This window comes from Ambystoma mexicanum, chromosome 1p (assembly GCF_040938575.1).
Source record: "Ambystoma mexicanum isolate Mex_15411 chromosome 1p, UKY_AmexF1_1, whole genome shotgun sequence".
Lineage (NCBI taxonomy): Eukaryota > Metazoa > Chordata > Amphibia > Caudata > Ambystomatidae > Ambystoma > Ambystoma mexicanum.
The window spans coordinates 41,914,208-41,986,296 of record NC_090921.1 but is presented as its reverse complement, the minus strand read 5'-3'; positions in this window follow the sequence as shown (position 1 = coordinate 41,986,296).

The window sequence follows — 72,089 nt, the reverse complement described above, 5'->3', positions numbered from 1 at the left end:
TATTATACATGCTAAAGTACTGCCTTGCCTAAACTTGTTCACAAACTTATTGGGAAGTATTGCTACGGAGCCTAAGAGTATATTCCTATATAACTTGTTCTTTCCCTCCCTTGTGAGAAATTGCTAGAGTGCCATTTGTGTTTGATTTTCACTGTGCCGATTTGCTCAGTTTTCACTCTTGCTCAACCTTGTCTACAATTTAACCATGGTGTATACTTTTCTTGACTGATTTTAACTTGCTTTAATAACTGTGATTTATGTGTTGAACTAGAAGTGTGTCAAATAAATATATATATTCTTTTTAATACAAAGCTTTGGTCAGTGTTTCCTTGTGCCATAGTACTGTAGTCCTATTGTGTAAACCCTGAATACTGCTCATCTCCCTCTTGAGATAAGCCTGACTGCTCAGCCACAGCTACCAACTAAATCTTTGTGGTACAGACTGATACCAAAGGGAATTTATTGCTCATACCTGTAGTCTTTATCTTCTGTAGTGCTCCCTAACGGAACTGCACAGGATTCTGCCTAACAATCTATACCCATAGGGAAGGGGAGAAGGTGATCTATGCCTTCTGGGGAAAGGAAGAAGGTGATCTATGTTCCTACAGGGAAAGGAAGCAGGTGATCTATGCCCCCTGGGGAAAGGAAGAAGGTGATCTATGTTCCCACAGGGAAAGGAAGAAGGTGATCTATGTTCCCACAGGGAAAGGAAGTAGGTGATGTATGTCCCCTGGGAAAAGGAAGTAGGTGATGTATGCCCCCTGAGGAAAGGAAGAAGGTGATCTATGTTCCCACAGGGAAAGGAAGAAGGTGATCTATGCCCCCGGGGAAAGGAAGCAGGTGATCTATGTCCCCTGCGAAAAGGAAGTAGGTGATCTGTGCCCCCTGGGGAATGGAAGAAGGTGATCTATGCCCCGTGGGGAAAGGAAGAAGGTGATCTATGCCCCCAGAGCTGAGAGGGTCTCCGTGGTACAGGTTTCAGGTTTGGACACAGAGAGGCACACTCACACCCTGGCGCCCCCGCCAATGAAGCAGTTATGAGTGCTTTGATGTGAGCAGCGAGGGAGCTTGCCACTCACTCCATGCGTTCTTCTCTGTGTCACCCAGGAAGGAGACTGCAGATAACCTGAGCTTCATATCACGTGACTCATCGTGGATACTGCCAAGGGATGATCCTGAGCTGCAGGTTTGGATGCGTGCATAAGAAACCATTGTTCTTGTTTGATGTGTACTGCAATGGCATCAATCTCTTATATAGGGCCACTGCTACCAGTGCGGTTTGTTTGTCGAGTCACTGTTTAGAATGTCATGGGTGACTTAGTGTGGGTGGTTCAGACTGTCCAGTCCTGGGCTCCTCCTACAAGCCCTGAGTTTGGAATAAAGCCGATTAAATAAAATCAACCTGTGCAGGGACGAGGCATGGCATGAAAATTACTGTATCACCAGAACACATTTATGATGGGTGGTGCCTTTCCTGGGGTGGGGTTTGTGTTCATGGGGTTCAACTTGGTGTTACAGGCGAGCCAGCATTCATGTGATCAGAGCTCATGCTTGTAGCCATCGCCTGTTTGTTTCCTTTGCAGGTCACCTAGCAAGCCTTTCCTGTTTAGCTGGTCTGGGAAGGGGTTTGGTGTATCCTGTTTCTCCCCCCTACCAGGTCGCCTAACATGCCTTTCCTGTGTAGCTGGTCCCGGAAGGGGTTTGGTGTATCCTGTTTCTCCCATTAGCAGGTCGCATAACATGCCTTTCCTGTATAGCTGGTCTGGGGAGGGGTTTGGTGTATCCTGTTTCTTCCTCCTACCAGGTCGCCTAACATGCCTTTCCTGTGTAGCTGGTCTGGGGAGGGGTTTGGTGTATCCTGTTTCTTCCTTCCAGCAGGTCCCCTAACATGCCTTTCCTGTGTAGCTGGTCTGGGGAGGGGTTTGGTGTATCCTGTGTCTCACCCCTAGCAGGTCGTCTAACATGCCTTTCCTGTGTAGCTGGTCTGGGGAGGGGTTTGGTGTATCCTGTTTCTCTATCCTAGCAGGTCGCTTAACATGCCTTTCCTGTGTAGCTGGTCTGGGGAGGGGTTTGGTGTATCCTGTTTCTCTCTCCTAGCAGGTCGCTTAACATGCCTTTCCTGTATAGCTGGTCTGGGGAGGGGTTTGGTGTATCCTGTTTCTCTCTCCTAGCAGGTCCCCTAACATGCCTTTCCTGTGTAGCTGGTCTGGGGCGGGGTTTGGTGTATCCTGTTTCTTCCTCCGAACAGGTCCCCTAACATGCCTTTCCTGTGTAGCTGGTCCGGGGAGGGGTTTGGTGTATCCTGTGTCTTCCCCCTAGCAGGTCGCCTAACATGCCTTTCCTGTGTAGCTGGTCTGGGGAGGGGTTTGGTGTATCCTGTCTCTCTCTTCTAGCAGGTCGCCTAACATGCCTTTCCTATGTAGCTGGTCTGGGGAGGGGTTTGGTGTATCCTGTGTCTCACCCCTAGCAGGTCGTCTAACATGCCTTTCCTAACATGCCTTTCCTGTGTAGCTGGTCTGGGGAGGATTTGGTGTATCCTGTGTCTCACCCCTAGCAGGTCGTCTAACATGCCTTTCCTGTGTAGCTGTTCTGGGGAGGGGTTTGGTGTATCCTGTTTCTCTCTCCTAGCAGGTCGCTTAACATGCCTTTCCTGTGTAGCTGGTCTGGGGAGGGGTTTGGTGTATCCTGTTTCTCTCTCCTAGCAGGTCGCTTAACATGCCTTTCCTGTATAGCTGGTCTGGGGAGGGGTTTGGTGTATCCTGTTTCTCTCTCCTAGCAGGTCCCCTAACATGCCTTTCCTGTGTAGCTGGTCTGGGGCGGGGTTTGGTGTATCCTGTTTCTCCCTCCGAACAGGTCCCCTAACATGCCTTTCCTGTGTAGCTGGTCCGGGGAGGGGTTTGGTGTATCCTGTGTCTTCCCCCTAGCAGGTCGCCTAACATGCCTTTCCTGTGTAGCTGGTCTGGGGAGGGGTTTGGTTATCCTGTTTCTTCCTCCTAGCAGTTCGCCTAACATGCCTTTCCTGTATAGCTGGTCTGCGGAGGGGTTTGGTGTATCCTGTTTCTCTCTCCTAGCAGGTCCCCTAACATGCCTTTCCTCTGTAGCTGGTCTGGGTAGGGGTTTGGTGTATCCTGTTTCTCTCTCCTAGCAGGTCGCCTAACATGCCTTTCCTGTGTAGCTGGTCTGGGGAGGGGTTTGGTGTATCCTGTCTCTCTCTTCTAGCAGGTCGCCTAACATGCCTTTCCTGTATAGCTGGTCTGGGGAGGGGTTTGGTGTATCCTGTTTCTCTCTCCTAGCAGGTCACCTAACATGCCTTTCCTGTGTAGCTGGTCTGCGGAGGGGGTTGGTGTAACCTGTTTCTCCCCCCAATCAGGTCACCTAACATGCCTTTCCTGTGTAGCTGGTCTGGGGCGGGGTTTGGTGTATCCTGTTTCTTCCTCCGAGCAGGTCCCCTAACATGCCTTTCCTGTGTAGCTGGTCTGGGGAGGGGTTTGGTGTATCCTGTGTCTCCCCCCTAGCAGGTCGCCTAACATGTCTTTCCTGTGTAGTTGGTCTAGGGAGGGGTTTGGTGTATCCTGTTCTCTCTCTCCTAGCAGGTCGCCTAACATGCCTTTACTGTATCGCTGGTCTGGGGAGGGGTTTGATGTATCCTGTTTCTCCATCCTAGCAGGTCACCTAACATGCCTTTCCTGTGTAGCTGGTCTGGGGAGGGGTTTGGTGTATCCTGTTTCTTCCTCCTAGCAGTTCGCCTAACATGCCTTTCCTGTGTAGCTGGTCTGGGGAGGGGTTTGGTGCATCCTGTTTCTTCCTCCTAGCAGGTCCCCTAACATGCCTTTCCTGTGTAGCTGGTCTGGGGAGGGGTTTGGTGTATCCTGTGTCTCCCCCCTAGCAGGTCGCCTAACATGCCTTTCCTGTGTAGGTGGTCTCGGGAGGGGTTTGGTGTATCCTGTTTCTCTCTCCTAGCAGGTCGCTTAACATGCCTTTCCTGTATAGCTGGTCTGGGGAGGGGTTTGGTGTAACCTGTTCTCCCCCCCCAATCAGGTCACCTAACATGCCTTTCCTGTGTAGCTGGTCTGGGGAAGGGTTTGGTGTATCCTGTTTCTTCCTCCTAGCAGGTCCCCTAACATGCCTTTCCTGTGTAGCTGGTCTGGGGAGGGGTTTGGTGTATCCTGTGTCTCCCCCCTAGCAGGTCACCTAACATGCCTTTCCTGTGTAGCTTGTCTGGGGAGGGGTTTGGTGTATCCTGTTTCTCTCTCCTAGCAGGTCGCCTAACATGCCTTTCCTGTGTAGCTGGTCTGGTGAGGGGTTTGGTGTATCCTGTCTCTCTCTTCTAGCAGGTCGCCTAACATGCCTTTCCTTTGTAGCTGGTCTGGGGAGGGGTTTGGTGTATCCTGTGTTCCCCCCCCCCCCATGCTGGTCGCCTAACATGCCTTTCCTGTATAGCTGGTCTGGGGAGGGGTTTGGTGTATCCTGTTTCTCTCTCCTAGCAGGTCGCCTAACATGCCTTTCCTGTGTAGCTGGTCTGGGGAGGGGTTTGGTGTATCCTGTTTCTCTCTCCTAGCAGGTCACCTAACATGCCTTTCCTGTGTAGCTGGTCTGCGGAGGGGGTTGGTGTAACCTGTTTCTCCCCCCAATCAGGTCACCTAACATGCCTTTCCTGTGTAGCTGGTCTGGGGCGGGGTTTGGTGTATCCTGTTTCTTCCTCCGAGCAGGTCCCCTAACATGCCTTTCCTGTGTAGCTGGTCTGGGGAGGGGTTTGGTGTATCCTGTGTCTCCCCCCTAGCAGGTCGCCTAACATGTCTTTCCTGTGTAGTTGGTCTAGGGAGGGGTTTGGTGTATCCTGTTCTCTCTCTCCTAGCAGGTCGCCTAACATGCCTTTACTGTATCGCTGGTCTGGGGAGGGGTTTGATGTATCCTGTTTCTCCATCCTAGCAGGTCACCTAACATGCCTTTCCTGTGTAGCTGGTCTGGGGAGGGGTTTGGTGTATCCTGTTTCTTCCTCCTAGCAGTTCGCCTAACATGCCTTTCCTGTGTAGCTGGTCTGGGGAGGGGTTTGGTGCATCCTGTTTCTTCCTCCTAGCAGGTCCCCTAACATGCCTTTCCTGTGTAGCTGGTCTGGGGAGGGGTTTGGTGTATCCTGTGTCTCCCCCCTAGCAGGTCGCCTAACATGCCTTTCCTGTGTAGGTGGTCTCGGGAGGGGTTTGGTGTATCCTGTTTCTCTCTCCTAGCAGGTCGCTTAACATGCCTTTCCTGTATAGCTGGTCTGGGGAGGGGTTTGGTGTAACCTGTTCTCCCCCCCCAATCAGGTCACCTAACATGCCTTTCCTGTGTAGCTGGTCTGGGGAAGGGTTTGGTGTATCCTGTTTCTTCCTCCTAGCAGGTCCCCTAACATGCCTTTCCTGTGTAGCTGGTCTGGGGAGGGGTTTGGTGTATCCTGTGTCTCCCCCTTAGCAGGTCGCCTAACATGCCTTTCCTGTGTAGCTTGTCTGGGGAGGGGTTTGGTGTATCCTGTTTCTCTCTCCTAGCAGGTCGCCTAACATGCCTTTCCTGTGTAGCTGGTCTGGGGAGGGGTTTGGTGTATCCTGTCTCTCTCTTCTAGCAGGTCGCCTAACATGCCTTTCCTGTGTAGCTGGTCTGGGGAGGGGTTTGGTGTATCCTGTGCCCCCCCCCCCCCCATGCTGGTCGCCTAACATGCCTTTCCTGTATAGCTGGTCTGGGGAGGGGTTTGGTGTATCCTGTTTCTCTCTCCTAGCAGGTCGCCTAACATGCCTTTCCTGTGTAGCTGGTCTGGGGAGGGGTTTTGTGTAACTTGTTTCTCCCCCCCAATCAGATCGCCTAACATGCCTTTACGGTGTAGCTGGTCTGGGGCGGGGTTTGGTGTATCCTGTTTCTTCCTCCGAACAGGTCCCCTAACATGCCTTTCCTGTGTAGCTGGTCCGGGGAGGGGTTTGGTGTACCCTGTGTCTTCCCCCTAGCAGGTCGCCTAACATGCCTTTCCTGTGTAGCTGGTCTGGGGAGGGGTTTGGTGTATCCTGTTTCTCTCTCTCCTAGCAGGTCGCCTAACATGCCTTTCGTGTATAGCTGGTCTGGGGCGGGGTTCGGTGTATCCTGTTTCTCCGTCCTAGCAGGTCACCTAACATGCTTTTCCTGTGTAGCTGGTCTGGGGAGGGGTTTGGTGTATCCTGTTTCTTCCTCCTAGCAGGTCGCCTAACATGCCTTTCCTGTGTAGCTGGTCTGGGGGAGGGGTTTGGTGTATCCTGTTTCTCTCTCCTTGCAGGTACCCTAACATGCCTTTCCTGTATAGCTGGTCTGGGGAGGGGTTTGGTGTATCCTGTTTCTCCATCCTAGCAGGTCGCCTAACATGCCTTTCCTGTGTAGCTGGTCTGGGGAGGGGTTTGGTGTATCCTGTTTCTCCATCCTAGCAGGTCGCCTAACATGCCTTTCCTGTGTAGCTGGTCTGAGGAGGGGTTTGGTGTATCTTGTGTCTCTCTCCTTGCAGGTACCCTAACATGCCTTTCCTGTATAGCTGGTCTGGGGAGGGTTTTGGTGTATCCTATTCCTCCCTCCTTGCAGGTGTGGAGGATCAGCCACCTGAGACAGGAATTAATACATGGGTTTCAGGTGGTCCCTCTAACATTATTTTAAGATGTTATATCTATTCTGGGGTATCAGAAAATGTTCTAAAATTGTTTAGTGCCCATATCTGTGAACATTGAAAGCACACCCGTGTTATCAGCTTACCCTGTGTCTTTATTGATGGTGAGATTTCATTAAACATTGTAAGTATTTGTCATAGTTCCATCCTCACCACCATAGTAATCATCACCTTCCTGAGCATCAATTTTTATGATTCGTCATGATTTAATGCTATTACAAAATGTAATGTTTGTCACTTTATGACTATTAGAAGCATGAAGGGTTGGGAGAATTCTAAACACTGGCTGCAGGTTACCTAAATATCTCCAGCAAGAGCTTAACTCTCATGCTTTAGGTGTCTGTAAAATGAGGAGACATGTACCTCTGAAAGACCTATGGAACTGTGGCAGAGTGAGTCGAATAGCAAGTACTGGTGATGTGGCCAGGCATCCTTCTAAGGTATGGTGAAATGAATACCCTTGAGTAGAGGCATGCACCTCTGAAAGACCTAGGGGGCTGTGGAACAAAACTGCCCTCTATTATGCCATGGATTTAAAAATTGCATTTGACAACCCATCAGGGCCAGGTGCTCGTAACAAAGTCCTATTAAATATAATATTCAAAATGTCTACAGTGAAGGTATACCAGTGCCCGTTGTATGCAACATCCACTGTGTTATCATAAGGGGAATTATATGATGCTGAATATAATCTGCCATTTTCCCTTACCCTTCATATGTAAATTACCCATGTGTCAAACGTCCGAGCTATCACGATTTCTGAGTGCACTGAATATAATCTGTGTGTTTCCCTTACTCTTCATATGTAAATTAACCATATGCCAGATCTTCGAGCTATCACGATTTCTGAGTGCACTGAATATAATCTGCGAGTTTCCCTTAGCCTTCATATGTAAATTAACCATATGCCAGATCTTCAAGCTATCACGATTTCTGAGTGCACTGAATTTAATATGCCAGTTTCCCTTAACCTTCATATGTAAATTACCCATATTCCACAACCTGGAGCTATCACGATTTCTGAGTGCACTGAATATAATCTGCCAGTTTCCCTTACCCTTCAAATGCAAATTAACAATATGCTAGAACTTGGAGCTATCACGATTTCTGAGTGCACTGAATATAATCTGTGTGTTTCCCTTACCCTTTATATTTAAATTAACCATATGCCAGATCTTCGAGCTATCATGATTTCTGAGTGCACTGAATATAATCTGCCATTTTCCCTAACCCTTCATATGTAAATTAACCATATGCCAGAATTTGGAGCTCTCACGATTTCTGAGTGCACTGAATATAATCTGCCAGTTTCCCTTACCCTTCATATGTAAATTAACCATATGCCAGATCTTCGAGCTATCATGATTTCTGAGTGCACTGAATATAGTTTCCCAGTTTCCCTTACCCTTCATATGTAAATTAACCATGTGCCAGAATTTGTAGCTACCACAATTTCTGAGTGCACAGAATATAATCTGCCAGTTTCCCTTACCCTTCGTATGTAAAATAACCATGTGCCAGATCTTGGAGCTATTACGATTTCCGAGTGCACTGAATATAATCTCCCAGTTTCACTTACCCTTCATATATACATTAACCATCTGTCAGAATTTGGAGCTATCACGATTTCCGAGTGCACTGAATATAATCTGCGTGTTTCACTTTACCCTTCATATGTAAAATAACCATGTGCCAGACCTTGGAGCTATCACGATTTCTGAGTGCACTGAATATAATCTCCCAGTTTCCCTTACCCTTCATATGTAAATTAACCATATGCCAGAACCTGGAGCTATCACGATATCTGAGTGCACTGAATATAATCTCCCAGTTTCCCTTACCCTTCATATGTAAATTAACCATGTGTCAGAACTTGGAACTATCACGATTTCTGAGTGCACTGAATATAATTGCCATTTTCCCTTACCTTTCATATGTAAATTAACCATGTGCCAGAATTTGGAGCTATCACGATTTCCGAATGCACTGAATGTAGTTTCCCAGTTTCTCTTACCCATATCCAGTTAATAGTGGAAAAACCCAGCTCGTCTTTCTCGCACTCTTACTGTCATGAATCGTCCCCACTGGAAGCTATGGGAGCAATGGAGGAAGGGATGAGCCATCTCTGCTTCAGTGAAGCTAGTGCAGCATACTGGTGTTCAGTCTTTGTTTTGATGACGTGTTTAAATATGCGTCGGAAGCTTCACTCGGCGCGTTGCAACCCTGCGTTTCCTTCCGGGTTTACACGCTGCTCGAGTGTTCCGTATACTACACTCTTTCACTCATTCCTCCATTCTGAACCTGTTCCTCCCTCTTTGTCTTCCACCTTTTTTTTCAGCTCCTGAGCCGCCTCTTCCGCGTTATCCTTTAACGCTTTCCCTGGGCTCAGTAGTGGTTACGGTTACCGTGGTTCGGTGCCGCCTACTTTATTTCGATACTTACTTCCTCACCCTCCTACTCCACTTACCTTCTGGATTCCCTTCTTGTTGGTTAGGACGACTCAGATCCCTCTCTGTTGAATCCAAGTTCCTTGGCAGCCACACATCCTGTTCCGGTGCATCTTGGGAATTGTAGTCTTTACAATCGGAAAAGTAACCAACACAGAGAGAAGATCATATTTACCTGGAATTCAAGATACCATCAACAGAAGGTCTACATCAGGGTTTTTCAGCAAGGCTTTTCCCTGAAGTGGGGTGGACTCACTGGAAGCCCCTATTGCCGGCTTATTGCTTTTAGTCAGTGTGGCTTCCAGAAGAGCTTATCCTAAAACCTGCAAAGAAAAGTCTTAACAACTCCTGGCGAGAAAGAAGAGACATTTCTTCCGAGAGCTCATCCGACGAAGCGTCCACAGGTGAGGAGGCAGAGGAGGTGGGAGACTTCAAAGGTGAATCTCTAACTGCTACCAAGTCTGAGAGTTTGCAACGCCAAAAAATGGCTAGCCTGGAGCAATATCAGGAATTAGTTAACGCTATACAAGGGATCAATGTAGAGGTACAGAACCTGAAGACTGACAATGCTGCACTCAGGGCAGATAATATCGCCATGAGACAACAGTTACTGCAGAGAGAGGAGGTCAGAGGAGACCTTCCCTTGTTACCATTATCGTGTGGTAAATACAACGGTAACCCTAAAAGAATCAAAGAGTTTTTGGATGCATGTTTAATATATTTCACATTCCGTCCTAAAGCATATGAGCTTGATAAAGCTAAGGTTGTTTTTCTTATATCTAACTTAGTGGGTAACGCCCTAGCCTGGGCTACTCCATTGGTGACAAGCTCAGATTCTGAACTGAATGATTATGGACAGTTTACACAGCAGTTTCGAACTCGGTTCGAAAGACCAGAAGTACAATATTCCTCCTATGAAAACTTATTGGACGCAAGACAAGGCTCATCGGATGTACAGACATACGTGTCTACCTTTCAAAGATTTGCACAAGAAACCGGATGGCCGGATTCTGCTACACAAATATTATTCAGGAGAGGAATGCAAGATGAAATCAAGGATGAATTAGCAAGAATTGCCAGACCCTCCACATTTCAGGACTTGGTTACACTGGCCCTGCAGATTGAGTATCGTCTTTCTGAAAGGCGAGCAGAAAAAAGGAGACCCAAGTCTTACCCTCCGTTGCCTCCTAGCCTTCCAATCTCTTCAGAAAAGTTTCCTTTAACATCCGGGCCTGAAGAACCTATGCAAATCGGACCTCTGACAGCGGCTGAGAGAAAGTGAAGGAAGGATCTAAGCTTATGTTTGTATTGTGGGTCAGAGAAACACCTGCTCCGTGACTGTCCTAAAGTTCCTCCCCAGAAAGCGGGAAACAAAAGACCCCATCCTTGAGCAGGGACAAGGAAGGGGTTCAAACTGCTAATTTCCTGTCTACCTTCCCCCTGGGTCACCTTGGACATCTCCCATCACCTGATGGTGTTTAAGGTAGTTCTTAAATGGGTTAACCACCCCGGAGTGGAATGTCTTGCTATGCTAGACTGTGGGGCGGCTGGTAACTTTATGGACAACCAATGGGCAAGAACTCAATCAGTACCAAGGAAAGTAAAACCCCAACCCATTCCAGTTGAGTGCGTAGACGGCACTCCCTTGACTTCGGGACCCATCATAGAAGAAACTCAGGAATTATCAGTACAAATTCATTTTCACCAAGAACGACTGGGCTTCGATTTTATAAAGGCTGCTCATTTTCCATTCATACTGGGAATACCATGGCTTAGAAAGCACAATCCTTTTATAGATTGGAAGACTAATACAGTGGAGTTCCACTCTGAATATTGTTCTGGCTCTTGTTTCAGCCCTAAGGAGAACCATCGACTCACGGAGAACCGGTGCCTATACACAGTGTGAACATTGTTCCCATGGCATACAGAGAATATACAGATGTTTTTCTGGACATCCACCCTCGACCTTTACCCCCTCAAAGACAGGAGGACTGTAAAATAGATCTATTACCAGGTGCAGTAGTTCCATCGGACAGATGTTCCCTTAAGGGATTACCTAAACACCAACCTACAAAATGATTTGATTCAAGAATCAACTTCCTCAGCTGGAGCATCGCTATTCTTCATTTCCAAGAAGTGAACTACCAAACTCTGACCCTGTATAGATTATAGAGGCTTCAACAGCTCGACTAAAAGAGATAGATATCCAATGCCTCTCATTAAGGATATCATGGATGCCGTTCAGGGGGCAAAATGGTTCACAAAACTGGATCTGAGCGGTGTGTATCACCTGCTCAGAATTCAAGAAGGGGACGAGTGGAAGACAGCGTTCAGGACACCCCTAGGGCATTATGAGTATCGTGTTATGCCTTTCGGGTTGCTCAACGCTCCTGCTCAATTTCAATGATTCATGGACAAAGTCTTTTCAGATCTACTATTCACATCTGTTGTCGTATATTTAGACGATATACTGATTTATTCAAACACTGGAAACTCATCGTCAGCATGTCAGAGAGGTGCTACAAAGACTCCGGCAAAACAACCTTCTAGCCAAACCGGAAAGATGCATATTTGAAAGTAGGACCGATCCATACTTAGGCTTCATCTTAAGTGCTAATCAAATCGAGATGGACCAACACAAGACAGAAGCAATAACCAAATGTCCCATTCCTGGTTCAGTCAAAGATGTACAACGTTTTTTGGGTTTAGCAAATTTCAACAGAAAATTCATCAGCGGATTCTCAAAGATGATCCTACCCATCACTGCTTTATTGAAAAAAGGGGTGAAATTTGAATGGAGTCCGGAAGCTGACCAAGCATTCAACTAACTGAAAGAGGCTTTTACCACGGCACTAGTACTCAGACAGCCTGACCAAACTTTACCTTTCATTCTAGAGACCGACACCTCCCACGGAGCTATAGGCGCTGCTCTTTTGCAGAAAAAAGAAGACCACTTAGAACATCCCATTGCATACTTTTCAAGGACTCTAAATCCAAGTGAAAGGAACTATTCGGTACTTGAAAAGGAGCTTCTTGCTATCAGAAAAGCCTGTCAGGAATGGAGGCATTTATTTATTTATTTGGATTTGTATAGCGCACATCTGCCCACGGGCATTGTGGCGCTGAAAGCAATCTTACTTGTTACAGGCATACATGGTGTATACATAGATACAGTGCAGAGCATATTTGCATATTTACATACAGTTGTGCTTATTTACATACAGTTGTGAAAATACAGTCGGATAGGTAAGGTGGAGTTAGTTAAACAACGTGGTTTTGAGTGCTCTGCGGAAGGTATGGTATGAGTTTTCGTTCCTTAGCGCAGTGGGGAGTGCGTTCCAGTTTTTGGGTGCTAGGTGTTGGAAGCTAGACCCTCTGGCTTTGCTTCTTTTGAATGTGGGTACATTGGTCTGGTTCGTCATGTGTGACCTAGTGGGTCTAGTGGATGTGTTAAGGGTGATTCTTTCAGAAAGATAGGGCGGAGCCTTTGCGGAAAGGCATCTGTTGGTGATGGCCATGGATTTGAATAGTATCTGTTCTTTTATTGGTAACCAGTGGGCTTATTTTCTGGCTTGGAAGATGTGCTCTCTTTTAGGGATGCTTAGGGCTACTCTTAGAACATTGTTTTGTGTGACTTGCATTTTTCTTAGGTTTTCTGCAGACGTGCCCAGGAAGAGAGCATTGCAATAGTCCAATTTGGTACCTACTGTGGCTCTGGCTACGGCGAGGTAGTTTTTAGTGGATAGGAAGGGTTTAACAGCGTTGATTACCTTAGTGGGAAGTGCTGCAGAGGAGGCTGTGTACGTACCGATCACAGAAATCTGAGTATATTACAACAAATGGAATGCCAAAATTCACGTCACACAAGGTGGGCCTATTTTTTTTCTCAATTCGACTTCGAGCTCACCTATGTGCCTGGGAAGGACAATCAACTAGCAGATGCTCTTTCCCGGTGTTATGGAGGAGAATCAGGAAAATATACCGGACAAGAACTCCTGTTACCCGGAAAGAGATTTATAGGCACTGTTAACTTGTTTCTCCAACAGGTGTATGACGCTCAAAAGGATACCTCTATACCACCGGAAAGATCAATAAACAAGAAGGGGACATACTGGTTTAAAGAGAACCAGCTGTATCTACCTACACAAGAACTCCAGTCCAAGGCTTTATCATGGTGTCATGACTCACCTACTGCAGGACACAAAGGTCAAGCAGCCTCCTTGGAGTTAATCAGAAGACATTTTTGGTGGCCTACTGTAGTCAGAGATACCAAGGAATACGTTTCTTCCTGTCCCACGTGTGCCCAGAACAAATACAGTACAGCCAAACCCTTGGGTCTTTTACAACAAGAGGAGCCTCCAACCAGGCCCTGGCAACATATTTTGATGGACTTCATTGTGGAGCTACCCAAATCCATGGATCATACGGCTATCATGGTAGTTGTAGATTCATTTTGTAAGCTAGCTAATTTTTCCGCATTGAAAGGGACACTATCTGCCTCAGTCACCGCAGAAGTATTCCTTCGAGATGTGGTCCGACTCCATGGTGTACCCTTAACTATTGTGTCGGATAGAGGAACACAATTCACTTCCAAATTCTGGACTTCTCTTTGTAAACAACTTCGAATTCAGAGGGCCATGTCTTCAGGATTCCACCCAGAAAGTAACGGTCAAACAGAGTGTCTTAACGCCACTCTTGAGCAATACCTAAGATGTTTCTGCAATCAAGCACAAGACAACTGGTACCAACTCCTGGTACCAACAACTGGTACCAAGTCACAGAATTCTCATACAACAACACTATACATTCAGCCATAGGCATGAGCCCATTCAACTTTACCTAGGGGTATCACCCCAGACACTTACCCTTCTGATTTACAGCCTACTAAGGTACCAACACTTGATCAGGTGTTGAGCATCCTAAAGGAAACCCATAAAAAAGCACAAGAGACCCTGCTGAGTAGTCGTCAAGGATACAAGAAATGGGCTGATCTTGGAAGACGATCTAATCCAGAATGGCAGGTTGGAACCAAGGTTTGGCTCTCTACTAAATTCCTACCCAGGTGGGTCCATTCAGGAAAGTTCACTCCAAGATACTTTGGTCCATTTACCATAACTGAACGAATCAACCCAGTGGTGTTTAAGCTATCTTTGCCGCAGTCCTTACGAAGAATCCATCCAGTGTTCCACGCATCGCTACTCAAGGAGTACATACCTGACCCCTATCATAGGAGGTACAAGAAGGAAGTCACAAGATCAATTCCTCCGCAAGAATATGAAGTGTCCCATATTCTTGACTCAAGATACAAACGGGGAACACTACAATACCTTATACTATGGAAGGGGTATCCATGGTCAGAAAGAACCTGGAAACCAGCAAGAAATCTCAAAGCCCCTCGACTCCTACACCTTTTTCATAGATTACATCCCAGGCAACCAGGAGGAGTGCCATTGAAAAGGGGTCATACTGTCATGAATCGTCCCCACTGGAAGCTATGGGAGCAATGGAGGAGGGGATGAGCCATCTCTGCTTCAGTGAAGCTAGTGCAGCATACTAGTGTTCAGTCTTTGTTTTGATGACGTATTTAAATACGCATCGGAAGCTTCACTCTGCGCGTTGCAACCCTGCGCTTCTTTCCGGGTTTACATGCTGCTCGAGTGTTCCGTATACTACACTCTTTCACTCATTCCTCCGTTCTGAACCTGTTCCTCCCTCTTTGTCTTCCTCCTTTTTGTTCCGCTCCTGAGCCGCCTCTTCCGCGTTATCCTTTAACGCTTTCCCTGGGCTCAGTAGTGGTTACGGTTACCGTGGTTCGGTGCCGCCTACTTTATTTCGATACTTACTTCCTCATCCTCCTACTCCACTTACCTTCTGGATTCCCTTCTTGTTGGTTAGGACGACTCAGATCCCTCTCTGTTGAATCCAAGTTCCTTGGCAGCCACGCATCCTGTTCCGGTGCATCTTGGGAATTGTAGTCTTTACAATCGGAAAAGTAACCAACACAGAGAGAAGATCATATTTACCTGGAATTCAAGATACCATCAACAGAAGGTCTACATCAGGGTTTTTCAGCAAGGCTTTTCCCTGAAGTGGGGTGGACTCACTGGAAGCCCCTATTGCTGGCTTATTGCTTTTAGGCAGTGTGGCTTCCAGAAAAGCTTATCCTAAAACCTGCAAAGAAAAGTCTAACAACTCCTGGCGAGAAAGAAGAGACATTTCTTCCGAGAGCTCATCCGACAAAGCGTCCACAGGTGAGGTGGCGGAGGAGGTGGGAGACTTCAAAGGTGAATCTCTAACTGCTACCAAGTCTGAGACTTTCCAAGCACCCCTTATTACTGCACCTGCACAACTCCCTTCTTGGCACGTCCTTGGTCGTACAATGCGCCAGCTTTCTTCCATGGTGCGCTCATCTGCTTCCAAATATAAACATTGCAGCCGTAGCAGAATTCGGATCTGCTAATTGAATTCACAGAAACCCAGACTTCCATTGTGGTCATGGGAGTGAATGCTCAAAATGGCGACGCCCCAGTGCCATGTTTTTAAGCTCCTTTTCACACACGCATTACAGGCCAGCAACTTACTCTTGACTGGTTTTACACAACCAGTGGCTTACTCCAACGTATAGTCCTCTGACAATTGTACTTGCTGAAACAATGTCAGCGAAGAGCCTGCTTTTGCTCTTGGTTGACCATGAGTCACACATCGATGACCCTTTAGATACCGGCCTGATTATCAATTGATCGAACAATAGACCCTGAATCGGATGTTATAGGAGCAGCATAGCTTTCTACTTGCCCCTCCATATCAATGGGAGAATCGCAGAAAGAATTCTGATACAAAGCACCCCTAAATATTCAATGATACAAGTGTGGGGGTTACTATGCTCTAGAATGACATCATCAACCCTACAGACCACATGTACCCGTTCTCTTTGTTCACACGCCATATCGGTGCAGAGGACATGTAATGCCTTAACTGTAGTAATATGTTCTGCAGAGTCAGATGGAATGATGCCCACCCAAGCAAGGGACACTCATCGTCCACCTCTCCATAAACTTCATCAGCGAGCATTTTCCAGAGGTTACAACCAATAATGACTGCACATCCCCAAAGAACATCTGTGTGCGGTGACCTCCTAAGGCCTCATAGAGTTACGCTGCAGTGTGTAGCAGAGATTCAATAAAGATTGGTTGTTGTCTATATCTGTAAATGTGAAGGATTCAGGTAACGCCTCACAATGAGGAGAGGACATTCAATTTATTATTAACCCTCCTCGGCATGACCTCACTTACGACGCTCTCCGGGGTCTTTCTTCACACTCCACCACATGAACACTAGTAAATGAACAGTTTTCTTCAGGAATAAATCTACTCCGATCCGACACAGCTGTATTAAGCTGCTTCAGGTGTGCAGCGCTGCGTAGCTGGTACTTCCTTGATTTGGCCGGCGTCTTGACATATAATTAAACAGCTCCAAAGATGGCAATGCTTACCCAATGGGTTTTTGCAATTGAATCCGTTTTTTTAGGGACCTTTAGTTTCACCTATATTAGATGAATGCTCACCCAACGTCAGCTCAATTACACTGCCACGCTACCACAGCAAGACAGCAGGACAGTGCACTCAGCTTTACACTCTTGCTGTGGGCGCGCTCTGCATGTTGAGGGAAGTTTATTTCCCCACAATCAGCAGGTCTTCAATGTCCAATAGGAGGAGCCCTGTGCACAATGAAAAATATTGAAACAAAACCGAAGCGCCAAACACAGAGAGTTTCCAGCAGGACAGTGCACTCAGCTTTGCACTCTTGCTCTTTTAAAACTGCGCGCGTTTGAGCCTCAGAGTCGGAGATGAGATTATAGAGCTCTTTTACAGACGTCACAAGGGTGCGTGGAGGCCCTCATGGACATTGCATGGGTATTGCAAGGTCACTACGGGCTTTTATGCGCTCTACACATGGTGCATACATGCCCCATTCCAGGAAAGGCTATATGAAAACCCTGATATTCTTTTTCAATTGGCTCAGAAACTTGATTAATTCCTTCTATTACTGACATGAGTGTAATTTCTGATGTTGAATGGACGTGATTTAAACCTTTTGAACGGTTTGTTCAAATGACTGACTCCATGTACACTGGACATCGCTGGGGTTTCTTTGGAGTATCATTGTTTCTAGAATGTTAATCCAATTGGAGGAGTGAGGTGGTGTGTCTTATTCTTTCTGTCTGTGAGTTTAATATGTTGTTAAATCTTATTGGTAGAGGCATTAGGTAGTATTAACTAACAAAAACATTGTCTATAATTCCTTTGTATTATTATTGTGATTATTTAGAAAACATTGCCGTGAAATATACCTTGTAGGAAGATGGGATGTGTGAAGTGATGCACAGTTTTCTGGCGTTTGGCTTATTACTCTCCCACTTACCGCCTTTGACCATGCTAAACCCTATGGCAACTCCCAGCCACTATCAGCTCCTCCTTACCCCTAACAAACCCTCCTGTGATCTTTCATCCCACTGTATCATGCAGTGAAATCAAAATATGGGCTGCATAGGGCATGCAAGTATTATTTCTAAGCAGTCTTTGAGAGTGAATGGATTAATTGCAGCTCTAACTTAGCTCCTATTGTAATTAAAATGTCTTAACTAAGTTTGCCTACAACCACTTGATTTATAAGAAATCGGTATCTCCTTACATCTGATTCTTACACAGGAGACATGTTAAAAATAAGCAGGGTCAAAGCCAACAGTTTGGGGTATGGGTATGATCCATTTGCTAGGCACTGATATCATATCCACAGGTGCCCATTTTCTAGCTATTACCATCTTATGTCCAAGAAGTACCTTTAAGATAGTGTCAAGTGTGCCAAGTCTTCTGGTGTGCCGAGACTCACTGCAAGTATCACTGTGGGAGTACAACTGCAGTATTGGGCTGGAGGAAGTATGCTGCATTGCCCTTTAAGAACGTGGGCTTTAAAACTACGTCCAGACGTGAAGCATAGCGTAGTGTGTCAAGTGTTCCGGTGTGCTTCACTGCACCATGTGCTTTTAAATAAAGGGGCATTGCCCGGCCGCGCAGAGCGACCGGAGAGCCCGAACTAGGCAGATGTGTCTTGAGTGAGTCTGTGGAGGGAGGGGGCTCACGGAACATAGCGGGGCTGCATAGAGCCCCACAACAGTGATAATTTTTCTTTCTGAACAAGGTGTCAGAATGTCTTGTTCCATGCCCCAGAGAGGGTGTGGACCAGGTGGTTGGTGGCCATTTTGATGACAAAAGCCTATGATGGTCGCGACACTCCAGAAGGGTTCCTAAATGCCATCCTGGCAAAATGTGTGGACCTATTGACAGCGGGCAGCTCTCTCTGCAAGCACAGCACATCAGATGTGTGAAATTTTCGATTTTGATGGCCATCTCGTCGAGTCGAAGGTGAGGTGAGGTGCTGGGGGTAGCCTGCTGTTTTCTTTGTTGGTCCCCTAGGCCTCCCTGGGTCAATATTTGGACACTTCCTGCTTTGCCTGTGATCTCTGCTGCTTCATACTGGCTGTGTGTTGGAGACTGGTCCATGGGTATACCCTGGACTATATTTGGACTGGTGTGGTGGATTTGAAGATCTAGAGGACCTGCAACTGATTTTCATCTCGAAGCAGACTGTCTGGGTGAGTTGTGGCCCCATCGTTATCCAAGGTGGAGCGCCTGTGCGCTTAGCCCATGAATGATCAGCCTGATCAAGCTGGGCCCCAGCCAGTGGCCCAGCCACTGCCCCAGGACCAGCCCCCACCTGTGATCCAGCCTCTGCCCCTGCCTGTGCCTCAAGCAATGGCCCAGATGAGACCACTTGGGGCGCTGCAGCCAATCCCTGAGTTTGACGTCCCTGGTCCCCCGTCCAGCCTGGGACCTAGGTGGAAGCGGTGGATTGATCGCCCCGACATCTACTTCAGGGCCACCATGGAGACCAATGAGGACACCAAACTGGTGACCCTGTTGTACTCTGCGGTGCCTGCGGTCCATGAAATCTTTGAGTCTCTTCAACCAACATATGGATCCTACGGTGCAGCAAAGACATCTCTTCATGATTACTTCCTGCCTTTGGCGAATGCAGACTATCAACAGTTTGTGATGCTTTCCACCCATTAGAAAGAGTATGAGACTCTTGACACCTTCTATGGCCGTCTCCGGCAGCTGTCGGTGGCATGTGCCTGGGACAATCCTGATGCAATGGTCAGGAATCAGCTGATCCAAGGATGCTCGTCGGAGAAACTACACAGACAGGTGCTACGCGAGCCTGGGATCACATTGCCTTGTATACTCGAACTGGGTCGGTGACAAGAGGTGTCTGAGGTAGGAGCGTCCAGGATGGAGGCAGGAGTGCGCCCAGCCAAGGAGGAAGAGGTGTGTGCTGTGGGCCGTGGTGGCAGGGGTGCCAGGAGGCCAGCAGGCAATTTCCGTGATGGGGGCGGAGAGCCGGGGGAGGTGTGCCTAAAGTGCAAGTATGACCTGCCCCACCCTGCTGAGTGCCCAGCGGCAGGGAAAGCATGTGGTCTAGCTGACCACTATGCCCGAATGTGCAGGGCCTCCTTACCAGTGATAGTGCTGAGGGGTCCTGTTCAGTCTGGATATTTTCGCCAATCACGCCCGCCTAATGTCACTCAGATCGATCAGGGTGATGAAGATGCACGACCATAAGAGGAGCAAGAGGAGAACATTTTCTTTGTATCCAGCACTGAGGCCCTCAAATTGAAGAACAGACGTCAACCGCGGTGCATTGCCACAGTCAACGAATCATCTGTCCTGGTGCTGGTGGACACTGAGGCCTCTGTCAACATGATGGCATGGGAACACTACAGCCAGGGCCCGCATCTTCACATTTGGGGGATCCCAGCCAATTTCCCTGGATGGTGCTTTTGTGTCGGATGTGGGGCATGGAGATTCTAAAATAAGGGCCCGCTTCTACGTGACACCTGTAAGCACCAACATGTTGTTGAGCTGTGCAGCGGCTAAAGCCCTAGGGATTGTGAGTTTCGCATACTTGGTGTACGTGGAGGACATTCAAATGTTGCTGGAAAAATACTCCTGTTTATTCCAAGGGATTGGGCAGATGGCGGAGATCCGGTGAGACTGCATATTGATGACTCAGTGCAACCCATTGCTCTCAAACACCGCCGGGTGCCTTTCCACTTGCGGGAGTTAGTAGATAAAGAACTGGACAATCTCGTCAACCTTGATATCATCGAGAAGGTTGAAAGCCCTACCCTGTGGGTGTCCTCTATTGTTGCACGAAAGCCGAAGCAACCGGATTCGGTGAGGATCTGTGTTGACATGCGGCTCCCCAACAAGGCTATCAAAAGAGAGCAGCATTTAACACCTACCATAGGTGAGATTGTCACCGAGCTGCAAGGGGCCCGGTTCTTTTCAAAACTGGACCTCAGGGCCGGGTACCACCAGGTTGTGTTGCACCCTGAATCTCAATGCATCATGACTTTCACCACTCAGAGAGGGCTGTATCGGTACAAGAGTCTGAGTTTTGGGGTGTCCTCTGCAGCGGGGGTGTTTCAAAACATTATTCGTGGTGCTCTGGCAGACCGATACTGTGTTTTGAATGTAAGCAACAACATCCTGGTGTTTGCAAAATCAGAACCAGAACATCTGCACAAGCTCGCCAAGACCTTTGAAAGGCTTCAGTCCCTTGGCCTGACGCTACACTGTGAAAAATGTGAATTCCGGAAGCCTACCATCGAATTCTTCGGATTCATATTCAAGGAGGGAGGTGTCACCCGACCCCCGCAAGGTCAAAGACATGAGGATGCTCGTACAATGGAGAATGTGTCAGTGGTTTAGTTTAGTTTAGTTTATTTATATAGCGCCGCCTGCCCCTAGGGCATCCAGGCGCTTGACATGGTTACAAAGTAGTCAAAGTATTACAGGCATGATAAGCGTAAGTAAACATTACAGGTAGTATATACATTATACTACAGTTACTGATAATATACACATTATAACACAGTTACTGATAATATACAGAATTAAAACGTATTTACAAGGTTTTAAATTGTGCAGATTATACAGGCAGTATGTGCATTTCTGTGGTAATAAGTTGGCGTTTTAGACTTCTTTTGCCAGTAGCCAAGTTTTGGCGCTGTGTCTGAATCGGTGAAAGATGGTTCGGATCTGAGATCGGTTGGTAGTGCGTTCCAGAATTTGACGGCGAGCACAGGGAAGCTTGTGCCACCTGCTTTTTGGAGCTTAACTCTGGGGATATTTAAGCAATGTGTTTGGGCTGAGTTGGGCGAGATGGGGTGTGGTGCATGAAGTTATCCGAGAGGTATCTAGGTGCTTGGTTGGATAAGCATTTGTGTGTGAGAGAGAATATTTTATATTCGATTCTTTGAGGTATGGCTAGCCATTGACAGTCGCGTCTGGCGTCAGAGATGTGCTCGTGTTTGGGTATGTTCATAGCTGCTCTAAGTGCGTTATTTTGGAAGTTTGTTCATGTTCTTTTGGCTGGTACCCAGGTAGAGAGTGTTGCAATAGTCAACTTTGGAGATTACTGATTCTCTGGCTAGGGTGGTGCAGTTGGAGGTTGAGAGGTAAGGTCTACTGGCATTGATAGCTTACATGTGTAAGCAGTGGCGGATGAGATAGCGTTGATTTGTCTCATCAGTGTAAGGGAGGAGTCAAGGTAAATACCAAGAGTTTTAACGCTGTTAGAGACAGAAATGTTGTTGCAGTCAATGGTGAAGGTCTGATAAAGTTTGTCGAGTTTATTGAGTCTGGATTGGGAGCCTAGGAGAAGAAGCTCGGTCTTGTCGTCGTTGAGACAGAGGCCATGTTTCGCCATCCATTCTTGGATAATGGAAAAAATGTTGTTGAGTACTGTGTTTTCAGTGGAGTAATCGCCTGTTAGTGGGATGAGTATTTGAGTGTCATCTGCGTAATTCGTGTAGATGACACCCAGGTGGTCCAGTATGTCGAAGAAGGGGTTTGTAAATACATTGTATAGTGTGGGGGAAACACAGGAGCCCTGAGGGACGCCACATGTAACGGGGGCTGGTTCGGCAGAGGCTGTGGGAGCTAAAACCCTCATGGATCTGTTATTCAGGAAGGACTGAATCCAGGCATTGGCCTTGTCAGAGAATTTGGCTGCTGAGGCTAATTGTTTGCAGAGAATGTCATGATTTACCAAGTCAAAGGCGGCCGACAAGTCAAGGAGGAGAAGAAGGGCTAGTTTGCCGTTATTTTTGAGGTTGTCCATTTGTGTCTTGAGATCGATCTGTGCTGTGTTTGGGGCGGAAGCCCGATTATCTTAGTCCTAGCAAGTTATTTTTCTCTAGTCGGTTCTGGATCTGCAGATAGGCAGCTCTGTCGAGGAGTTTTAGGAGGAAGGGCACAGTAGTAATGGGTCTGTAACACGTGGGGACACTGGGGTCTAGAGTGGGTTTCTTGAGTAGAGGTAAAACCCAGGAGTCCTTTAGGTTGTTGGGTACAATGCTGGATGTGAAGGATGAATTTATTAGACATGTGATGAAAGGGGCAAGATGTTTGGCCGCGTCTTTGTTAACTGGAGCAGGGCAGATGTCACCTTGGCATTTGGAGGGCTTCTTGGGCATGGTGACGTTCTGTGGCCGCTTCATCAAGAACTTGGCCTCTCGGTCAGAGCCTCTGCAAGCCTTCACAAAGAAGGAGACTGCGTGGCAATGGGGGCCGCTAGAACAAATGGCTTTTTAGGACATCAAAAGCACCCTCACTGCAGAGGACACCATGGCGTTTTTTCGATCCCGCCCTCCAGTCGGAAATTGTAGTGGACACCAGCCCTTTTGGTCTGGGGGCTGTGTTGACTCAGGTCGGTGGCAATTAGAGTGTCAGGCCAGTGGCGTATGCCAGCATGGTGCTGTATGAGTCTGAGCAACGATACTCCCAGATCAAGCGGGAGGCCTTGGCTGTTCTATGGGGTTGCAGGCATAGCTGTACATTCTAGGTTGACCTGGGACGGTAGGGATTGACCACAAGCCGTTGCTGCCCATCTTGGCAGGCTTATCCTCAAAACCACCGGCGAGGATTGAACAATGGATGCTGGCGCTACTTGAGTACGGTGTCTCACTGGTCTATCGGCTGGGCACCAACAATGCGGCTGACTACTTGTCCCGCCACCCTGGAGGGGATCCGGGGGGCTGGGTGGATGACTGTGCAGAAGAAGCGGATGCTCACGTTTGGTTGGTGGTGGAGGCTGCAACTCCCAACTCCTTGAAGATCCCCCCTGTTGTGGTCCAGGGCAAACGGGGAGGCAGAGAGACTGATGCAAACCCATAACAAGTGTTCTGCATCATGCAGGGGCAAGGCCGGTGCCTGGAAAGGGTGCTGTACCAGTTTCTGCGTGTTTACTGGAGCACCCCACGCACATCCATGGGAGTGGCCCCGGCGGAAGCCCTATTTATTTTTTATTTTTTATTGTATTTGGTAAAATTACAAACCTTTACAATTTACAAAAGAGCAAAAAACTAAAGATCACAGGAAAGAATTGGCAAAGTGAGGGTTGGAGGCTATCAGTCCCCACACCAGAGGTGGCAGACAATTTTTTTTGTTTAATTTTTGCAATCACACTTGAGCTTGGAACACTTGGCAGCCACCGGTCCCAAAAAATTTTCTTTTTGGACTCATATTTTTCGTGCCATTTGGATCCGCTGTTGTACCAGATAAACTAGAAAAACCCTTGATTCTTCATTCAATTGCGATAGATCAATAACCACCCCTCATCTACATGGATGACAGACTCCGTGGGGGGAAACACGTGTGTTCTTCCCTATCTCCTTAGCCAATGTTTTCTTAAGGTAGTTTGCTTTAGCCCTTCTTTTCTAAGCTCTGCCCTCTAATCTTTTTTCTCTGTGTGAGGACCACTGTAGGATTCATTTGGGGTTGAACCCCACTTTGATCATGTGCTTGGAGACCGTCGGCTATTATACAGCCATCTGTGAGGTCTATCAGATCAGTCAAGGGGGAGGGACTATCAGGACCCTCTTGTTTTACGTTCAACTCCTGTACATGAGGAACAGCAGATCCCCTATGTTTTAATGACCTGAAGCACTCCATCAAATCCTCTATATCATGATAATTTTTTTTAATCGAGATAGCCCGATTGGTAATCTCCCCATCATTATGAAATAGATGGTCGGTCTGGCAATGTGCAGCCCTCATCACTATCTGAGAGGCCAGAAACACCACGGGATTGGGTTGAACCATCAACCATGACTTTCACTTTTTCGGTCTTCGCATATAGGGCAGCCACGACATTGCATGTAAACAATAGCCCTTCAATCCGATTTGTTTTATTGACAAGTTCTGCATTTACAGCCCTCAAGATTCCTATCTCGGCGTGGGAGCGTTCATGACCTTTATCTAGTAGGTCTAGAATTCTCACCAGCACTGGGAAAACATTATTCAAGGATGGGCCGTCCAGTGGGTCTGTCTCTACCACAGGTGAGGTAAACTCCTTGTCTCTATCATTTAAGCTTGACTGAAACTCTTGAACGTCAAGGTTCATTCGGGCATTAATGACCGTTTGAGGACTATGTATCTTGGGTGAACTCATCTTAGGTTTTTTATCTCTATCTTCATGTGCAAGATCAGTCTCCCATGGTACCACTATCTTGTCAGCTTCCTTTGATTTTCTTAATGAGGGGCTGCTAAACATGAATAAATCTTCCCTGCCCACAGATCGATGGTTCGCCGGAGTAGAGGGACAGAGAGATAGCCGTACTCTCTTCCCCAGTTCCGCTTCTATAGTGGGACCCATCATAGAATAATCTATCATGTCGTCCTTAAACAACTTATTTATCAGTTGGTATACCATTCAGAGGCGGCCCATGAAATTCCTCTTCCTGGCCCTCGAATGACATATCAGAGTGTAACATGTCATTCAAATGCTTTACCGCAAATTTAATTACAGGTATATTTGTATCACTGCTGGTATTAGGATTGTGGACCAAGGCTGTTACCAGGGCTCTTGGTATAATGCCCATTTCATTCAAAACTCTCTATTTGCAATCATTCGACAAGCTTGCATCTTCGCTGCAAGCCCCTATCCCCACCCCAGCGAAAAAGATGGCAACACTGGTTCATCATCAGGTGTGGGCATTATAGTCTCATTTGTAGGTATCAGCACCATAGGGGTCATTGAGTTTCCTCCCACTCCTTAATCCATTTACCATGATACCAGTCAATTGCCCAACAATGCCACTGGCCACAACAGGGAGCGCCAACTAAACAGTAAGGAAGCAAACTGTAATACCCAGACTAACTACCCATACACATTAGCAGGGTTAACAACCTGAAAAAGGAGCCATAACAGACTCTATACAATTCAAGTTGTCTATACAAAGAAATTCGTACGGTAGCTACTAATTAACTACCATTCCAAGACAACGTGTATGCAGTTTGTGAAAACTTATCTAAAGCAGACCCCCGCACACTCGCCGGGCAGCCGATCAGCCAAACAGTCACTTGCAGGCACTTCCGGGTGCGCGGGGAAGTGAAATCTTATCCTCTCTGCAGGTGAATCAGCGGGCCAGGGGGGCGGGACCACAAAATCAAATCTATAGCACGAGAAACAATAGTCAGTAAAGCTGACAGAGACCTTAGGTAAACACTGTAAGGCACGCGAGTACAAGCAAACAATGTGAGCCCAACGCGTGAGTCCAGGCAGAATATAAGATAAAGTAATTACTCAGTGTCCACAATCCAAAGTAACTCGATAGACCACACAAGTTACGGAGCAAAAAGGGGACACAAGACTTCTTCTTGCCGACACACTGTGCACACGAACAGCAAGGACAGCCAAACAGTCACTTGCAGGCACTTCCGGGTGTGCGCGCGGGTGCACCCGGAAGTGAAATCTTATCCTCTCTGCAGGCGAATCAGCTGGCCGGGGGGGGGGGGACCACAAAATCAAATTCAGTGTCCAGAATCCAAAGTAACTAGATAGTCCACACGAGTTACGGAGCAAAAAGGGGGCACAAGGCTTCTTCTTGTCGACACCGCCTGCTCCCACAAGATGATCCAAAGTAAGCAAACACCATGCACACGAACAGTAAGGACAGCAAAACAGTCACTTGCAGGCACTTTCGGGTGCGCTCGCCGTAAGCCCTATTCAAACAATGCCAGAGAGGACTGATACGCGAGGTCGGGGAAAAGGAGCCGGTGGTCATTGATAATCAACAGGTGGAACGTGACCGCAGGGTAAGGACTGAACATGAAAACCAGAGGAGAGGTCTCAGACCTCAGCAACTCATGCCTGGCGATGAGGTGCTTATCAAAAAACAGGCACCCACATGGGAAGCTATCACTAACTTACGAGCCTGAGCCATTGGATGTAGTGGCTGTCAAAGGGTCCATGATAACGGCCTCCGATGGCAAGGAGTATGTCACTTGAAAAGTAAGTTTCTTTAAAAGACTAGGGGAACCTCGGGTGGAGGTCCCCCTGGACAAGGACATCACGGAGGTTCCAGATTAGGGCAGGGGTGTGACCCCTATTCCCTGCTCTCCGGTCAGCGTGACGGCTGCCGAGGGATCCCCTCTCCAGGAGGCGGGCAGGAGGTACCCCCTGAGGACAAGGCATGGGAAACCTGTTCCCCTCATTGACTATGTGTTGGAACAGTGAGTCAGAGCGGCCCTCGTGGGGCGCGATAGTGGTAAGGGGACCCGGGTGCCTGTGATTAAAGGGGTCAAGTTGTGATCTGAATTGCTGTGGATGTTGTGTATTAGTGGTAGCATTGTTATATTGTTTATTGTTTGTCCTCATGAAAAAGGAGGAGTGTGGTGTTGCCCCTTTAAAGGTTTCAGCACATGGCGGAGTGACGTTGCACTCCGCTGCGTGCCTTTAAATAAAAGGGGCGTTTCCTGGCTGCGCAGAGCAACCGGGTAGCCCGAACTAGGCAGACGTGTCCTGAGTGAGTCTGTGGAGGGAGAGGGCTCACGGAACATCGCGGGCCGCATAGAGCCCCACAACAGGCTGGAGGAAGTGTGCGGCATTGCCCTTTAAGAGCGTTGGCTTTAAAACTACGTCCAGGCGCTAAGTGTCGCAAAGTGTGTGAAGTGTTCCGGGGAGACTGGGAGGAGGAGGTTATCCAGTGCTGAAATATACCCCCTGGACCTGAATCATACCCCTGCCTGTGACCGCCGTCATGCTTTCAAGGAAGACGCATAGTAATAAATCTTCATGAATCCGAAGCGACACAAATTAAAGTGGGTGCAATAAGAATCCACGTTGAACGTTGTCGAGGGCAGCCTAAACGCACAGTAATCGTTAAGAGAAAGGAGGAATTGTGTGTATTGGTGGTCTCGGTAATTACCTCTGCAATTATCGGAACGCTTGGAACCTGACTCTCTTAATGAAACGATTGCATCATAATCGTCACATTGCTCTGTTCAGGACTCGGCGCTACCTTGTATGGTGCAGTAACGTGGTGCGCAAGCAGCACACTGTTCTGCAGTGGTGTGGAAGTTGTGGGAGAGCGGTTTGTTCTGTAATTCCACAGCCCCTTTCCTCATTTGGTGATTAGTGTTGACCACTATTCCGTGGAAGTGCATTTTACTTTGCACTTTTTGAATCCAGCAGCACTTACTGCAACCCATATCATCAACTTCTTTGGAACAATTTATGCAACTTGCATATCTGAAACTTAAATCTAAAGATGCTTCTGCGGAGTGGAGCCGCACAGGACTCAACGCCAACATTTAATGTGGCTCCTATCTCGGTCCAGGACTAGGGGTGTACCGAACTTCGGCTTCGAGTAAGTATTCGGCCGAATTCCGGCTGAAAAAAAGCTATTCGGCTCCGGCCGAATAGTTTCTTGCTATTCGGCTCTTGCCGAATACTTTGACATTATCATTTGAATACAATGCAACATGAAAACAGAAAGGCAAATATAGACTTCAGTTTGCAAAACTGAATAGAATTAGACCGGATAAATTGCTATCACACAGCTGAAAAATATCTTTTATTGTAATCTGCTCTTTAAAGCATGTTTTGTTACAGACTCTTAGACAAAAAAGGTGCTCATCTTTTATACTTCGCCTGCAACAATACAGGAACATCTTTTGTTTTGGCTAATTTTCATATGCAATGTGCACTTTTTTCAGTTGGAAAAAACATACTGAAATAAATGTGCATAGATACTTTCAGTTCCTGTCATGTCACTTCCCATTGCATACGTCATAGTCCCCCTTTTCTTTTTTTAAGGACTTGGGTCCTGAGTTTAACATTATCTGATATTTTATCAGGAATTATAAGTTGCATATGTTTGTGTATTGGCGAGAAAGAGTGGCTATTATAAGTGAAAAGTGAGCAGCATTTGTTTGGGTGGGTGAATAGTTGTGAGATGGAGTTCACACATTTCAGATTTCCTCTTGACTTGTGTCCTGCACGAGCCGACATGAACCATTTATACTTTACTATGTGAGCTGTAAAGAAGTTTCGAAACATGACCGCATCGACTTTGCAACTGGATAGATAATGCAATGCATCTGATTCACAAAGGCAGTCCTTTTGCATTTGTCAAGCCTCCTACTTTAACTGGCACTGAATATGCAACAATCTTCTGTACATGTGGTCCCTTCATTTTGGTTAAATCTGCTTTATTTCTGGCTTTTATACTTTAAATAAAGATGCACATTAATTACAGTGAAGAGAAATAAAAGTATAGAATGCATCTAAAATGGTGCTTTATTTGTTTTTTTAATAAGGGTGTTTTTTGAAGTTTGGAACCTGGTTTATTGAATAAAGCAACTATTCGGCTTCATATTCGGCTTCGGCCGAATACTTGACAAACTATTCGGTATTCGGCCGAATACTAAATATGCTATTCGGTACAGCCCTATCCAGGACATGTTGATGGTGGTCACCCTCCCTCTCCCGCTATCGCCATTGGAAGGTATTGTGGGGTCCTTGCCTCAATTGAAGTTCACAATTTGCCGATTTCTCCCTGTGACACACCATCAACCGTGTGCGTCGCCTCCTCCTCGCATCAGGGCTTACCCAGACTTCACCCACATAATGGTTAATAACAGCTTCTTATTCTGGAAGTGGAAACTCGTATCTTCCAGCTGATGAGATGGTGCACTCGAGATCAGGATCCCAGAGGCCTAGATGCCAGAATGAATGCCTGGAGTCAAGTGGAGGATGCCATCAGCAGGCCGAATACTCGTCTTGGCAGTTCCTCCGGCATGCCTCGCCACCCCGACTCTTCACTTTCATCGCTCAACTCTACCCCAGCATGTGTGCCACCCCGGAGACCCTCAGCAGCCCTTACAAATCTTAATGGGGCCACGGAGCCCTCAATATGTGACGCCCTGTCTGAAATTAACCAAGTGCTATGTGTGCTGGTGCCACCTTATGAAGGGTTAAAAATGGAAACTAAATCACTCTCGGTTTGATTAGAATCACTTCTATTTAAATTCGAGAGTGTTAAATTACACGATATGGCCAAGGGTTGTCTTTCCAATGTTGGGCACGATCAAGGATTTGGAGGCCGTGCTGCCAAAGCTACCACCTCACAACAGGGTGCTTTTGACTTTGTAGTTCCTGGAGAGACCTTTTGTGGGGATTCAGGCCGGGTTTACCTTTTGTATGTTTATGTCCTTCCTTTCCGGTGTTGCCCCTCGTTTGTATCACTCTTAATACGACGGATGGTGTTACTATTTGCCCCATAGCATTGGGCGATCTGGTGTTGCCCTTCGTTTGTATCATTCTTAATACGACGGATGGTGTTACTATTTGCCCCATAGCATTCAGCGATCTGGTGTTGCCCTTCGTTTGTATCATTCTTAATACGACGGATGGTGTTACTATTTGCCCCATAGCATTCAGTGATCTGGGGTTGCCTCTCATTTGTATCACTCATAATACGGCAGATGGTGTTACTATTTGCCCCATAGCATTGGGAGATCTGGTGTTGCCACTCGTGTGTATCACTGTTAATACGATGGACGGGGTTACTATTTGCCCACAGCATGCGGCAATTCGGGAAATATTGCTCTTCAAACTTCTAATTCAACGGTCATTGACTTACCCACTGATATTGGCTCAACTCCTCTTGAGGGCGAAGCCTCCAGCACTAGAGCACATTCTTCATTAAGGCCAAATACTTGGATTGAGGTTGATAATCATCCTGGGAATGAAGCTCTGTTGCCACCCACATGCAAACAAGATTCCCCTCCTCGTAAACCAATTAGGAAAGCAAAAAATATACCGTTAAGCAAAAAGAACAGATGGGTCTCTTAAACCGTTTTGCGTGAATTGTTAAAGAATCCCCAAGCAAAAGCTAAACTTAAAATCTAAAGCAGCTGCTTCTGACATCATTGATGTGCTTGAGGTGGTGGGCACTCAATCTCCATTTGCACGGCGTTGATATTTTTCTGCCGGGCCTCTAGCGTTCAAACCCCCACTTTGGGAGAGGCAGTTGGAGTGGCCCATTCTGAAAGTACAGTGGTTTGCTCCAACTCCCTTCTCGGCACCCAGGTGCTCAAACCTGCCATGGGGTGACTCTTTAGCTGGCTCAATTATAGAAAAACCAGTATCAACTAGCCCGGTGGTACCCAATGACGTTATGGATAATGCAAAGCTCCTTAATGCAGCGATTTCAGCCGACACTTGCCATGTAATCCAGAATACCCAAAGGGGATTTTCCACTGTACCTGCACAGCAAGATTGGACAAGCCATTAGTTGCTTCCCACTCCTCCGGCTCAGAATGCCCAGACATCGAATCAAATAAATGGTCAGAGGTGCTTAATATCACCCCACAACGGACTTCTTTTGTTCCAGTGTCAGAACCAGGAAATTCTCAAGATATTGTCACCAGTGGCGGCTGGTGAGTTTGAAACCTGGTGGGGCGTAAATTTCCCCAGGGCAATTTATGAGCGAGCGTGCAAGCCTACACCACCCAAGGGAGGTGGGGGGGGGGGGTGGTTTCTCCCTCATGAAATCTGTAGAAAAATGGCCTCCAAAATGTGCAATTTACTGTCAAAAAAACCCACCGAAATATGACAAAAAGCATTAGGTTTTACATACTAATGGTGGTGCATTATTCTTACGTGTGCATTTGTGATGGTGCATTTTGCAGCAGCTGATCTGAGAAAGGGCAACATAGACTCAGAGCAGTATTAAAATGGTTTTCAGACATGAAGGAGAGGGTTAACGGCTTGTAACATTGAAGCTGCACCAGAATACGCATTACAATGTGTAAAGAAAGTACCAGCAACTATAACGCTGCAATATATTCATTTCTATGTTTTCGTTCTGGGGCTTTAGATGTGTGCTTTGCGGAGTTCACATTACAAAATTCATTTGCTGCAGCCCTTCAGGCACCCGATTTATAAGCACTCTGCGTGTCCTTCACTGAAGTCCTGTTAAAAACAGCTTTGGCAAAGCCACTGAGGTCCTGTTTGAACACGTTTTTATTTCAGTCTCAGAAGAATACACAGATGGTGTGGCCATCACAAAACCAAGGAGGAGAGAGAGGGTACGTTCCGCTGCAGCTATCAAACTATGCTTGCCAAAATGACCAAAGAGATTGCAGGGGGAAGCACCCCACTGAGGGGTTGCACACCTTTAGGTGGTCTATCCACAGAACCAAATCAGTCTGTATAAAAAATGTGGTTCTGTGGAAAGTCCACATAAGGGTGTGCAACCCCTCAGTGGGGTGATTCCCCACTGCAATCTATTTAATAAATTCATACGCCCATTAAGCCACATGATTTGCACAGATGGTTTTACACCCCCGAAATCCCTCTATTTCAATGTGAAATCCAGCGGGACTTCAAAATGTTGCAGGTTGCTTTTGGTCGCTATAAATAACATATTATATCAACTTGCACTGGAAAGAACAGCCAAACAGCCCCCTTTTCAAGCTCACTGCATGTCTTCCCCTTTCTTACTGTCACTGCCATATTCCGCACACTGGCGGTGCCATAAAAAAACAGCGAACATTTTCACCAAAAGAAAAAGCCTTCAAACTATCCACACAGACCCTTGCCAGGCAATCCATGATGGATGCCATATCGTATCCTGTGATGTCTTCCCAGAAATGCCCTTAGTTGTCCTTCTCTTACGTGGTACACTTACTCCAGCCACTCAACATTCGCTTAAGCAAAATGGAGTACAGCAGTTTCTTCCAGCTCAAGCCTAAGTAGGGATTTCGTCACAGAAACAAACTAGTGAGAAGTGTTTACGTCCAAGATAGGGAGTTCAAGGAACGCAGAACACCACGGAGTGTGAAACGTAGTAATAGCTAGCCACTGGAAGGGCAGTCAGCAAAAAAGAGTAAACATGGAAAAGCACGGAATAAAGAAACGACCCCCCCCGCGACAATCCATGTACTTTAAGATAATACCTAAGTTATTAAAGAAACGTCATTTTATTCATGTCACAACAAAGACCTAATTCTCCAAGTCTCGAGTGCTTTTCCATGTTTACTCTTTTTTGCTCACTGTCCTGCTCACTAGTTTGTTTCTGTGAATTCCAAAGCCCACTTCCTTGCTGCGCTTGGAAAATTCTACGGCAGCGAAGTGAATCTCTTCTGGCACGGGTCATTAACGGCCGCGGATCTCATCCATCACACGTGTCATTCATCACAAGAAAGCAATGAAAACAGTCCTGGCCTGGTAATTCCGATTACATATATATATATATATTGAACTCTCTGGGCCTCTGAAAGATCGTAAAGCACTACGTGCTTTTGATTTATGATGGCAGAGTGCAGACTGCATGGAGCAAAACAGCTCGGCATGCTGGGATCCTTTCTGCGCCCTCCCCCGCTTAACACCACCAGGCCCTGCTAGGATGCACTCACTCACCTTGACCACACCAGAGTCGGAGAGGGCAAACTTCTTCGGCCTGCAGGACCGTTCTTTCTCTCTGTTGGGCAGCAGGGCAGGGCAGCTCAAAAAGTTCCAACTACGAGGACGATGGAAGAGAGAGAGGACTAGTGTGGGTGGATGCAGCCTGGGCCATCACCCCACCCCCACACTGAAGTCATTGGCTACCACCAGCGTAGATACAGTAATCTCATTGGCTGTTTGCCAGCCATTGGCAAACAGCCAATGAGATTACTGTATCTATGCAGGGAGGGAAGGAGACTCCCTCCCTCCCTGCATATTACAGATCTTTGCTGCGCTGTTTGCGCACATAGTGATACTGGCGGGGCCACTCCTCGAGCGCCCCGCCAGCATCCTACTTAAAAGGGTTACGTAAAGTGCGTGGAGCTACGAGCTCCACGCATTTTACTATAAGCAAAACCAATGCAAAACGGGACGCGCCCCGCTGTTGCAGCCGACCCATGAAAAGGAATCCTATTCATGGGCCGGCTGCAACAATAGGAATGTAATTGCCGCCAGTGTCTCGCCACAGCGCCCCCATGAGGTGGAAAATACTAACAAATTCAGAAGAAGAACTTCTGAACTTCTTCTGAATTTGGTAACAGTACTCACACCTGGTGGGGGGCATAAAAGGGGGGGCGGCGCTCTGCCGCCCTATGATAGCAGCCGCCACTGATTGTCACCGTTCACAGCTGGATCCTGGCACATACGTTAAATCACCCATACTCCTACGTCCCGTCCCCTTTCCTCCATACTTATGGGACATTCCTCCGTCCTGTGGGACGGGACCGGAGCACTTTGTAAAAAGCCTCCCATTTTTCAAAAATGTATCCTTCCTCTCTTTTTACGCGGGGTACTGCACGCAGCCGTAATCCCGCCCTCCTTAGATCCGCCCAGCGCATCGCCCATCAGTCCTTTTCTCCGCTCGATCGGGACTGGACGCACCTGCATCTTTGGAAGATTTTTTCCTTCCAGTGTCCTCCTCTCCTGCTCCGGCTTAGCAGTCGTGTTGCAGTCCGTCTATGCCGTTTCAGTTAGACTTTCCTATTTGTTCTTCCTGTGAGCGACGCTTCACTCAGATCCCCGTCCTCTTTGTTTAGAGTGTTTGGGTCCAGACCATGGGTGGGACTCGTGCTTTTACTGCGATTTCCTCACGGTCCAGGCACTTCAACGTCGTTTAGAGCGTTGGGAGGAGGTGTTTCAGTACACTCCCCCTACGCACTTTCAAACTTTCATCGACGAGAAGAAGAAATGCCCGGTGAGTTATTTACTTTTTAGGGCACCCCCGCCGGGGGAATCCTTCCCGGGTTCTTCCAGGTCCGGGAGGAGCACCAAAAGCTCTGTTACCGGGGCTTGCCCTGAGGTGCCCTCTAGGCCTAAAAAAGTGTACCCGAGTTTTCTCTGAAGGCCTCCGTAAGGAGCCTATTGACACCGGATTACAATCTGAGGCCCCTCGTGTGGGGGCAGTTTGTGGGCGCAGTTCTTTTGAGGCGGCGGGTACCAGAGCTTGCTTCGAGGTCTCCTTGACTGGAGCTTCCTGTAAAGACACCAAGGTACGCCATGAGGCCTCTGTTGAGGTTTTCTGTACCAAACTAAAGTTCTAGGCCCTTCATGAAGGGGATTTTACAAGGCTCGGTTCCGAGGTCCCTCATTTGGAAGCTAAGGTGACCGACATTTCTGAGAGGCCTGTTAAGGTCTTGTCGATGAGGTGTACTCCTCATCGTTCCCGCTCAAGCGGTGACACCAGTTCTGTTGAGGGGGCACGGAATGAGGTCTCTGACCAAAATTCCTCTATTACCGGCATTGCCGAGGTCCTTCCGTTGAAGGCTATTCTGGCTGATAGCATGTCTCAAAAACAATCTAGGCCACGCAGTACTGGCTCGGCCGAGGTTCCTTGTGTCAAGTCTAAGATGAAGACCCCTGACAAACCTGTGGAGACCCCTGTCTCACTTCCACACGTGTCGCAGTTCTCCTCAGTTGCTGACAAAATGGCGGCTGCTCCCGCCAAGACTACGGCAGCAATTCTAGTTACCTCCCTTACATCTCCGCCATCAGCGCTGGGTGTGGGGAGTGGCATTTCAGGTGAACATTGTTTTCCTTGTGCGCATCCGTTTTGTCCAGTTTTGGACTGGAACGCTCAGATGCCCCTACCGCACAACATCTTGCTCCCTGCGGCATCTGTGCCCATGATCTATGTTGATAACAGCGGAGAAGGTCCCTCTTGGCAACCCTCTCCCTTGCGTTCATGGAGTTACTCCGCTCATGAGGGGCCTCCTTGAGTCGTGCCTGAATCGTCAGCGGTGGACACTTTCTCGGCAAATTTCAAAAGCTAATGCGCTCCGACCCCATAAAGGAGTATTTTCGAGGTTTGTTTAGGGAGATATGCCCTCCTGCGCCGTCGGTCCCAGTTGTGGCACCGGTGATTCCGCCAGCGCCGCCTCTACCGGCTGGGCCTCCACCGGCCCTCCCTCCCTTGCCTCCATTGTCTCCAGTGGACAAATCTTCATCAGTGCCAGATTTGGCGTAGCTTGATCCGGATGTGTCGGATGACCCACAGTGGGATCAGGACAGCGAGGACCAACCCCGCTCTGTTGGAGCCTTTAACGACCGGGTGCTGGACATGATGTGTCTTTTGGTTCCAGTACCCAAGGCACCCGTTCCGCAGGAAGGGGTGCTGTCGGGGCCGTTCGCCTTGTCTCCTTTGGAGCGCACCTGCTTGTTCTTGCAGAAGGACGTTTTAGCCGAGATCCGTAAAGTCTGGGAGAAACCACACTCTGGACTGTTTGTTAACAAAAAGATTGACGCTCGTTATAGGATCCATTCTTCGGACGAAGTGGCCTTAGCATCATGTCCGCTCCCTTCCTCCATGGCTGCTACTACATTACAATCCAGACCCGCTTCATCATCTTCTACAGCGGCTACGCAGGTTCTGGCCAAAGAGGACAAGCTTCTTGACACTTTGGGGAGGCAGATTTTCGCTAATTCAGCCCTGCAGTTACGTCAAGCTAACACGGAACTGGTATTAGAGGGGGCGAATATAAAAATGTGGAAAGGTATGTCAGAGTTTGAGGAATTCATTCCTGCTAATAAACTAGAGGATTTTAAAGTGGGATTGTCAGATGCAAGATATGCTGGAGGCCGCGGCGCATTATGTTGACACCTCGGCCCGGGGCCTTATGCTTGGCGTGGACACCTGTCGTCAGGCTTGGTTGCACGCTACCAAGTTCTCTAAAGAGGTGAAGGATAAAGTTCTGGACCTGCCTTTTGATGGCAAGGAGCTTTTTCATTCAACGACAGGTGTTGAACTGACTAAGACTAAGGACAGCGCCCAGAACGCCAAGTCCTTGTCTGTCTTGGTGAAACCACCTTTCAGGGCACAGAGAACGTCTTCGCAGCCTCAGTCTTCCTCTGGTTTTAGGGGATTTCTGGATCGGAAGTCCCGTAGGGTCGATACTCCATCAGGAAATTCCCACCGATGGCAACAATGGGGCAGGTTTTTCTCCCGTTCCTCAGCCTCCTCTTCAGGTTCAGGTGACGCCGCCACCGATAAACCAACCAAATGAAATTTCTCTGCGCTCGCACGAGACCCCATTGAGAGGGCGCATTGCGTCTCACTGGGAGGCGTGGCAGGCCATCACCGAGGACTGGTGGGTCTTGTCAGTCGCTCTGCGGGCTTCCGCTTGCCCCTTCCCCCTACCCCACCTTTCAATCACCCCCTTCCAGCAGTCAGGGTCACCCTCCTTCAGAGCCGAGATACAGAAGTTGCTGGATCTCAGAGCGGTGGAACCTGTTCCCCTAGGGGAGCGAGGGGAGGGCTTCTACTCCTGGCTGTTTACATTTCCCAAACCCAACCAGGCTGGCCTGCGAACCATCCTAGACCTTTCCCAGTTCAATCTCTCTCTACCCCAAGAGAAATTCAAGATGATCACGCCCTGTCAGATAAAGTCCTCTTTGCAGAAGGGAGATTGGCTCAGCGTGGTGGACCTTCAGGATGCTTATATGCATATTCTGATTTGGAGTCCGCATCGGAAATACCTACGTTTTTCCGTGGGGGAGGAGCATTTCCAGTTCCGAGTGCTCCCGTTTGGCCTCAGCTCGGCACTGTGTGTCTTTACGAAGATGATGTCGGTTATCGAAGCTCATCTTCGGCTTCAGGGTATCCATGTGTATTTGGACGATTGGCTGCTGCGCAGTCCTTGTCCTCTGTCAGCCTTGAGCAACCTTCAGTCTCTCCTCCAGCTCCTGTTCCATCTCGGGCTGTCGGTGAACTGGTGGAAATCCTCCATGACGGTCTCTCAATACCTGATTTTCCTGGGTTTTCAGTGGAACACGATCGACTGCAGAGTGTATCTGCCTGGGGACAGAATGGCGGATCTGTTGGCCACGTGTCAGGTGTTTGTGCAGTCAGAGAGCATGTCGGCCTGGTGGTTCCAGAGGCTTCTGGGCCTCATGGCCTTGTGTGTGCTGGCTCTTCCTCTTGCTCATCTCAAGATGAGGCGAACACAGATGGCTATTCGGAGTTCTTGGTGCCAAGCATGGACCGAGACTCCAAAATTATTCCTGTTCCATCTTTCATGAGAGCGGACATTGTGTGGTGGTCGTCTCTCAGCAATCTGTCGGTGGACGCGGCATTCCAGGATCCTAGGCCGCTAGTAACAATCACAACGGACTCTTCCCTGCTGGGATGGGGTGCAACGTTGGACCTTCTTCAGGTTTCCGATCTCTGGTCACTGCAGGACAAACTCCTTCATATAAATCACTTGGAGCTCCTGGCGATCTTCCTGGTGCTCGAAGCGTTCCAGCCTGTCATTGTCAACAAATCAACAAAGTAGTTTGGATCCGCACGGACAATGTGGTGTCTATGTTTTATATCAACAAGCAAGGGGGTACCAAGTCCCCTCCTCTTGTGGATCTTGCCATTCAGATATGGGAATGGGCAGTTCAGCATGGCATCTGGCTGGTGGTCATTCCAGGTCAGCTGAATGTTACTGTGGATGCCCTCAGCTGGCATACAATGGTCAGCTATGAGTGGGAACTGAACTCAGAGGTCCTCTTGCAAATCTTCCAGTGTTGGGGCACTCCAGAAGTGGACCTCTTCGCAATGGCGTCAAACAGGAAACTTCCCCTGTATGCCTCCAGGAACGGGCTGGGAGCCTCCTCTCTGGGGATGCCCTCAAAATTCCCTAGTTCAACATGAGAGCCTATGCTTTCCCGCCTCTGTCTCTGATTCATCGGACGCTGTGCAAGCTGAGGAGCAGAGTGAACTGTTCTCTTCTGCTCATAGCACCGTGGTGGACGGACAGGTTTTGGTTTTCAGAGCTTCAGCATCTGTTGGTGTGTGCACCGATCAGGCTGCCGTTGGTTGCTTCACCAGAGAAATCGGCAGCCGTGGCACCCCTCCCCACAATCGTTCAGCTTGGCGGCATGGTGTCTGAATTCAGATCTTTAGAACACCTCAACTTGTCCACATGTGTATTATTCAGTCAGCTAGGAAGCCCTCGACGAGATCGCAATACAGGAGCAAATGGCTTTGGTTCTGCCACTGGTGCTTAGCCAGACAGCTGGACTCCAGGGGGGCTATGATCGACATTGTGCTGTCATTCGTCTCTCATCTGCCAGAGTCGGGCATCCATGTCTTGACATGCAGGACTTATTTTTCGCCTGTTGCCGCATACCTATCCACGGATCAGTGCTCTTTTTCACTGTCAAACCCAGTGGTTAAAAGGCACTTTGCGGGTCTCATGCGTCTTTACCCTCCAGTTCGCAAACTGCATCCGACGTGGGATCTGAACGTGGTCCTTACGGCCTTGTGCCATAAGCCTTTTGAGGCAATGGCTACCATAGACCTTAAGCGCCTTTCGTGGAAAGTGTCCTTCTTGGTCGCTGTGACTTCGGCAAGACATGTGAATGAGCTCCAGGCCTTGTCGGTGGAGAATCCCTTTCTGGTTTTTCATAAGGATAAGGTTGTCCTGAGGACAAATCCTTCTTTCCTTCCAAAAGTGGTCTCTGATTTTCATCTGAATCAGTCAATCTCCTTGCCTGTCTTCTTTCCAAACCCAGCCTCAGAGGCTGAGAGGGTTTTGCATTGCCTGGATGTTAGAAGAGCTCTTAAGTTCTATCTGGACAGAACATCTGAAATAGGAGTTCTTCTCAACTCTTGGTGACCTTTGGTAATCCGCAGGGTAAACAGGCCCTCAAAGCGACTATCTCCAGATGGATCGCAGCCTGCATTATGGAGTCTTACGCTGTTCAAGGTATTCAACATCCAAAAGGGGTTCATGCACATCTGGTATGGGGCAAGGCAGCTTCTGTTGCCTTTCAAAAGTATGTCCCATGGGAGACCATTGCGAAAGCGGCTACCTGGGCCTCTCCATCAGCTTTTTGTAAAAACTACTGTTTGGATCTGAGCTCCAGGTCTGATGCTCAGTTCGGCCAGGCTGTGCTTAAAACCTTTTTTCAGTAAGGAGTTTTCCATCCACCCGTAATTCCTGTGAGGAGTGCTTGGGAATCTCCCATAAGTATGGAGGAAAGGGGATGGGACGTAGGAGTATAGTAAGGTTACTCACCGTAGTGACCACCTTACTCCTAGTCCATAGTCCCCTTTCCTCTATACGCCGTCCCCTCTAATAAGGTTCCTCTGTTATTGCTTAAAGGCGATAGAAAAGGACTGATGGGCGATGCACTGGGCGGAGCTAAGGAGGGTGGGTTTACGGCCACGTGCGGTACCCTGCGTAAAAAGAGAGGAAGGACACATTTTTGAAAAATGTGATGCTTTTTACAAAGTGCTCCGGTCCCGTCCCACAGGACGGAGGAATATCCCATAAGTATGGAGGAAAGGGGACTATGGACTAGGAGTAAGGTGGTCACTACGGTGAGTAACCTTATTAATTAGACTGATGTCTGAACAACAAAACCTCAGTAGAACGTTTCTGTTTCAAGAAGTACATTTTGTGATACATGGAGTAGTTCATTAAAGGCCTAACGATTACCCTTCATATATTGCGAGTAACACACTAAACAAGACGCCTTGTAGGGAACTTCCATTAGGATTGCTGCAGAGTAGTAATGCCATATGTGATGTCATCAGTGATGTCAACGATGATGCCATTTGTGATGTCATGTTTATTGTTTCTGCACTGTTTATAATTGGGTGCAAAGTTTGTATAACTATCTCACTAAATAAATAAATAAAAAATATTAATAAAACATCTCCATAGACATTGTTCAAATTGACTTTGGCTGTCCAGGCTCCCTGCAGACTCCTCTAACCCATTGACTTTGATTCTAACTGTCCCTCATTGGTGGTACATTGGTTTAACTAAGTATTGCTGGGAAAGATCATATCTAGACTTCATTGGGAGATTGAAAAGTTCTCACATGCTCTGAGAGCCTGTTAACCTTTTTCCTTCCCTAACCTTTTCCTTTTCCACAACCTCAGAATTTTACCAAGTGCAAAAAGTGATATATAAATGTGCCAATAATGTCTTAGTAATTGAAATCACCTCAGGGTGTAGGACGTGTGTATGAAGCGTCTATCTACTTGCTTATCTTGATTCTGAGAATGTGTTAAGATGTGTGTTTTTATTGTTGCATATTGCCCTTTTTAAAGAATGCTTATTTAAAACTGACCATTAAATAAATACATACATATTTTACTAAGAAAGCCTTGAGTGCAAGTGTTATTTGAATACTTGTATGTATGTGGATATCGATGCTCCAGCTCTAGAGCTCACATTGACCCCTCTTGAGCTATGCCTGGCTGCTCAGTCACTCTACTAACTTGTGTAGTACAGGCCTATACCAATCGGTCGGTTCCTAATACCAAGAGGACAAGACTGGTGTAGTCTCCCACAGGGTTACTGCATCTAATCTTGCCTAACATCCGGCCCTCATTGGCCTTCACTGACTCACACTGCATGCACAAGTCACGTTTTTCTGCACGATCTACAAGGCAGTAGCCCTCAAGTCACCCAGCTATCTGGCGGCGAAACTAAGGATCTCCGGGGGACAGTGCACCATCAGAAGCCAGGACATGTGCAGACTTGAAATCCGCTAATGCAAAGAGGAAAGCACCAGAAAACAAGCCTTCTCTGCCTACACCGCAAGACCATGGTACCTCCTCCCTGTCGGCATCAAACCCGCGCCTATGTGTCTACAATTCAGAGAAGAACTCCAGACCCACCTCTACAAGGAGTCTCTCCCCTCAACACATATGCCATCACCTCGCTCCCAGCGCCACCTCACTTGCTAGATGCTGTCCGCCCCTCTCTTCTCCACCACTCAGTACAGCTGTACCCCTCCTCTGAGTACCTCCATACCCTACTCCCCACTGTGTATCTGTTCTGTTGTTACCTCTGCAATGCGCTCTGTTATGCATCTGTACAATTGTACACCTCTGTAAAGCACTTGGTTGCTTCTCAAAGCTAGGTCTGTGCTCAATAAATACAATAATAATAATAATAATGACGGGCAATTCTACCTGGTTAGTTTTGCAACAGTCGCTGCCGGTTTACTCTGTCAAAGGCCAGCTGGAAGTCTATAAATGCCATATAAACTCTCTTGGCACTACCCAGCACACCAGCCTTCAACAAATTAAAATGTAGGCCGTTATCGAGGTTCCTACCCCCTTTGCAAATCCTGTTTTGTGTTTGTCCAGTACACCCTGGTAGCTAGACCACTCTCCCAGATTCTTAAGGACTATTGAGACAAATATTTTGTCTGGGGCAACCAAAAGGGCAATAGGACTATAATTCATAGGATTGGACCAAAGGCCCTTTTTAAAGATTGGAACCAACATGGCCTCTTTCCAGTAGAATGGAAGATTCCTAAGTTCTGAGCCAACATTGTAAACAAGACTTGGGCCCATGCATCTATGTGGGCCTTTAATATCACAGGCCAGGGGCTGTGGACTTGCTACTTTTACTGATCAGGGAGTGAATATTGTCTTTCTCTATTTCAAGTGACCATATGGCCGCATGTTTATTTTTGAGCGTGATAGTGGAGAGTTTGTTACTGGCATAGATGGCTGCCAAATGTTCAATCCATGTCTATTCTGGCACCAGGTTTTCCAGGGCCATTTCAGTAGTGTCAAATTGAGTTATAATCAATTTCCAAATCTGTACTGGATTGCATTTAGCATTGCCTCCCCATCCTGCAGCATCATCAAATTGAGTTATAATCAATTTCCAAATCTGTACTGGATTGCATTTAGCATTGCCTCCCCATCCTGCAGCATCATCAAATTGAGTTATAATCAATTTCCAAATCTGTACTGGATTGCATTTAGCATTGCCTCCCCATCCTGCAGCATCATATGCATTTTGTGTCCTCATAGTCAGTTTTTATATTTCAGTTTCAGCTTCTTGCGATGTTGCCTTGCTGTCTCAGTTCCTTTTAAAGTCCTAATATCTGAGCAAAGCTCTCATTTTTTCATAGGCCGTGCCTATGTCTGTTCAGCAGCTTAAAGCTGCCTGTCTTTATTACACCAAATAAGTTCAGAAGAGGAACATACGATTTGTGTGATGATTGTTTCGACTCTCCTTTGTTCTCATATGTGTTAGTGAGGCAACTATTGAAGTCCTCACTCCCTCTACTTTCCAGATAAGGCGATTTCTGCCATTACGAATCGACACTGTAAGAGCATATTTGCCTCTAGTAATGGGGACCCCAGAGATCACTGTGATGCTCTGGAAATGCATCAGAGGGACAGGGCCTCTGAATCCTTGTCCTTTATTGCTTATCATGTATGTTATGGCTTCTTTTCTGTGCAGGAGTTCATGTGGGACTCCTGGTGGTGCTGCTCTTCCTGTATTTAGTTTGGTGAAAGACCCTTGGGATACCTTTATGGCACCCATGGATGGTGGTACATCCCTGTACTTCTAGTATATGTTTTTGAGCACCTGTGTGTGGCCCACAGAGCAGGGTACGGGCTGGTGGGAGCTCTGTGCTGAATTGACTGGTGCCCAGTGCCTCCTCGACTTTGGGATGCCCAGGCCTTGTCATTGGAATCAGTGGATTCCTGATAGGAAACAAGATGGCCCCTTTGGCCTCTGGCTTTCTATTGCCTGTTACCTTACTTTTCCCAAAGTCCCGGGAAGCCCTGACTCTGTCCTTTCCCCATGACTGGCTGTTGGGTGGAAGTTCCATATATGGTGTTGTGGGGATGTTCAGACCAGGCTGGCTGGAGTCTTCCCAATGACTGTATGTTGTGGGTACGCCCGTGGGGTGGGACCTGGGTGAATGGGTGTAGTGACGATTATGCATTCTGTGTTATTAGTCTCTAGTATCTGGTGATTGACACAATGACTAAGACAGTCCTGCCCGAAACTGGTATGAATGCAGTGTGGAGTGCTGAATGGCAGAGTGCTTGTCCGAATCCACATTCTGTGTTGTGAGTGTCTGGATGGAGAAGAATGGCCTGAATGCACTGTGACCCGATTGGCTGCCTGAATGCCCTTCTGAGTGATTGGATGCCTCAGTGTGACCCGGCAGAGTGAATGGGAGATCAACAGTATATCTGGGGGCCTCGCACTGCTAGAAATCATTCAGAAGCTGAAGTTGATACTTGATGCTTACTCTCGGAGCTGAGCCGGAAGAAGAAGGTGAACCGCTGTTCCCTTCCTTGCAATCTGAAAGCTACTGTACCTTCAAGAACTGATCCAAGAGAGTACCTGGCTAGGAGACCTCTCCCCGAGCTACGAGGGACCATCGTACACCAGCTGATCTTTGCCAAAGCTCCCTGGTAGACAGACCTCCGAAAGACTGCCGACCGGAGAAGAGGACCGCCGAGGAGAACGAAGAGAAGTACCTGACAGCCATCCACCGTTGAAAACCGCCATCGCTGACCCGAACCGCCGTGCTCCCTTTGCCTAAGAACATTTGATCCAACGACTCCAATGCTCATCTTCATCGACCAAATTCGTCCTGCTGGAGAAAATCAAGGCCGCCGATGACCGAGGAGAATCCGCCAGTGGGTTTCCCGCCACCGAAGACTTCAGAGACATCGACAAAGCTACTGAAGCCAGCTGTGGTCACGTCCCATATGCCGACGATTAGACGCCCTTTCTGGGCCAAAGTTCTTCATGAACCATCGTCGTTGAGGTGCACTGCTTGCCTCCCCTGTTGCAGGACGTCCTTGACCGATCGTCAACGAGCACCACAAGAACCGAAGCTGCTGCCTCAATGACGACGTTCACCTTTCCTACATCTCGGAGGCTCGATGACCCGTGGCTCCTGCCTGAAAGAGGGAGTGCACTCAAGAAGGGCCTGTCGATTCCATGACGAAGAGCTCTCCAACACAAGGTACATTTGGGTTGCAGAACTATAGAAGAAGATAAGACTTTAATAGACAATATATGGACTGGGCGTATAGTAGGCGTGCCTATGTCAGAGGGTCCTTATACAGAACTGTGCCTGGCGGTAGGGATCAGTAGCTTGCCAATTGTCTAACCAGCTTGTCTTCCTCCTAAGTCTATGGTTGATATCGTTTTGCTGCGTTGATTCGTATGCAATTTGAACTGAGTACAGTTGATGCATTTTAATGGCATCAGAGTAATCGTGGTACCAACTAGAACTGTATATATTTACCATTTTAGAATTGTCAGAGCACAAAGTGTATTATCGTGATTGTGTATATAACGTTAAACCTTATTTATATAAAGACTGTGTTTTAACTAATACGGTGTGTGGACATTCCTTTGTGGGTGCTTGGGGACTACACTGTACTTAAGAACCAGTCTGCATCACCTCCTGAGAAGTTAGGCCTTGATGGTTCGACTACGTTACCAATAATAGAGAACCTTGGCTGGGGTACTCTGTGCCTCTCCTCTGCCATATAGAGAGCAGTACAGACACCCCCTCTAGTCTTTACACTGGTGGCAGCGGTGGGATGCTTATGGTTTTAAGATCAGTGTGTAACCTTGCCACTTACAAAATATCTAGACTTTGTTAAATTGAGGTTTAGTTGCGTACAAGATAACTGTATTACAAGCAATGGGGTCTATTGCAAATGGTAAATTGACTAGGGTGAGCTTGGAGGCTCTCCAGAGTGCTTGTGAAGCCAGGGATTTAGACTTTATCTATAAGTCTAGGGCTGAGCTGATAGCTGCCCTGGTGGACTACCAGACTGATTGTGAAGCTCTTGAAGGGGGGGATAGAACCAATGAGGACTCTGCACCTGGGGGTGTTGCTGAATCTGTTCTGGCCTCCAGCAATGTTTCTTCAGGGAATGCCTTGTAACTTGATTTATTAAGGATGGAATTGTCCTTTGAATACCGAAAGTTGGAAATAGAAGCTGAATTTAAGAAAGAGGAGTTGGCACAGCAAGTGGAACTCAAGACTAGGGATCTTGAACTCAAAGACAAGGACACTGAATGTCAGCAAATCCAGCTAGAGAAAGCTAGAGTGGAGACTTCAGCAAAACCAGTTGAGAGTGTGGGGTCCCCAGCCACCAAGTGTATGAAAGATTTGGTTGGTGTCTATGCGGAGGGTTCTGAGCAGCGTGAGCGGGTGCTTTAGCTGCTGTAATGTGTAGGTAAGACCCTCCTGGGCCTTATTTTGTGAATTCACATTCTCTGGTGCCACCTGCCCCCATGCTCATTGCTCCCTCGTAGTGTTTTTCCCTGTTGTTTGTTCCTCCCTCCTCCCTCCTCCCTCCTTGCTTGACCACCCCCTCCCGATTGGCTGTTTAACTTCCCTTGTGCCGGTGTTCCTGATCTCTCGCGCACCGCGCTCGCAATTACCATCTTGGCTTGAGCAGGTGCTTCAGCTGCTGTAATGCGTAGGTAAGACCCTCCTGGGCCTTATTTTGTGAATTCTCGTTTCCTGGTGCCCCCTGCCCCCCTGCTCATTGCTCCCTCGTAGTGTTTTCCTGTTGTTTGTTCGTCCCTCCTCCCTCCTTGCCTGCCCGCCCACACGCCAACCTGATTGGATCTCCCTTCCTACTTGCACGCCCTCCCAGGGCAGACCCCTGCCCGGCAGCCCCGCGGCTCAGGGCCCCTAGGCAAAGGGCAGCTCCTACCGGTGGCACCCTCTTAGTGTCTGCGGGTGTCAGCAGGGGACGCCAGCTGCCAGTCACCCTCCCCGGATTGCCCTGCATAGACCCTCTTCCAGCTGCTGGTGGTTCTACCACCGTGTGTTTACGTGTAACTGAGTACCATAAAAAAGAAATTGCATTGTGAAACCTAGGCCTTCTCCAGCATGGGGTCTGCCATGGATTCACATGCTCATCAATATTCCCCCATCTTCAGGCTGGGAATTCTCAGTAAAGAAAAAATCAGTTACAGTTTCGTTTCTGAACCGTCTTTCTACTAATAACCAATCACTAGTCTCTGGGTCATACTGCCCCCAGCCAATGACTGCCCTCTACCTAAGCCCCTCCTCTAGCAGCCATCTTCAGATTTGGTAGCACGTAAAGTGGCAGTAGGACCAAGAGAAGAGCTGGCAGCCATCTTCAGATTTTTACTGCATGTTCAAGTGTTGGGAGTCCTCGTGCTATAGCTATCGAGGTTTTACTGCGTATTGCTTTTTTTCAAAGTGTTTTGCTCTCATTTTTTGTTCAATTCGAGCCTCAAGCTCCACCGATTCTTCTTCCGATTACCGGGGACCCGTTTTGGAATTTACTATGCCCCTCCAGGGCAAATTTTCATCGAGTTTTCACTTTTTGGAGGATTCCGGAAGATCTTTGAGGCCTACCCCGCGTGGTCATGGCCCAGGACAAAGGAGACACGACGCCTGTTGGATCCAAGCTGTTTAGGATCTGCCCTGGATGTGGATTACAGAAAATCTTAAAGGACGATGAGCACTTACAGTGCCTCTACAGCCTTCACGAGGACAAATTGCATGTTGAGAAGGACTGTGCGTTCTGTAAGAACATGTCCGTCCGGCCAATGAAGGACCGTCGTACTCGGCTGACTAACTGGCTGGAGGGGAAGAGCCCAGCAGCAGGTCTTCTAAGACCTTTGAGGGCGCTCCGGCGACGGGGGCCCAACAAAAGAGTAAGCACTGCGGGTCCGCCGGCACCAGGAGCGACGTTGGTTCGGGCTTCTCGGCTGCCAGGCAGGGCACAATGTCACCGATGCCATCATCCACGAGCCAACGCTCTGGCTTGGTGAAAGGAAGTCGGAGAACCTAAGTAAGCTTCGGGAGAAGCACGGTCTATCCAGACAGAGACAGCCAAGGGGGGGCGAGGCAGTGACCCGCCCCCCAAGGTGAAGGCCTCAGATGTGCCCATGGTTGTGAAGGCCCAGATTCACCCGGCAAAGGCCTCGATTGAAGGAGTCGTGGCGGCCCTGGCAAAGCCTTTAGAGGCTACCCCAGTGGAGACGACCTCCGGGCATAGAGTTTCCCAGGAGGGAAATGTCTTTCCAGCCTATTGAGAAGACCTCTGTGAAACCCCAGGATGAGAAAGATGGGGGGGCACGGTAGCCCTAATGGACACAGATACCACCTCCGAAGATGAGCTGGTTGGCGTCAGAAAGGTCCTGGACAAGAAGTTCGAGGAGGCCAGGGCCTACGGGAGGGATCCCGACGAGGCGGACATAGAGAGCAATGGTGGGGCCGACGAGGAACCGCGGACCGTGGAGGAAGTGAAGGACCCCGCGCCCAGCCTTCGTTCCCGTCGCAACCAATGCCACAAGACAATTCAGGATCAATCTTGATGGCTTTGCAGGCCCTGTGTACGGAGATGATGACAAGGCTGCGCTTACCACCAGCGGATGATCCAGCGGCGCCTGGACCGTCAGGGAGCCCACCGAACAAGCGGAGGTGAATCCATCCTCCACCTCCCTTCCATCCTTCACCCCCATCTCCTCCTCCGAGGGACGAGACGGGGACGCAGATGGCGACGACAGGGACGGACGACGATGGCAGTGACGGCAGGACAGATCTCCCATCACCCTTTGCCCGGAAGGGTTCCTCTACCAACAACGGGTGGCCAAGAGAAAGATTGTCCTCTCAGTTCCCTTACTGGACAACGGACTGTCCCTTCTGAAGAACCGGTCCACGGCCCCTGCAAAGAGGGACCAGTATGAGAAGAAGTACCGGGTCCCAGACTCCGCTCCTTTGTGCCTCAGGGCACAGCCGTCCCTGGATTCGGTGGTCTCTGCGGCGGCCAAGAAGAAATCGGCAGGGGCGACAGCATCAACTTCCACTTCCCCGCCGGATGCCAAGGGGAAGAAGCTGGATGCCATGGGACGACGGGTCATCTCGTTGGCAGCGATGACCATCAAGGCGGCCAACGCCCTTGTGATCGTAGTGCGCTACAACAGGGATCACTGGTTCAAGATCGCTCCCATCCTGGACTTCCTCCCAGATGACAAGAGGGCAGAAGCCCTTGAAATCCTGCAGGAAGGTGAGGTGGCGTCAGACCATGCCATCACGGTGGCCACGGACATCGCTGACGCTGGCTTTCGCCAGATGGGCAACAGCGTTTGCCTCTGCCGGCGCGGTTGGCTCAGGGCCACTGATTTCCGTCAGGACGTGCAGACCAGGGTACTGGACATGCTCTTCGATGGGAACAACCTGTTTGGCAAGGCAGTGGATGAGTCACTGGAGGCCATCAAGGCCGACACCGAGACGGCCCGGGCCCTGGGTTCTCTCCATCAGTGACGGCCGTCCTTTTGGACTTCCGGAGGCAAGTCTCAAGGTGCATCCAAAGGATTCGGCTGCAGTTCCTTGTCGTGCCGTCAGACAGCCCGCTCCTCGTCGCAGGAAGCCTACAGAGGCCGCAAGAAGACAGGATGACACCGTCATCGTCGCCAAGGAGGCAAGGTGGCAAGGCCTCGGCAAAACAAGACTGAACTGGCCGTGACGTCAGGCCCCCACCCAAGCACCCCGGTAGGAGGCCGGCTGGCAAAATTCATCAGTGTGTGGGAATCCATCTCCACTGACTGTTGGGTGCTGGATGCCCTGGCCCACGGGCACTCCCTGGAGTTCCAAAGAAAGTGTCCCTGTTTCCCACCTGTGGCCAGGAAAAAAAAACACGTGCCACAGCTGCTTCTGGATGTACGAGCAATGCTGAAACAGGGCGCAATAGAAATCGTCCCAAAGAGGCTCCGGGGCTCCGGAGTATAGTCTTGGTACTTCCTCAAACAAAAGAAGACCGGCGGCTGGCGGCCCATCCTAGACCTTTGCCGCCTCAACAGATACATCAAATCCCAGGAGTTCAGGATGGTCACCCTTCAGCACGTGCTGGGGCAATTGGAGAAAAGCGACTTTCTGTCGTCGCTGGACATGGAAGATGCTTACTTTCACATTCCCATATGTAAAGGACATCGAAAGTTCCTACGGTTCGTGGTCTATGGGCGGTACTACGAGTTCAAGGACCTGCCCTTCGGGTTGACGTCAGCGCCAAGGGTCTTCACCAAGTGCCTGGCACCGGTGGCGGCACGTCGCAGGACGCCCTGTTCCTGGGAGTCAGACTCGACACAGTGGCATGGTTGGCTTCACCGTCAGAGGAGAGGCCGAAGCCATCCTGGGCAAGGTACAATGGCTGTTGACCATGGAAGGGGCCAGGGTGCGGTTCATCAAGTCCCTGCTCGGCATGATGTCATCATGCATCCTCGTACATCTGTGCAGGTTGCGGATGCAGCCACTAGAAGAGTTCCTCGACGCCAGTTGGATGCAAGTGGCGGGCAGCTTTGAAGACAAGATCTCCCTCAACAAGACTTTTCGCCAAGCGATCCGGTGGTGGTGCAACCGTGCGCATCTAGTAGCGTGCATGGACTTCCAGACCCTGGAACATCAGGAAACGGTGACGACGGACGCCTCCCTGGAGGGATGGGGAGCGCACATCGGAGATCTCCACACAAGAGGCCTTTGGCTCCCGGAGGAGAGGACACCACACATCAACGTCCTGGAGCTCCGAGCCGTGTTCTGGGCCCTCAGGTCTTTCCTCCCATCCCTCAAGGGCAAGGTGGTGAGGGTCTTCACCGATAACACCACCAAGATGTTCTACATCCGGAAGCAGGGGGGCACCAGATCCCCAGCCCTATCCAAGGAATTCCAGGATCTGTGGCACTGGGTCATGGCCCAGGGGATGTTCCTGGTACCGTTCCATCTGGCAGGAATAAAGAACACCATCGCCGACTCGCTCAGCAGGGAGCTGCACTCTTACCACAAGTGGGAACTTCGGCAGGATCAAGTGGATCTCCTATTCCGACGATGGGGCAATCCCCAGATCGGTCTATTCGTGATGGCGATGAACACCAAGTGCTGGAGGTTCACCAGCAGGTTTCCCCAGCCAGGGAGCATGGGCGACACATTCTTATTCCCCTGGGATGGCCTGTTCCTGTATGCGTTCCCACCGTTGCCGTTGCTACTGCGACTCATCAGTCAACTCAGACGGTCCCGGTGCAGGATGATCCTCGTCGCACCGGTGTGGCCGAGGCAGATCTGGTTCCCGGACCTTCTTGACATGTCAGCATTCCCCCCAGTCAAACTGCCGACGGACGCAGATCTTCTCACCAGGGAAGGAGGCACCATCCTACATCACGACCCAGGATCGCTGAACCTGCATGCCTGGCTCCTGCAGCACTAGAGTTCAGAGGGTATGATATCCAGGCGGACTGCTAGGAGGTGCTTGCAAAGGCCAGGGTGTCCTCGAATCTTAAGTGCTATGGACACAAATGGAAGAGGTTCTCTGTCTGGTACTGTGCACAGAAAATCAACCCTCTGCGGATTACGGCCCCTCAAGTGCTGCCGTACTTGCTGTCGCTGGCCAAGGCGGGCCTGACTCACGCTTCCATCAAAATCCATCTGGCGACGATCTCCCGCTACACCAGAACTCCGGGGCGGTCGTCTCTCTGGTCTCATCGCCTGGTGAAGGAGTTCATGAAAGGACTGTTCTGCTCGTTCCCGCCAGTGAAGGCTCCAGCCCTGGCGTGGGAGCTCAATGTGGTGCTGACCAGGCTCATGGGTCCCCCATTTGAGCTCTTGCATTCGGCACCGCTGAAGTTTTTATCCTGGAAGACAGCGTTTCTTGTGGCCATCACCTCCGCACGATGAGTGGGAGAGATCCAGGCCCTCTCCTGTAAACCTCCATACCTGACATTCCATGAGACGAGGGTAGTGCTGAGGACGCACCCCTCCTTCATGCCCAAGGTGCCGTCGGACTTCCATCTCAACAAGCCCTTGGTGTTACCTGTTTTCTTCCCGTTGCCTTGGTTGCCAGCTGAGAGATCTGCAGGGCTGCTACATGGAGGTCATACCTTCACGAGATTCTACTGCATCGACCGGGATTCCAGGGAGGAGTCCAGAGTCGGCCAGGCAGTGCTGCGCAACCTGTTTGCTTGAAGGTGAGCCTGGTGAGGAAGTAAGAGATGCTTAATGTTGAGTTGTTGAAATGCTTAATGTTGAGCCTTGCCACCTCCCGTGGTTGTGCATGTGTGTACTGCTATTTATTCTTGTATTTATGAGCATGTGAATCCATGCCAGACCCCATGCTGGAGAAGGAACAAGATACTTACCTGTAACTGTTGTTCTCCAGCGTGGATCTGGCATGAATTCACATGCGAACCCTCCCTCGAACCCCTCTGCAGCTCTTCTCTTGGTTCTACTGCCACTTTATGTGCTACCAAATCTGAAGATGGCTGCTAGAGGAGGGGCTTAGGTAGAGGGCAGTCATTGGCTGGGGGAAGTATGACCCAGAGACCAGTGATTGGTTATTAGTAGAAAGACAGTTCAGAAACAAAACTGAAACTAATTTTTTCTTTACCGAGGATTCCTAGCCTGACGATGGGGAATATTCATGAGCATGTGAATCCATGCCAGACCCATGCTGGAGAACAACAGCATGGGTCTGGCATGGATTCACATGCTCATGAATATTCCCCATCGTTACAAGTTACTTGTTCCTTTCTCCCTCTATTCAGGATTCTCAAACTTGTGTTTTCATGTTACTGTCTGAGTACCATAAAAAACAAATTGCATTGTGAAACCTAGGCCTTTCTCCCTCTATTCGGGATTCTCAATCTTAGATGTGTCTTCCCTCTTGTCTTAAAAGGTGCATTTTGTGATCTCTTAATCCTGAGTGTCATCTTGCCCCATTGCTCGAGCTGCTTTCTTCTTGCTGTCCTGTTCTGCCTGCCCTAGTTGCCCTTTCTAGTGTCTCCCCCTCACCCTTCCACCTCTCCCCTCCACCTCTCCCACCTATTCTATGGTGCTCACTGTCTCTCCTATCTTTTCCAACTGCTTCTCTATTGACTATCTTGCTCTCCTCACCAAATCTGGTAGAAAGAAGTTTAAAAAGGACATCCTGGTCTCCAACCCAGGCCTCCCTATCGCTGACACCTACACCAGTGCCTCCTCCAAGGAAACTCTCACCGACATCCTCTTTGTCGTTCCAGTGCCAGACCTATGGACCCTTCATTTTGTCTCTGTGCTCTCTCCTTTCTCTTCCTCTCCCATTAATGATGACACCCGGTGGGATGCCCTCCTGGCCTCCTTCCATTCCTCTATGGTCATCATTAACGTTTACTCTAATGGGCTTGTCTTGGTCCAAGGATCAAGGCCCTCAGGCCTATCTTCACCTCTTTGATAGACGCTTACCGCACCTCAACAACTTCCTTTCTTCTCCTGCTGTCCCCTCTCCCCTTTCCATGAATACCTCGCACCCTCCTTCTGCCTCCTACTCTGCTACCTTGCCTTCTCAAACCTCTGGTTTGTACCCCTCCCCGGAAGTCCTTCAAGGATGGCAACCTTCTCCATATTGCCACTCTAAACTCTCACTCTGCTGTCAAACACTCCTCTGATATCTGCCTGCCTCTGTCACTCCTACTCAGACCTACTCCTCTTTTGAATGTCTCGTCTGCAGGCTCTCTCGCTCTCCTAGCCATTCCCTTACTGTGGCTACTATCTATCGCCCATTTGGTCAAATCTCCTTCCTCTCTGAGTGGTCGGACCTCTCTTCTTCACTCCTGGCCTCAACCACTCAACTCCTCCATCTTGGGACTTCAACATCCACCTGGATGCCTCCTGTCCTTCCTCTGTACTCTTTTGCAACCTCTGCGACTCTCTCTCGCTCACTATTCTTCCCTCTGGCCCAACTCACTCTGCAGGGCACACTCTGGATGTTCTGATCTCCTCAGACCTTCCCCTCTCTGTTCCTCTCTCCACTCCTCTTTCCTGGAGTGATCACTGTCTCCTCTCCTCTCACCTCACCCTCCCTAGCCGTCAGGCCAAGCCACTTCCAACACTGCCACCCACCTTCTCGGTCATCCGACCCATGAAGCGCGTGTCAGCTGAGGCTTTCGCCGCCACCTTCTCACCCCGCCTCCCATTTGGCTAACTCTCACTCTGACACTGCCCTCTCCACGCTCCATTCTTCTATATCTGATACTCTTGATATCCTTGCCCCTGTCATGAGAATCCGCCTGAAGCCCAAAGCCAAGTGCAACTCCTGGTACAACTCAGACCTCGGCACCCAAAAAACGCAAGTCCACGGTGGCAGAGAGGAAATGGCGTGCTTCATGTACATCCTCTGACAAACTGGCATGTAGCCTACTCCAAAGGCAATACCGGCTCTCTGTCCTAACCAAGAAGAGAGCTTGTATCCAAGCCTGCGTCTCTGCGGCATCTAACAACTCGGCTGAACTCTTCAAAATCATCTGCAAGGAACTGGCCAATCCTGTCGCAGACTCTACCTCTCCTGTCCCTTCCCAGGCCCTCTGCACGGCACTGGCTTCTCACTTCATCTCTAAAACTCAGGACATCCTGTCCTCACTCTCCTCCTATCCCCTCCCTCCCCCTACTCCCTACTCCCTACTCCCTGCTCTTCCTCTGGCCCTTCTGCAGCCACCTCTCCTCCTTCCTTCTCTGACTTCCCCCTGTTCTCCACTGACGAGGTTGGTAGACAAGTCCGATCTATGAAAGTCTTGTCGAAACAGGTTCACCCCTGTTCCTCCAAAACTATCAAGGACCACATTGATTCCCTAACTCCTGCCCTGGCTGCCTTCTGCAATTACTCCTTCGCCATTGGAGTCTTACCATCCCCCTGAAGCACTCCCTTGTGCACCCTCCACTTAAGAATCCCTCTGCCGACCCCTCATGCCCTGCTAACTATCGCCCAATCTCCATCACTCCCTTCCTGGTCAAGCTCCTGGAGAAACTCGCCACCTCCCAGCTTAATCTCCACACTGAATCTGTTGGTTGTCTTCATGACCATCACTCTGGCTTCAGAGCTGCCAGAAGCACAGAAAATGTTCCCCTGAACATCCGTTAAGACCTGCTCTACAACCTTGTCTCTAACACCCCTTATGTCCTCATCCTGCTTGATCTCTCTTCTGCCTTTGACACTGTCAACCATGCCATCCTGCTCAACCATCTCCGTGATAACTTGGGTATCACTGGTAAGGCTCGGGCGTACCTGACTTATTTCCTCTCCAACCGACCCTCCCAGGTCCAACTTGGGCCCTTCCGCTCCGCTATCTTTTTCTCTACCTATTGTGTCCCCCAGGAGTCTAGCCTCTCTCCCTGGCTGTTAACCAATACCTTGCACTCCTTGCCCACTGCATCGCCGCTCTCTGCCCCAACTTTCAGTGCTATGTGGATGACACCCAGCTCATTTTCAGGCTACCCTTGGCCTCCTCTTCTCCTTCCCTCATCTCTGATTGTCTGTCTGCTACCCAGGAGTGGTGTGCCCCCAATGACCTCTGCCTTAATGCCAGCAAGACTGAGATTCTCCTCATCGGCACACCCGCTCTCTCCTTCCGTGTAGCACTCTGCCCGGCCTCCCTTGGCCCTCTTCCTGCTTCCACCTGCAAGGCTAAAAACCTTGGGGTCATCTTCGACTCCACACTCTCTCCTTCTCTCCTCACATCTCTGACGTCTCTAAGAACTCACACTACCAGCTGCACTTCCTCAGAGGTATTCCTCCTTTCTTCTCCTTCCCCCAGAAGCTCACTGTCTCCAGAGCTCTGGTTCTCTCTAGGCTGGACTATTGTAACAGGCTCTTTCTAAATCTGCCTGCTTCTACTCACCGCCCTCTGCAAATTATCCAGAACAGGATTGCAAGACTTGTCCTTGGCCTCAAGCCCAGGGATCGTATCTCTCCAGGACTGAAATCTCTGCACTGGCTCCCAGTGGCTGTGAGGATTAAGTTCAAAACCCTCTACATCATTCACAAGGCCTTCTGGGGCCTGGGGCCTCAATACCTTCAACTCTCTCTTCCTAAATATCTTCCTTCTCAAACTCTTCGCTCATTCGCCTCCAACACCCGCAGGGTCAGTAGCTTCTCCAAGCAACGAGTTGGTGCTAGATCTCTTTCTTCGTCTGGTGCCTCTCTCTGGAACAGCCTCCCTGCCTCCCTTAAACTTGAGGAGAACCATCTCCGGTTCCGGAAGCACCTCAAAACCTTTCTCTTTGCTTCTGCTTTTTCTCTTCCTCTCCTCTGCTGACCTACTGGCTGTAACTGGAACTGCACTGGCTACCTGGATACCTTCTGACCTCGTGCCCGGGTCCTTCCCCGGCCAGCGTCACACACCTGCACTGCCCAGCTGGCAACCCTTGCACTTGGGGACTGTTCTGTATCCCTACAGTCCCCCTACCAGCCCTTGACACCTGATGATGCCCACACTTACCCATGCACTTGCCACTTGCTGGCCATTTTACTTACTATTGTTATCCTCTTTCTCATGTACTGCACTGTCCCTGCCCCCTTCCCATGCACTTGTGCGATCTGAATGACACCTGGCCTAGTAGGATCGTTGTCCGTCCTCCCTTTGTTCCCCTCCCTTGTATATAGGCGTGTTATAAATGCCACATCATATCGTATCCTCCAATGGATTGAAGCGTTTGAGATGGCTTGTCCAATTCATGATGTTGATAAAAGAGATCATTGGGCTAACTGTTTGTTAAGCAGAGTGCCTTAGACTGGATATGACTGTATTCTGAAAAGGAGTCAGTATGAGTGCATGAAGTCTACTTTGATTGCCAAGTTTGGCAAGACACCGACCCAATACATTAAAAGGTTCAGGGAATTTTAGAAACAAGAGAATGTGTCTTGGATTGACTGGTTGAGTGCTGCGCACATGAACATGATGGGGGTGGATTGATGGTTACAAAGTGAAAACGTTTGTTGAGCTGTGGCACCTTTTATTTTTTGAGCATTTTTAGGAAGCCTGTTCACCAGAGCTGCGTCAGTATTTTGCTGACCATAACATTTTGGATCCCTTTAAGCTGACCAGGCAGGCTGATAAGTAGGTCTCCCACCGGGTGTCCCCTAAGGACTTCAGTGGGAAGGACAAGGACAAAGAAAAGGGGACTTCTCAGAAGGCTATGGAGTCCCAAAAGAAATCACAGTCAAATAAGCCAAAACCTTCCTCTCCTAAGTCCCAAATATCTAGTCGGGATAAGTCATCTGTGGGTGGGAATAAGAGGAGTGGTCCACCTGCTGCAAAGAAGGTTCCCAGTGGTTCCAGTACCGTATCCTGCATTCCTGGCACTTGTTGGGACTGTGGGGCTCTGGATCACAAGAAGTGTGACCCCAAGTGTAAAGGTAAGGCACTTGGAGTCCAGGCTTTCAGCCTGCCCTACCCTTATCCCATGCCAGAGGTGGAGGCCACTGTCCTCCCCTCCTCTACCGGAATCACATTCGGTGCTCTTGTAGAGATTTTCCCAGTGTCCCTTAGGGCCTGGGACCAGTACGCAGAAGTACTGGCGACAATCCCAAAGAACACCCGTAGGTTTTTGAGAAGTGTTCTTTTGAATGGCCAGCCTTCTACTGTTTTGAGAGACACTGGGGCGAGCATGACAGTGGTGGGCAGGACTCTGCTCAAGCCAGAGGTCTATGTAGGTGCTCCTCTGAGAACTACCAGGTTAGCTGGTGGGCCTCCCAAATTATCACCTGTAGCCTTAGTCAACATTACGATTGGAGACAAGAAGCGAAGCTTCCTGTCGTGGTTCAGGACAACGTGCCTGCTAGCATTTTGTTAGGAAATGATTTGGTGGAAATGGGGATGATCTTGGATGGTCTACCCATGGCTGCAGTGGCGGTCACCCGATCACAGGTCACACAGGGGTCTGGCTGCGAGTCCGGTACCCTCACCAACGGGGAAACCCAAGGCACGAAGAAGGAAGAGCAAGAAGGCTGCCTCTGCGAAAGGGACCCCTTCACTTCCTGCTGCGGCTGCAGCACCCACTGGGATCCATGCTCCGGACGGGCGGGGTTCAGTGGTAAACACAAACTCAACTCCTGAGGGAGATGAGGTAGAAGACCCTCCTTTGGGAGAGGTGCTCAACCCGAGGACCACCCCAAACTTCAATGCCTGCTGGCAGAAGAGGGACCCTCCGGAGTGGACTTCTGTAGGGGTCAGAGAGACTGCCACTCTCTCTCGAGAGTCTGAGGAAACCGGCCCTCTCCCAGGCACAAGGAACATACCTAGGACATTCCGAATCTATTGGGAGGGTGAGCTCCTTGTTAGTGAGCCCACTTAGCCTGAACCTGGTGCCCTGAAGAGGTTGGTGGAACCCCAGGTTTACAGGCCCTTCCTGCTGCAGTTGGTACGTGAGGTGCCCCTGGCTGGTCATCTTGGTACCAAGAAGACTAAGCAGGGGCTCTCTGCCCATTTCTGCTGGCCCCGGATGGGAGTCGCCCAACTTGTCAGTTGTCTGGCAAGACTGGAGGCAGTGTCATTGCCCCACTGCAGCCATTGCCAGGGGTTGGCACCCCATTTGAGAGGGTGGGCATCGACATTGTTGGTCCCCTTGACCCTCCCACTTCAGGTGGACATCGGTTCACCCTGGTCTTGGTAGATCATGCCACCAGGTACCCTGAGGCTATACCCCTTCGGACTGTTACTGCCAAGGTGGTTGCCAGGCTCTCCTGGGCATTTTCACCCGTGTTGGATTCCCTAAGGAGGTTGTCTCTGACAGAGGATCCAACTTCATGTCGAGTTACATGAAAACCATGTGGAAAGAGTACGGGGTTACCTACAACTTCTCCACCTCTTACCATCCCCAGACCAATGGTCTGGTCCAGAGACTTAATTAAACTCTCAAGGGCATGCTAGGTGCTTTGGAAGAGCCCCTAAGGAGGAAATGGGATCTCATCCTGCCATGCCTGCTGTTCGCTTACAGAGAGGTATCTCAAGAGGGTGTTGGTTTAGGCTCCTTTGAGTTACTCTTTGGACATTCCCATGAGGGTGCCCCTTGCTTTGATCAGAGAAGGTTTGGAAGCCACCCCTCCAGGTCCCGCCAAGCAAGTGGGGGTCTATGTGTTAGACCTCAGACGGAGGATGACACAGATGATGATGCAGGCGACAGCGAATCTCAAGGCCAGCCAGGAATTGAGCAAGTACTGGCATGACCTTAAAGCCTCACAAGTGGATTGGACTCCAGGACAGGAGATCCTTGTGATGGAGCCTACCAAGCCTCGAGCTTTGGCAGATAAGTGGACTGGACCCTTCAGGATCATCTCCAAGATGGGCAAAGTCAACTATCTGGTTGACATTGGAGTCCCTGGGGTAGCCCCTCAGGTATTCCATTTTAACAGGCTCAAGCCTTTCCATAGGCGAGCCAAAGTCCCATGTTTCTTACTGGCTTCAGAGCAAGAAGAGGATGAGAGTGAGCCCCTTCCTGATTTGCTGCCTAGCAACCCTCAGGATGGCTCAGTGGAGGGAGTGCATCTCTCTCCATATCTGATGACAGAGCAGCAGAGGGCGTGCAGGGCTTTGTTCCGGCAGTATGCCTCTCAGTTCTCACTGACACCAGGCCTTACACTGTGGTGTGGGCACAAAATTGACACTGGTGACGTGACAGTGTGCCTGTCAATAGCAGGTGCTACGGTATGTCAGTTACAGTTAAGAACCAGGCTGAGGTCGCCAAGATGTTGGATCTGGGTGTTATTGAACCCTCAACCAGTCCCTGGTCCAGTCCAGTGGTCCTTGTCCCCAAGGCAAGTTCCCAGGCAGGTACCAAGGACTGGCGGCTCTGTGTGTACTACAGAGGAGTCAATGCCGTCACCAAAACTGACGCACACCCATTGCCCAGGGCTGATGAGCTCATGGACACTATAGGTACTGCCAAATTTGTGAGCACCTTTGACCTTACCTCAGGCTATAGGCAAATAGCTCTGACGGACCATGCCAAGGAAAAGACTACATTCTCAACACCTGAGGGGCTCTACCAGTTTAGAGTCATGCCTTTTGGGTTGAAAAATGCCCCTGCCACTTTAGTCAATCATGCACTCAGTGGGCTGGAGGCATTTTGTGTGGCCTACTTAGACAACATCGCCGTCTACAGTTCCACATGGGGGGAGCATTTGACTCACTTGGATAAAGTGTTGCAGGCCTTGAAAAGGGCTAACCTCACTATCAAGGCCACCAAGTGCCAGATAGCTCAGGGGAAAGTCACGTATCCTGATCATGAGGTAGGAGGGGGTCAAATCCAAACTCTCCCCAGTAAGGTACAGGATGTACATGATTGGGAGACTCCCACTACTCAAACCCAGGTGAGAGCTTTTTTGGGCCTCACTGGGTATTATCGCAATTTCATGGCGGTCTGTTGAACCATACCCTCTGACAGCTCTGACTTTGCCCAAACAACCCAGGAAGGTTAATTGGACAGAAGACTGTCAGAGGGCCTTCCTTGTCTTGAAAGAAAGTCTGTGTAGGGCACCAGTGTTTTGTGTGCCTGATTACAGCAAACCCTTTATCATCCAGACAGATGCCTGTGACACCGGAATTGGAGCGGTCTTGTCCCAGTTAGATGACAAAGAGAGGGAACATCCAATCATATTCATCAGTAGACAACTCAAGGGTAGAGAACTTAGGTGGGCTACTGTTGAAAAGGAATGTTTCAGTATAGTTTGGAGCCTTAGGCATTTTAGGCCCTACCTTATAGGGTCTACCTTCAAGGTCCAAACAGACCATATGCCCCTGAAGTTGCTTATGCAGATGAAGGGTGAAAACCCCAAACTGCTCAAGTGGTCCATTAGCCTGCAAGGGCTAGACTTCACCATAGAGCATAGACCGGGGAAGAGTCATTATAATGCAGATGGCCTTTCCAGCAAGGTGTGTTGACTGTCTGGATGAGGGTGTCTATCTCGTGGGAGATTAGACGTCCTAACCTCAGTCTGGGTGGAGGTGACTGTGATGCTGGAAATGCATCCGAGGGACAGGGCCTGACTCCTTGTCCTTTATTGCTTTATCATGTATGTTCTGAAATGTTTTCCGTGCAGGAGTTCATGTGAGACTCCTGGCGGTGCTGCTCTTCCTGTATTTGGTTTGGTGAACGGACCCTTGGGATACCCTTATGGCACCCATGGGTGGGAGTACGACTGTGTACTCCTAGTTTATGTTTTTGGGCACCTGTGTGTGGCACACAGAACAGGTGACGAATATGCATTCCATGTAATGGGTGTCTAGAATCTGGTGTTTGCACAATGACTGAGACAGCCCTGCCCGAAACTGGTATGAATGCAGTGTGTAGTTCTGAATGGCAGAGTGCTTGTCCGATTGGCTGACTGACTGCCTGAATGGCCTTCTGAATGATTGGATGCCTCAGTGTGACCCAGCAGATTGAATGGGAGATCAACAGTATAGTTGGGGGCCTCTCACTGCTAGAAATCGTTCAGAAGCTGAAGTTGATACTTGATGCTTACTCTCGAAGCTGAGCCAGAAGAAGTAGGTGAATCGCTGTTCCCTTCCTTGCAATCTGAAAGCTGCTCTGCCTTCAAGAACTGATCCAAGAGAGGACCTGGCTAGGAGACCGCTCCACAAGCAATGAGGGACCATTGTGCACCAGCTGATCTTTTCCAAAGCGCCCTGGTAAACAGACATGCGAAAGACTGCCGACCGGAGAAGGGGACCACCGAGGAGAACGAAGAGAAGTACCGGACAGCCGTCCACTGTCAATGACCGCCGTAGCCACTGTGCTCCCTTTGCCTTAGAACATATGTTGATCCAAGGACTCTCTTGCTCTTCCTTGTCAACCGATTTCGTCCTGCAGGAGAAAGTCAAGGCCGCCGATGACCGAGGAAAAACGGTGGGCTTCCCGCCACCCGAAGACCTCAGAGATGCTGACAAAGCTACTGAAGCCAGTTGTGGTCACGTCCCATTCGCCACCGACAGACGCCGACAACCCAACGCCTTTGCTGGGCCAAAGTACTTCACTGACTCTTTGCGGCAACGAACCATTGTCGTCGAGGTGCACCACTCGCCTCCCCTGTTGTCAGACGTTTTCGATGGATCGTCAACGAGCACAGCAAGGACTGAAGCTGCTGCCTCAATGACGACGTTCACCTTTCCTTCATCTCGGAAGTTCGATGACCCATTGTTAGGGAGTGTTCTCCCGAATGGCTAATTTCACTTACCTACTGAGTCCCTCAGCAGCTTTGCTGGATTTCTAGGATTTTTTATTTTCACCATGGACACCCCTGCCTCATGCCTTTACTTAGTTGCCACTGTGCTGGGAAGGTGGAGCCTGTCTTGACTCTTGCCACGGGCACATTGTACACTAGCTTCACCCACCTTATGTATATGGGCCCCATACCAAAGCCCTCCAAAACTGCCAGCAAACAGGGCCATTTAACTGAAACAAAGGCTTTCACTACATCGAGTGATATCACTGTTACCTCTTGTGCCTCTGTGTTTGTGCAATATTCCTATGTGGGACATATCCGGTCTGATCCAGGTGGATGAGTTTGTCTATCATGGGCCTCAGCCGCTTTGCCATCACTGCAGTTAGGATCTTTCCGTCTTGGTTCAACAAGGACAGAGGCCTGTATGACTCACATTCTGTGTCCAGTTTGTTAGGTTTGAGGAGGGGGATTATTATCGATTCTCGTAACGACCCAGGTAATACCCGTGTTCTAAGGCTTCATTTAACATTGCTAACAGTGGAGGAAGGATATCAGTCCTATATTCTTTGTAAAATTCGCTGGGGAGACCACCCGCCCCAGGTACTTTTCTAGTAGGCATTCACTGATCACGCTATTGAGTTCTTCAGTTGTAATGAGCATCTCCAACCTATCCCTATCCTCTACGCTTAATCTTGGGTGATTAATCTCTGTTAGCGTTTCTTGTATATCCACTTCCTCCTCTTCCGTAGTTTCCCTGTAAAGGTTCTTATAATACTAAAAAACACTCATTCACTTCTTCTTGGGTTTCTCGCAGCCTCCCGTCCATCCCTTTCACTGCTCTGATTTGGTGTCTTGTGGTCTCACTTTTATATAGCCAGGCTAGCAATCTACCTGGTTTATCCCCTTCTGCATGCTGGCACTCAATGTATTTCTTGTAGCTTAATCTGCCCAGTCTATCCCACAGCTCCCTGCCTTCTAGCTGAAGACAGGAAACTTCTCTCGCCTCCTCTCGTGTCCCATCACCAGCCCGCATTATGCTTTCCATTTTTTTCTTCAGTCTTTTGTGAGTCTTGCGATTTGTAGCTCTTTAGATTTGGCCATCGCCGCCCCCCGAACCACCACTTTGAAGGCCTCCCACAATGTACCAGCCGAATCCACACTTCCGGTGTTGTGTTTAAAATATTCCTGTACTTCAGTTCGTATATGTTCCCGGATCCCAACATCTTTTAAAGCTTCCACCCTGAGTCTCCAAGTAGTAATTCTAGCTCGAGGAGGTAATATTTACCATGTGATAACCAGAGTGGCATGGTCCGTCAATATTCGCGCTTTATAATCTGTGTGAACTTGTGTGCTGACTCTTCTCCTACAAACACATAATCCAATCTCGTGTATAAGTTCTGTGGGGAAGAGTAGTGCGAATACCCTTGGTCCTGTGGATACATCATTCTCCACACATCCACTAGTGTCAGTGTGCTTTCGTAGCTGGGATTGGGCCCAGAAACCTATGTTAAATGTTAAATATTAAAGGTATTTGTACCGCGCACCGTCACCAATGGAGTTGGTCCCCAGGCGCTCAGGCGGATCTGTGAACGATAAAGGTGGGATGGGTTAGTAAGGTGAAGAAGGGAGTAGGATAGTGAGAGGAGTGGTGTTCTGTTGGCAGCTTCAACTCAGTATACACCAGGTGATGAGTTTTGGTGCGGGTATCGGATCGGAGTCAGTCGGCGTGTGCTGTTGTTCCGGCTTAGGTGTTGTTGCAGTGTTGTGAAGTGCGTGCGGCTTGTTGTGCGAGAGATGGTTGTGTGAGTTTTTTGAGTGAGATAAGTATGCAGAGTTTGAGCTTATATTGGTTAGTGAGTTACCTGACCTTTACCATGCTAACATTCAAGGATGGTAGGAAGCTATTGTTAGGGGCTTGGTAGAAAATAAAGAAATATGTGTCGGAAATACTTATGCCCCGAACTATGACAGCTCTTCCTTCTTTAAGACATTATGGGCATCATTACGACGGAACCAGTGTTTCCATTGTCCCAATCCCCATGGAGTCCTCTGGGACTCCTTGGGGAATGGGGATTTACAGAATTCCGCCTCCAGAATTCCTGGTCGTAATGCCCCGGTGATTCCAGGAATCACAGAGGCGCAATGGAAATACGGGTCCGGCGGTAGCCTGCAGTTTTTCTGGCACAGTTACCGCCGGACTCGTAATGAGGCCCTATATCCTAAATTAAGCCCATACAGGGACTGTGCAATGCTGTGGGGAGGGGATTTCAGTTGTACACTAGACCAGACAAAAGACAGATCAGATGATAAGTCTGATAAAGCTAAAAATACTACACTGGCTACCACTGAAACAACGAATAAAGTTCAAGGCCATGTGCATCACGCACAGAACAATACACAACAAGGTGCAGAATTCCTAAGCGCAAAACTGCGCCTACATCAACCGACAAGAACATTAAGATCAAGCACAGACATACGCCTGGAACCAAAACCCTACAACAGGAAAAAATTCGGAGGATCGTCTTTCTCTCACCAGGCACCCACAACTTGGAACGACCTACCTAAGAATATACGGAATACAACAAACCACCTAGCATTCAGGAAACTCCTCAAATCATGGCTCTTCAAAGCGTAACCACTACGGAGACGCACCGGAATGCCCATACACTAAAACAATGATGAAAATAACCCCAACTTCGGCCACTCTCAAATTGAACAAACGCTCAAGCCAAAGAACCAATCACTCGACAGAGCATAAGACATCATGGAAGACAGCCGCAAAGGAAGGCTACAGAAACTGACCACCTAACTAGACCCAGACGAAACCTAGACCTACACTCTCCCGCTCTTACGCACCGGACGAACACAGCCAGACTGGCAGACGCATCTAGATAGACGTTGGCCTGCGTCGCATGTGGATAGGACTGTTCGAAGGATAACACGCCCACGCCTAGGAAACGTGAATGCTAGCTTATGCCACAATCAAAGCCGTGAACACCAACCTGCGTGGCGTTCGGATGGAGTTGTGAACGCTAGCTTGCCCACTCCTGGACCGATCTCTAAACACTAGCCTGCGCCGCGACCAGATAAAAGTGTGACTGTTGGCATGATCACACCAGTATGGAGACCCAATCATTGGTCGGCGCGGCGCCGAGATGGGAATGCGAGGGCCAACAAGTGCCACTCTCCCCAGAACCGCGAGTACTAGCATTGGTAAAGGTCAGGTAACCCACTAACCAATAAGCTCAAACTCTGCATACTTATCTCACTCAAAAACTCACACAACCATCTCTCGCACAACAAACTGCACGCACTTCACAACACTGCAACAACACATAAACCGGAACAACAGCACACGTGGACTGACTCCAATCCGATACCTGCACCAAAGCTCAGCACCCGGTGTATACTGAGTTGAAGCTGCCAACAGCACACCACTTCTCTCACTATCCTACTCCCTTCTTCAACCTACTAACCCATTCCACCTTTATCGTTTGCAGATCCGCCTGAGCGCCTGGGGACCAATTCCATTGGTGACGGTGCGCGGTACAAATACCTTTAACATTTAACATTCCCTCACTCATCAGACTCGCCCGACTCCGTGTGCGTACCCTCCCGATGCTTCTCGCATCCTCACCCAGGCCCACCAGCTGGCAAAACTATTTGGCAGGTCAGAGATTTCTAACCCCTACCTCTGGGTCCACCCTTATGCTCACCTTTCGCCTAGCGCCTCCTCCAGTACGCCGCTGGGCAAGCTTGACACTCATGACCAACGCTACTAAGAATCACCTGGCAGGAAACCCAACTTACCCTAATCAGGCCATCCCCCTGAACAGCAACATGCAATCGCTGCCCGCCACAACAGCTACCGTACAGCCTATGCACCCTCCCACCCTCATGGCTGCACCAGCCCCCCCAAGCATTGTTTCAATCTCTGACGACAGCAACATAGCTACAGCACTCCCCACTGCCTGCAACACGTGGCTTACAATCCACGCAAAGCTTGCCAGCAGCACCATTTCCACCCCTATGCCGCCTGACCTGTACACCTTCTGGGTGCCTCCTTAACCTAACAGTGAGGACAGTGAGGATAAACCTCACTGGCACTTACATAACTTCACTCAGAATACAAAACACTTCATCGTGCATGCTTGGCATGAACTATCCCTAGTCTAACAGTGAGGACAGTGAGGATAAACCTCACTGGCACTTATATAACTTTACTCATTGTAAAGACACTCTGCATCGTGCATGCTTGATATGAACTCTCCCTAGTCTAACAGCGAGGAAAATGAGGATGAACTTATCTGGCACTTATATAACTTTACTCAGAATAAAAAACACGACATCATGCATGCTTGACATGAGCTCTCCCTAGTCTAACAGTGAGGATAGTGAGGTTTGACCTCACTGGCACTTATAAAGAAGGTTTTTAACATGCATGCTTGACATTAACTCTCCCTAGTCTAACAGTGAGGACAGTGAGGGTAGACCTCACTGGTACATATAAAGAAGCTTTATATCACGCGTGCTTGACATGAACTCTCCCTAGTCTAACAGTGAGGACAGTGAGGGTAGACCTCACTGGTACATATAAAGAAGCTTTTCATCGCGCATGCTTGACATGAACTCTCCCTAGTCTAACAGTGAGGACAGTGAGGATAGACCTCACTGGTATTTATAAAGAAGCTTTTCATCGTGCATGCTTGGCATGGACTCTCCCTAGTCTAACACGGAGGACAGTGAGGGTAGACCTCACTGGCACTTATAAGGAAGTGTTTCATCGTGCATGCTTGACATTCGACTGACTCCAGTCCAGGCCCACAGACCTTTTAAATATACAGCCACGCTGCACACTCTCCATAATGCTCACTATTGATGTGCATTTTACATTGTATTATTAGCATGTCATTATCTACAGCCTGCCATTAAATTTCACACTCCATGAATGCACATGACAGGATTGTAAATTGAGTTTTCAGTGTTCAACAAATGTGGGTCTTCTACAGCATGTGCCATGGTTTTCTGAACCATTTTAGAACATTATTTCACTAAGTATAAAAATGAAATAACACCCCAAAATGCAAAAACATGGTCGGGGAGCACTTCTACCGAGAGTGAACACAGCCAAATAACCTGTTCTCTGGGAAGCTGCCCACTTACTTATGTATCTTAACACCTGGGCTCATGTTTGTTGTTCCCTCGTAATGCAAAGCTACTGCCAAGACCGTAGGCAAGACACCACCTGATGTTCCTGATGAGAATGCAAGCAAACGGAATATGTGCATATTGCGCACACTATTGTTCCTGCTTCTCTGTTGCTGTGGGTTTAGTCATTTATTAATTAATTTATTTGATATTTGTAAGGGGCCTCCACAACAAATGGTGTGTCAAGGCACCACTAGACAAAAAAGGAGGGACAAGGAAGAAAGATTACAATAACAGTTCTACTAGGGCTTGTGACATTCAGAGTGTGCAAGTGCAGTAACACAAAGTGCGAGGGAAAGCGGGGGAAGTGCCCGTCTGCACGAGATGTGATCTGCTAGGTTGGGAAGGGAAGTGCAGATTAAAGAGGAGAGAGTGCAAGTGAAAGGGGAGGGTGGGGGGGAGAGGGCCACTGGTTTAGGTGGGTGCTATGGGGAGGCCAGGAGGGAAAGTGCCAGAGATTGCATGGTGTTTGGCGGGTGAGTGTTCACATGCTAAGTGAGATGAGGGAGGGTGGACTGGGTGGGGGGGGGGTGTTAGAACTGAGAGGGAACCAGGAGGCCAGTCACTGCAGTAGAGGGGTGTTAACAGGGAAGGAGGAAAAGAAAAGGAGGGTCTTGAATAGCTTCTAAACTTAAGGAGATCCGGCTCAAGCCTGAGAGGGGCAGGGAGACCATTCCAGAGAGATACTCCTGCGGAGGAGAGAGATCTACCCCCACTCTCTGCTTAGCATAGCGACAGATCTGCAGATCATTTGAGCTAGAAGGCCAGCGGGATCTATCAGGGAGATATTTAGGGAGAGAGAGTTGGATGAACTGGGGTCCCCAGCCCCAGAAAGCCTTGTGGATGATACAGAGGGTCTTGAACTTGATCCTGGTATCAATCGGGAGCGAGTGAAGAGATTTTAGGGCTGCGCAGATGCAGTCCCTGGGCGTGAGGCCAAGCATAAGCCTTGCAGTCCTATTCTGGGTTGAACGGGGCAAAGGGAGGATAAAGGAAGATTGAGGAAGAGGTTGTTGCAGTAGTCCAGCATAGAGAGGACCGGAGCTCTGGAGATATTGAGCTTCTGGGGGAAGGTGAGGAAACGGAGAATGCCTCTGAGAAGGTGCAGCTGATAGTGGGCCTTCTTGGCGAGGTCTGTGATGTGAGGAGAGAAGGAGAGAGAGGAGTCAAAGATGACACCAACGTTTTTTTGCCACACAAGATGGCGAGGCGAGTGGACCGTAGAGGGCGCCCACAGGGTAGGAGGGAGCTGGGCTCCCAATGAGAAGGATCTCAGTCTTACTGGCATTTAGGCAGAGATCAGTGGCAGCACAAAGTGCCTGCATAGCAGCCAGATAGTCAGGAATGACAGTGGAGGTAGATGAGGCAGCACACCACGTCTGCATAGCAGTCAGACAGTCAGGAATGAGAGAGGAGGTAGAGGAGGCAGCACACCATGCCTGCATAGAAGCCAGACAGTCAGGAATGAGAGAGGAGGTAGAGGAGGCAGCACACCAGGTCTGCATAGCAGTCAGACAGGCAGGAATGACAGAGGAGGTAGAGGAGGCAGCACACCATGTCTTAATAGCAGTCAGACAATCAGGAATGAGGGAGGAGGTAGAGGAGGCATCACACCATGTCTGCATAGCAGTCAGAGAGGAAGGAGAGCGGAGGTAGAGAAGGCATCACACCATGTCTGCATAGCAGTCAGAGAGGAAGGAGAGAAGAGGTAGAGGAGGCAGAAGATGGAAGCTTGAAGGAGAGCTGCGTTTCATGTGCATAACACGGGAAGTGAGGAGAGAAGGAGATTAGGGTCAGAGGAGCACGTTAGATGTTGAAGAGCCACAGCGAGAGGATAGAGCCTTGGGGGATAACCCAGGTGGAGAGTGTGATAGGGGAGAGGAAAGGGCCTAGTTGAACCTTAGAAGGTCGGTCGGAGAGGAATGAGATCAGCCAGTCAAGTGCCAGGCCTGTGATGCCAAGGGTGCTATAGCTCAATAATGCATATATATTGAATTAAAGGTACATATCTTTTATTCTTAGGGCATGATTACGTGTGATTCAGCTCTCAGGATCTTGTTCAGGGGTTTGTGTACAGTTTTAATTTTTCATGCTATGGCAATAGTTGTCCCTCTTCTTCCCATTCCTCTTTCCATCTCTCCCACTCACATTCCTCAATGCCCCTGTCCCTCTCCCTCATTCACCCTTCCCCTCATCCCTCCTCTCTCTGCAGTCCATCCTCAGTCTTTCTTCCTAACTCACCTCTTTTCCCAAACCCACTTCGCTGGACTCTTTGTCTTCTCCGTACCTGCCCTGCCGTTCTATCCTCTACTCCCCACATTGCCATCTCTTGCCATTTCCCTGCCTTTTCCTCTCCCTGTCTTTACCTAACTTCCTCCCTCACATTTCCCTGCTTCTTCCTCTCCCTGTCTTTACCTACCTTCCTCCCTCACGTTTCCCTGCCTCTTTCTCTCCCTGTCTTTACCTACCTTCCACCCTCACATTTCCCTTTCTCTTCCTCTCTTTACATACCTTCATCCCTCACATTTCCTTATCTCTTCCTGTCTTTACCTACCTTGTGCCTTCACATTTCCCTTTCTCTTCCTCTCCCTGTCTTTACCTACCGTCCTCGCTCACATTTCCCTTTTTCTTTCTCTCCCTGTCTTTACCTACCTTTCTCCCTCACACTTCCCTGCCTCTTTCTCTCCCTGTCTTTACCTACCTTCATCCCTCACATTTCCCTCCCTCTTTCTCTCCCTGTCTTTACCTACCTTCCTCCCTCACATTTCCCTGCCTCTTCCTCTGCCTGTCTTTACCTACCTTCCTCCCACACACTTCCCTGCCTCTTTCTCTCCTTGTCTTTACCTACCTTTTGCCCTCACATTTCCCTGCCTCTTCCTCTCCGTCTTTACCTACCTTCCTCCCTCACATTTCCCTGCCTCTTTCTCTCCCTGTCTTTACCTACCTTCCACCCATACATTTCCCTTTGTCTTCCTCGCCCTGTATTTACCTACCTTCCTCCCTCACATTTCCTTTTCTCTTCCTCGCCCTATCGTTACCTACCTTCCTCCCTCACATTTCCCTGCCTCTTCCTCTCCCTGTCTTTACCTACCTTCCTCCCTCACATTTCTCTTTCTCTCCCTGTCTTTACCTGCCTTCCTCCCTCACATTTCATTTTCTCTTCCTGTCCCTGTCCTTACCTACCCTCCTTCCTCACATTTCCCTGCCTCTCACTCTCCCTATCGTTACCTACCTTCTTCCCTGTTAGGGAGAATTCTCCAGAATGGCTCATTTCTCTTACCTACTGAGTCCCTCAGCAGCTTTGCTGGATTTCTAGGATTTATTTTTTTCACCTGGTAAGAGTGTGAGCCTTTTTTTCCCACTCTTACATGTGTTTTGTTGTGTGTGTTTAACATTTTTGTGTTCATAGACTGCGGAGCCTCACCTACTCCATAGGCATAATCTTTTTTTCTGTGTGTTACAAAGCACCTTCAGTGCAGTGACACAGGGTTGTCTTTTTAGACTTCTCAACTCCGTCTCCATTTTCTGGGACTGAGTACTGTCCCCTAGAACATGTGAAGATGCCATTGACTTTTAGTCTTTTTAAATTCACAGACCCAGCACAAACTATCTTACATGGAGTTCTGGAAAGGGTTATTAGTTATCCCTTTTAGTCTGCTTCTCGTGCAACATTATTTTGTTCCCCTTTGTTTAAGACTTGGCTGGTGGCAGTGGTATCTACCCTATTTTTCCTACCGCAGTTATTTTAAATAGCCTTGGTATTGTTTTAGGCTATCTTGGTAGCCTCGAACTTAAATCTGCTCGACCACATTTACTTTTATTTGGTTCTGGCTGGGTTTATTCGCCATTTCTTTTTGTAAAGGTCTTTCTCCTGTTTTACTCTGCGTGCCAAACCAGGTTTGGCTCCTTTGTTCGACGTCCTTTGGCAGGCTTCTGCACAGAAGCCCTCCTTAGGCGCCTCAAAATCTGGGTAGGCATGAGGTGAGGGAGGGGTTTTAGGACCCCTGCCATGGGTTCCCTTTGTAACCCAAGTCACACTCCTGTTTGATTGGCTGGGCGACTGTCCCGCCAGGACAGCCACCCTGCTGTGTGATTGACAGCCAGGCTTTGTGAATGGGGGAAAACTGCATAAAAAGCAGGTCTCTGGTACTGAGAAGGCAGGGTCGCCACTGGATCGAGAGAACCGAAGAGAAGCTGAAGGAAGAGGAACTCTACCACGACTGAACCTCCCGGTGAAGCCCTGCTGTGGGTCCGAATCTCCAAACTTCGACGACAGGGAAGATCTGCAGCTAGTGGGACCAACCAGTTCGCCAAACTGCAAGCCAGGCCTCCCACCTCTGGTCAAATTTGCTGTGCGCAGCTACAGTGAACCGGATAGCCAGGAGGACTCGACCCTGTTTGGGTTTTAAGGAGCGCACCTTTTATTCGTTGCTTGGCTCTGCTGCTGGTTTCTTCCCTGGGCTGTGCAGGACCCTCCAGTCTTCCTACTTCGTGTCAGTCTGACAGTCGCTTCAGGAACTGTGAGCCTGCAGAACCTGCCAGGAATGTCTGCCTCAGCTACAGCCATCGTCTTTCATTTAAGGTACTGTTCGAACCCGGTTGTTTATTCCGTCCGACCGCGGTGAAAGTGTTTGAAATCTTTCGCCAATCCGAGGACTTGTCCTTCTCTATTCTTAAAGTAACTTTTCATCCGACCAACTTCGTTATGAACTCTTGGCAAAGACTTAACCGCAAATTACCCTGAACTCTGTGATCCTCTGCAAACACTTTGGTCCATTTACTTGGCCCAAGCCTCTTGATTTTATTTCCTCACTGTAGTTCCTTTTTCTAGATTGCCCTGCTTACTTACTTGTTAGTGCTGCTCAACTTTTGTCTAACCTTGTCTTTCCCTCCCTTTGCTGGAGTGCTATTTTGCTCACACTTCATTTTGAGCTTAACTTGTCCAGAATCTATTGGGTGTGGTGTAGTGTATTAAAAATGTGATTTTTTTTTTTCTACTGCTTTACTTTAGTGAAATAGTTTACAACTGATGTGTAAATAAATGTAAATTCTTTTACTCATAAACCTTGAGTCAGTGTTTGTTTGAACCATAGTAATTGCTGTCCTTTGTGTAAGTAACTATTGGTACTGCTCACTTTACTCTTGAGATAAGTATGGCTGCTCAGCCATCACTACCACATTACTGTGTAGTACAGGCTTGTACCAAAGGTGAATTTGTACTGTCACTTGTAGTCTTAATTGTGTGTGGTGTTCCCAAAGGGTACTGTATATGACTCTGCCTAACATTCCCTCACATTTCCCTTTCTCTTCCTCTCCCTATCGTTACCTACCTTCCACCCTTACATTTCCCTTTCTCTTCCCTTCCCTATCGTTACCTACCTTCCACCCTCACATTTCCCTTTCTCTTCCTCTCCCTGTCTTTACCTACCTTCCTACCTCACATTTCCCTTTCTCTTCTTGCCCCTGTCTTTACCTACCTTCCTTCCTTACATTTCCATGTCTCTTCCTCTCCCTGTCTTTACCTACCTTTCACCCTCACCTTTCCCTTTATCTTGCTCTCCCTGTCTCTAACTGCCTTCCTGCCTCACCTTTCCCTTTCTCTTCCTGTCTTTATTTACCTTCATCCCTCACA